Source organism: Bidens hawaiensis, unplaced genomic scaffold (assembly GCF_021521415.1).
Source record: "Bidens hawaiensis isolate Kalapana, Puna unplaced genomic scaffold, B.hawaiensis_p1.1 tig00017358_1, whole genome shotgun sequence".
NCBI lineage: Eukaryota > Viridiplantae > Streptophyta > Magnoliopsida > Asterales > Asteraceae > Bidens > Bidens hawaiensis.
Genome location: NW_027492632.1, coordinates 363,812 through 435,900, shown reverse-complemented (window position 1 = coordinate 435,900; position 72,089 = coordinate 363,812). Strand labels below are relative to the sequence as shown.

Below are 72,089 nucleotides of genomic sequence, written 5' to 3'. Positions count from 1 at the left end.
GTTTAGTTATATATGCCATGTTTATGTTCACTAAGCGTGCTAAACGTGTAATGCCTAACTCATTTTCTGTTTATAATATTGGCTTTTAAGATAATAGTTAATGCAATATATTCTCGTATCACTATGTCAGGCATTCAAGTATTCTTATTTAGATACTTAAATAACCAATATATGATATATTTTCTCTCATACATCATGTAATTTGTTCATTTCAATGGTTAGAAAGTAAATGCTACAAATAAATATTTTACCATAATATACAAATTAGAAATTTTCCATCGACGGGTTATCGTTGAGTCATTAAATTTTTGCACTTGTTTAACATTTTACCTTGAAAGTAATTTATTTAATAATAATAAAAACATATATAGAAAAAAAAATCCAAACAACCCCTCCCACCGTAGACATATCCCATTTTTCCGTTACTAAAATTCATTTGTAGTGTGATTGTTTAAAACATTAGGACCAGCTAATGATTTATGACAAACTCGTTAACATGAGATGAAGTTAAAGGGGTTAGTGTTTGTGGTAAATGGGGTTGGGTCGTAGATGATAGATGTGTTGGCACGGTTAAAGACGTGTCTAAACGCACTCAACATGCCTAACCCGTTTATGACACGTTTAACATATTGTGTTAAATATGCTAATAGGTCGACACACACTTATGGCATGTTTATCAAAACGACATACTTATTGGATACGTTATAAGGGTTTTTAACCTTGGTAAAATATATTTTACCATGTAAATTATGTTTTATTTTACATTCTTAAAGAATCGAAATTCGATGTGTCATATCATGGTTCAGTTAAACTGCTTATCGTGGCGTGTCATTCTGGTTATTGAACTAGTTACCTTTAATCGTGTTGTGTAGCTCACTTACTAAACATGTTAGTGTTAGTGTTTAATTAAGAAAATGATATGTTTAGTTAAAACACACTTATTAAACATGTCATGTCGCATTTGACCAGTTTAATACAACAACACGACATAATTTACCAGTTCTAAGTCAAATATTTTTAATTGTTTTGTGACATGCCCAAGAGGATAAGATGAAAACATGAGGAAGGCGATTGATTTGTTTATTCGTTATCGTCCTTTGTTCAATGTTGTACCAAATATATTCTTGAAACCAACTTAACTCTTTGATCATAAAGTTTATTCGTTTGATGAGTTATTCATATTTATTTTTTTGTGACATGTCCAAGTTATTCATATTTATTCATGAAGCCAACTTAACTCTTTGATCATAAACTTTATTCCTTTGATTACTTCTTCCCTTATAGCCAGGGGAGGTTCGGAGGGTGTGCGAGCTGTACCATCGGCCGGGGCACATAAGTTTTGGGGGCACAAACTCTTTTATACATATTACATATATATGTTTTTTGGTGTTAAAAATAAGGTTATTTGCAATGGTTTATGAAATAATTGCATGCTCAGAATGGTTTCTGCTTATAATAAATCGGTCGATAAAAGTTTTATCCATGTACATTAGCGAATAAAAAAAATTCGTTAAAGCCTACGGGCCTTTTTAATTTAACTCGGCCGAGGTATTTAAATTCTCGGAGACGGCCCTGCTTATAGCCTTTGGTTTGTAGGGTCCATTTTAATAAACTTATATGTTTGCATACGTTGGGACTTGGGATGTATATTTTTATAAGAGTTGTGCTATATAAAGTTAACTTGATTCGTCTTGTGCATTACCATCATCTTTTAACAAAAATCCTTTACGTAATATTTGGACGTATTTGTTTATTAACAATGTTGTTTTCTTCTCGTCATAATGTGGTTAACACAGTTTAAACTTTTTCATAACCTAGGTCTCGGTGTGGTTTAATACTTTAATTCAATAATTTCAACCCTTAACCAACCTTGTGTCAAAACTCGGGCTTAGTGAAGTTAATGAAAACTAACATTTTTACTTTCTAAGATTTTGTCTCAATTTTGTAAGTTTGTGAATTTCTATATATTTGATGTTAAGTAAGATTTCAATTCAAACATATTGGCAAATGATATAAGTTCATTACATGTTCACAATTTTTATATTCTTGGTCACTACACCATAAGTATATTTTACCACAATAATAAAAGCACGGTTGTCCATGAATCATTAAAATTCTTATGCTAGTTTTACTTTTTTGACATTTAAAGAAAAACACCCCCCCCCCCCTCCCACCGTAGACATGCCCTCTTTTTCTTTATGTGTCCTTACATGGTTTACTTCTTGCTATGGTACTATACTAAGTTGGCATCTTATTAGTGATTGGTGCAAAATCAGCCGATTTTTACTTTCTCGGTAACACTTACTTGACTTCCACAACTCGGTTCTAAAAGATGACCTCCAAACAAATATTATTTATGGAATTATGATCATCACATGTTGGTGTAATTGGAATATCCGGAATGAGCTTCAGTTTTCGAATAAAAAGTTTAATCCACAGGAAGAACCGGAAAATATCAAAGTTTGAGGGGTTTTATGGCTTTCAAATAGATTAAAAAAGAAATTAGTTTCTTAGGTAGATTGATGTAATTTTTCCTTGTAATTATGTTGCTCATGTTGTATTGCTTTCTGGCCCGTGTTTGGGTCGTTTTTAATGAAAGTTGTCTTTAAACAAATAAAAAAAATAAATAAAACTCATGGTTTTCTTAATTTACAAGCAACTAAACCTAATGACCCTGGAAATTGAACCACACACATCAACTACCATCACTCCGAGCCCCTAAGGCGACACCCAAACCAACTCGTCATAACTAATCTCACTCAAGCACATTATTATGTAGTTCTCTTTTTCATCCATAACCTTTGCACCCAAAACGTGTTGGATTTATATGAGATGAGATTTTCTTTAGGTTCAATATCACTCGTGTGGAGAGGGGGGTCTTGTTAGTCTTTTTGGCCGGTTTGTTTGTAAAATTCACACTTCGAAAAAATTAACTCAAACTTGTTAAGAAATGAAAATTACATAACTTTGCATTCAACCTTTTAAAACTTGGAACCCAAATGCGTGGCTACGGCCAAATCATAGAGACTATTTGTGTAATTCACACCAAAACATAAAGTATTTCCATCTATTGTTTTATATTATTTATGACGTCATCAGCTTCTTAAATCTGCTTCAACCAATAAACCGATAAGATTCTGCAAAACATTGGTTGATTTTTATTCTGCTCTATACATAGCCACAGAGACACATAAAAATCAAAACATAGCATGAGTTACTCTATGAGAAATATAAAGTAGAGCGTGGCTGTTCGTAGCAACGAACATCTCGTTCTTTTTCTCCTCCCATGAGGAATACCAACGGTTTGCTAATGAATTTTAAACGAAAATGACTTGAACAAAATTTATGTTAAAACATAGATAAAATATTCTCAGAATGCCCCATTTAAATGAAACTGACTATTAATGTAGTGTCTTATAATGAAGTTTACTATGTGTGCGTGTGTTACTGTTACATGTATCTATAAACATATATAAGTTGAGATAGGTAAATTAGTGTGTTGAGGAATTTGGTGCTCACATCTATAAACCACTTTCAGTAAAATAGAAAACTAAATCTAGTAAAATATAGGAACTATGCACCAACTTTTGAAATCAAATTTAATAACAATACATGGTATATGCAACAATAATTTAAACCAAATCACTTAAAAAATATAGGAAATATGCAAACAAACTCAATAAGAAAATATAGGCAATTTGCAAACCAAACCCAATAAACATTATGCAGGTTTTAAGCTCATCACTTACCACTGAAATCCTAAATCAAGGGATATGTTTGCGTTAAATCATGATAGCCAACTATTTTACTGGTGTCATCTAGATATACATGGTATCACTCGACTTTCGACTACAGATAGTGCATATAGTTTTTTAAAATATTGCTGTCCGTGTGACGTATGAACAAGCTACCAAGTTATTAAAGTCATATATTTTTTGGGTTTCACCAAACTATGGATGATGTAAGTTTTGACATTTAAAAAGGCTTCACAAGAATTCATAAGTTGTCATCAATTATGTTATTCAATACAAGTTAATGACATGCTCTTATAGATTTACCACAATAGTAAATATGACAGCAACTCATGTTGCTCTAAAACCGAATCTTCACGATTCATCGATTGAAATATCGCGTGTTTCTCCAACTATTTTCGCGCTACAAAAAAAATTCTGAAAATGCATTACAACCTCTTTAGTGATTAATCACCAACTTAGTCCATTCAGATCAAAATGCTTGCTACTTGAAGCTGCATCATTCCCATGATCATGGGCATTAAGGTCCAGCTTTTGTCCAAAATACGGAAACTGTTCTTCCTTCACTGAATCTGTGTTTCTTTGATTGGTTTGATCGTTTAAAATGACTTTTTCGACCCTGCCCGTAAATCTTGCGTCAGTGTACCATTCACTACTCTTGAGCCCTCCAACACTCATTGACAAATCACTTGCGGAAAGTTGTGGCTCAGTGTCAACCTTTGACTTTAAAAGGGTCAAACCGATCATGTCTTGTTCGGTTTGTTGACCTTCTCCGTAAGTCAAACAGCTCTCGATTGAACAATCTGTTGGTTGGACGTTTGTATGCATTGACCCGTCTTTGACTCCGGAGAATGCAGAATTTAGGCGGTGAGTTGATACTTTAGAGACCAATTCAGATAATTGAACTTTTGCAGCCTCTAGTCCTACTGTACCTAAGTTTTGTCTTCCAAGAGTTTCTTGTGCTTTTTCAAGAACAGATTGCAAGTATTTTCCCTGCGCTTCGATCCGAAGCTGTAAGTGTCTCTGCACCTATATCATATTATAAATAATTTTTTTTAGCATTATTATATTATCTAATAAAAATATATAAGTACGCAAAAATGTAAAAAAAAAATATTATGTTACTTTTTGATGTATCCCAGACCCTACATATGAGTGTGTTACTCGGCGCGTTTGTTTGTTATATTATTTTCTGTTGTATCATATTATGAATTCTATTGATTTAATGATGCATGCCTCAAGTTATTTAAAACAATATATATATATAAATGTAAAACAAAAAAATATTTTTAAATTATTTTTTTATGTGTCCTCGGACCCTAACATATGAGTGGGATTTTACTACGTACATTTGTTTGTCCTTTGTTATATTATTTTTTGTCGTATAAAATTATTATTTCTGTTTGTTTATATAATGATGCATACCTCAAGTTGTTCATGCAGCCTTCTTTGAACTTCAATTTGCATCTGTATGGCTTCACTTATCTGCAAGTTTCTGAAATGAATATATGTATCATTGGATTAAACATTGTGATGGTAGACTTGTCATTTAGCCTACAAAATGTGGACAAGGATAATTGTGTCTTACTTGTTTGTTTGAGGGCAAACATTTGAGTTGCTCATGTGAGTTTCATTTGTTTCTTCAATCGCGTCTCCTGCTGGTGGCACGATATCTACAACCAGAGTTTTTTGTTATCAGGATTTTTTTTAATTAATTTTTTGTAATTAAAATGGATCTTTTGGAATTATTACCAACTTTGTTTGTGCTAACACTGCTAGTTTGCCTATAGAGATTCTTGCTGAGTCGGTATTTCTGTCAACCGAAAAAGCGAATTAGTTACTAGAAAACAGTCAAAGGGCTGAACGTGTGAGGTGTGACACTAACTAAAAGAAACTCTAATTAGTATGTGTGTTTACCTGGAGATGACTCTTTAAGTGGTATAAAGTAAGACCTTGAATTCCCATTAACTTCAAAACTGATTTTGGAGTAGCCTCTGTAACATAAACCCAACGATAACCGATAAGCCTTTTTCTTTCCTTTTTTTTTTTATTATTAGTATTACTTTTTTAAACTGTACTTACTGTCTGCTCCACCGAGCTGGTTGACCGCTTCTATGAACCGTTCATGGAGATCCGGTGTCCATTTAAGTCTAGGCTTAGCATCAGTAGAAAGAACAAGGCCCGAATCGCCTCCATTATTACCTCCTTGTAGAAACAAATGTCTTTCTGGTGTAATTGACATTCTTGATGTAGAATGAATGTTCTTTCCTTGATGATGATGTTGGTACATCTTTATACAACAAATAAAATAAAAATTGTCACACGCGTAACCTTATGATATGTTACTTGAAAACATAAAATCATGTAATCACTTTCAAAACACAATAACAAATGCACAGGTAACATGTGCTAATATCGTACCTGCATGGTTTATGAGTCTTCAAGGTTATGAATCTTGATTCTTGTGTGTTTATCAAATATGCAGTCTTGATACTATAGTAGCTCTTATCTATAACTTATTATCCACATAATAATGGTCTGCTCAGCATGGCCTTATAAAGCAAATGGAGAATAGGGGTAGGGGTGGGTGGGTTGGGGGGGGGGGGGGGTTAGGAGGGGTGCTTTCCAAGTGAAGTATAGAATCTTGAACAGATCTAATGAAGGAAAAACACTAAACATTATTAAAGTTTAAGCCGTAATCCAGTGTTCGTGGCGAATTGTAAATAAACTCTTTCTTTGTGTTCTCATTGAGTGCTTTGCTTTGCAACGCGACTTTTTATTATTCTCGGACCGAAATCAGAGAATTCCTTTGCACTATAAAACTCTAAACACCTTACAATGGGTACCAGAATAGATCCACAAATATGGTAAAGTGAAAAGAACCTTATTCCAAGATTTTTCTGACCAAAATTACATGGTATCTAGTTCACCATAAATAAAAATATAGCTTATAGCTGGCTGCTGGTGAACCCGGTTTTGATAGTTCATATATTCTTCCGAAAACGGTTCATTTCAACAATCGAACCCATTTTGGTCAGAACTTGTTTTGACCTGAACCAAACTGATACTTTTTTAAACGGCCTGTTTTTATTTTTTTTCTACCCAAACGCATCTTGACCCGAGCACATTTTGACTCGTTACCCAATCCAACACGTCCTTTTTGCTAGGCTTTTGTATTCGGTGCATCATATAAAGGTATAGCTGGCGAACCCATATTAATATACACTATCTTCAATATTCAAACACATCATAATAATAATATATATGACATTAATAGTAATGACAGTTATATTTCATCTTTTTGTATTCAGGATATATATACAATGACATAAAGAAAATGTGTAATTTAATTTTGAGTAAAATGAACAAGATTATGTTGACAAAAGCATCTGAAACTTGGAATATATGCAAAAAAGGTGGAAAAATCAAATATGGAGAGATGCTTCTTCTTGGAGGGCAGGTATGGAATAAGAACTCATTCCTTTTTGTCCCCTTCAATAAGTTTGGTACTTATTCAGCCTATACAGTGTTTCTTTATTTTCTGGGCCCACAACCAAAATCTTCGCATTCTTCGGTTATTATGCAACAGCCGGCTCGCCTTCAAGAATTTGAACCGAAGTGGGTGGGTCCCTTTGAAAAGAACGAACGATCAAATGACCTGTTGTACTTCACTTCATACTTGCATTTGATGAGCACATGCATATGCAGTGTGTTGTCCTTGTAGTGTTCTATTTTAAAACTGGTTATGTGTTAAACGTGTGCCTATATATATGTATACTAGGTTAGAAACTCGTGTGTTACACGGGCTGAATCATTAAAAGAATACTACTGATGATTCACTTATGTTTTTTATTGCTGGAATTACGTATTACATTACATTTAATAACGAAAAATGATAAGTTACAATATAAGTCACAAATATTCAGTTGGAGTTGACCTCAAAACTGACAACACCAAAACAACAAGTCATGCTCGGGATGACTTTGCAAGCTTGGATGATAGACTTGCTTCCACATGTCAAAATAACACAAACGGTTGGAGTGCTCGATCATTATTACTTTAATCTTGTATTTATAAGAGAAAAGAAACGTGTTCGTATTGATATGAATTCAAAAATCACATTCAAAGATTTCAGCTATTTTGCTAAGGAGAAATGGTTGTAAGTGTTCACGGGTTAAATTTTTTCTTTCACATGGCGTCAGCGTATAACACAATCCCTAAAAACTTAAGACATCACGCATTAATTTCCATTTTACACTTTTTAGATAAAAACTTATTTCTAGCAGAACTCAAACCTATGTGTGTGTGTGTCACTAAGACATCATTTTCTTTTTCTTTTTCTTTCTTTTATTTGGAATTTGTTTGTATATATTTTTGTAAAGAATTCTAAAACTTAGCACTTGTGGAATTTCTTTTCAAGTTATAACAGAACTTTTTCAAAGATTATGCAGTTTTAAGGGAATCTTTAAGCCTTTAGATAAAGTGTAAGTGAAAGAAAATTCCTTAATGGTTTGCTGGCATGTGGATAGGAATAATAGTTCTCATGAGGAACATTTTCTGTACATTTTAAAGATTATTACGCATACGCGATTATGGCGCAATATAATCATCAGTGTGATTGCTTAAATGAATTTATACTTCCGTCACTTGAACCGTTCAACATTTTGTTACTCTCCCTCGCGTTCAGGGAACTTTAAATTACAAAAATATTCGACCCGGGGTAATTGCTTTAGTTCAATCATTTGTGGCATGCTTCAAATATTTTATGCTTGTCAATATGTCTGTTAATGTGCTAAAATTCTATAAAATGGATTCACAACACATATATACACCAACACAGTCTCTCATTTCCTGCCACAGCTATCACTTCATGTCATTCTTATAAGGATCAAATGGTCATCTTTCCAGTAATAGCATACATACAATTTACAAAAGTGCTTTTAAAAATAAACAAATATCTAAATTCCATATATACAATCATATCATCAAGCTAAATGTAAAGGAATATTTTTTTTGTAAATCAAAGTAGTAGGTTTTGAGAAAATAATTTGTAAAATTAGTAATTTCTTTTCTTCTTGTAAAATAGGTGGATTCGCAGCCATAATTGCAGACGCGTGTGTCTAGAAGTTGATAAACTTATTACGATAGCAGAAAATACGGATACAACTCAGTTTTAATAAAACTAAAATCTAAATGCGTAAAGAAAAGCTAAACACTGCATACAGAACTTTTAATAAATATTATTAAGAGAAAAACTAAGTTACATAGAAATTTACCACTAAATTCAGTGTCTTCAATTCAAGTTATGGACAACTAATCCACTAGATTTATAAGACAAGAAAAACCTACTAGTTTTACAAAATCTTTTGTAAAACATATTACTTTTACAATATATATACACACACAACACACACATTTAAGATTATAAGCATTGTATACACTGTTTTCTCTTCACATGCATAGAGTTATATAAATGTATATATTCTATCCAACTTTAGAATCTTGAGCATGCATGAGTACTTGTTCTTTTATGTACTTGTATTTACTTTTTTTAAGGCTCTTATTCTTTTAAGTACTCAAGGTGAAGCTCACATAAAGGAACATATCAGCGTATCATAGTCATTAAGAATCGTGTTCCTCTTAGACTTTATCAAACGATTAACTTAAAAAACACGTGTCAAGGCCTCATTGGCGGCGATTGAAACCACACGTGCCCGGCGCCCTATGGAAGAGAAAAGGAATAGAAATGACTATGGAATGTTATTCTCTTGGACAGCTGAGAGATGGAAAAAGGAAAAGAAAGAATAGAAATAAGAATTAAAGAGAGATTCTTTAAGAATAGAATCTTGGAATTTTATTTTAAGTAAAGCCAATAGGTCTTATTCTCAAGTCAAGAATGTTATGTTAAGTCTTATTCCTTTCTACTCAAGGCCACAAAAAATGGGTTCCCACCCACTCCCATCATACCTTTTACTATTTTTGGTTAGCTTATACTCCATCCGTTTCGATGCAAATCGCAACTATGTTCATTCTAGGACATCCCATGATTATCGCGCTATTCTCCTTTAATTACTATACTTTTTAAGCTATGGTAGAGGAGGAAAAGTGTTTCTAGTGTAAGTTGCAACGGACCATGTTGCCTATCTGTATAAGTTTAGATATGATTAAAGAAAACTATGTTAGCGCAACACTTGTAACGGTTTAGTAGGTTGTAAGCAATGAAAATACACTATATGTTATTTCTTGAAAATTGGAGTATGCTCCTTTCGGCTACTTTTTTAAGCTATGATAGAGGTGAAAAACAGGCCGGGTTGATAATGGTTTCGGGTATGCAAAAGGGTCGTTTCTAGTGTAAGTTTAAACGGGTTAGGTTGCATGTATATCTATCCTAAGCTTAGATAGGATTACAAAACCATGTTATGCCATGAAAGTTGTAGTATTTTTCTTTCGGTGACGCTTTTAAACTAGAGTAGAGGTGGAAACTAGTGGGTCGGGTGGTTATAATGGTTTCGAGGTTATGAAAATGAGTTATTTCTAATGTTTGAAACTGGTTGGGTTGCATATATTTTGTAAGTTCAAATACGTTTATAAAAGTTATGTTGTCACATCAGTAGCATTTTAGCATGTAGTAAGCACTAAAAATGCAATTCAGCTAAATTTAACTAGTTTGATTAGTTGTCCAAGTCATTTCTTTTTTTTTTTCCGATAAACGTAACCTAGCTAAACAGCTAGCTCTATTAATAAGTAGTAACCAAACATCGATCTACATCAATCTATACTAAACAACATGCATATGTTGGGTTGTTTAGTCTCATATGTTATTGATCATCCAAAGTTCAAACGCGCCTTTTGGTCATAGCGAATCAATATGCCAAACTATGACCACTTCACTACTCTTAAAAGAGTGTTGGCTTTTGACTTTTACAATGTAACAGTAACTTGAGGTATCATCTTGTGTGACCAAACATTTTTATAATCATCAAACAAGAATACATCAATAACTTGAAAGGAATAGTTTCCAAGAATCTGTTTTTTTTTAAAATATATATGGTAAGATTTAGATGTGCAATGGTGGGCTTTTGTTGCAAAGGAATCATGTTCCACCTTTCTGCTAAATATGTGAAACAAATGGGATATAAGCTATAGGCCCTAAATATGCAATAATCAAACACAACTTGAATTGCAATAATAAGGCATTAAAAATCCATTTTTTTGGTTGCTATTTTTCATATTCCAATTGATTGCTAAGGATCATAAAGTTCACGTGCGAACACGAGTGGACATATGGGTTTTTGAACGGTCTTAAACTGGGCTAAGTTGGACCTCGTTATAAATAAGGTCCTTTATAATAAAGTATACGAGGTCCATGTAAACCCATATTTCGTATAGTGTTATTATGTTTACTCTTCAATGAGTTTTTTTTTTGTATTGCGTTCTCTCTAAATCGATAGAGGATAAGACTCAAAGTCTTAACACGAACAAAATTGGTCTAAAATGGGCCGACATGAAACTGAGAGAAAAATACTTAAGGTCGGGTTTTGGTGAACGATAGCTTGATATTGATATTGACATGAAAGAATTTAAAACTTTTGATTTAATTTACTTACTAGCGATAAAAAAATGTTGAAGTGACAACATATGTGTATACATCAATGCGTGTGTACATGAATATTGTGAGACATAAGTTGACACGAAATACAAGCTTAATCTAATACTATTTATGCGATACAACTCGAATCCCACAAGAAAATAAAACAAAATTATCTGGGTTGAAATAAACACAAATAACGATCCATATTTCCAAACTTAGGGGGTGTTTGGCTAAGCTTTTTGATTTTGCTTTTTTTGTTTTTGGAGGGGGAAATGTCCAAAATGTTACTCCAAAAAGCAAAAAAGCTTTAATTTGGTGCTTTTGGATGGGCATTTTGGACACTTTACCCCTCCAAAAGCAAAAAAGCAAAAAAGAAAACGCTTAGCCAAACACCCCCTTAGTAAAGATCAATGTTTAAGATGATAGTGATCAACACACTAAGAACGTGTTATTGTAGTTGTGTTGTTAAATTTCAAGTCTTGTGGTCTCTTGATGGATTGCATCATATTGAAGCCATCTTGGATATTTATGTTCTAAACACTTTGAAACTTAGATCATCCTAATTTTATGTTGAAGCATAGATCAATGACCATTTGTTAGTGTCTGGATCCCTCAAGTGTGTTTTGTGTTATTGTAAGAGGTTGGTTGTCAAAGTGTTTTGAGTGCCACATTTTCAGAGGAAATAGAAGTTAGACGACACGTGCATGATCCATAACATGTCCAAAGTTGACTATACTCTTAATTTGTGTATGTATTTCCTTTCCAAATATGGTCGTTTCTCTGTGTCTTTGGAGCGGGTAGCCTGGATATGCATTCGGGTATGAGACCAAATATGATTAATTTAAATAATAATAATAATAATTTCGATTTCGAATTGCTATAGTATAATTAATGTAGAAGGACTAATATAACAATTAAATAAAAAACTAAGGAAGTATCAATATAAACAATTAGAAAAATATCAAATAACTCTTAACAACAAACAAAGAACAACCATTGCTTGATTTGATCCAATTTTATAACTTGTTACGTAAAACACTTATAGTTTATTTGAAGCTAAAAGGTCACAATATTCCCAAACTATTCATCTCTCCAAATTTGATACTCTAAAAAGTCACTTTAGTGGTCTATTTGGCATAATAAAAAAAAATGTATTTAAATGGTTCCTGAAATTTAATACGATGTAATCATAATACTTGGTTCATGAGAGAGAGCATAAGCATTATAGTAAAAAAGAATTGGCTTAATTATGAACATAATATAACTCGGTTGAGAAAAACTTAATTACTTTGGAGTTTGGTAGTTTGGTTGATGGGCTTTGTTACTAGGCTTTAGCCCAACAGAAAAGTGAAGCGGCAAACTGAGGTAGCAACCCAATGGTTATTAAATTTTGTTTCTAACATATCCCTCCCTTGAAAACTGTTTTCTGGTAAAGGTGGAATCCGGTAAATATAAAATTAACCTACTAAACATACAATAACCGGTGTAATTACAATTTTGAACTATATATTATAAAAGAAAACATAATTTGATAATAACTACTCTAGTTGTTTGCATACTTCTCACGATAAAAGTCATTCATACACTTATGGAAAATCATGTTTGCAAGAACATATTTTAATTTCACTTTGAAACCGAGACTCTAATAAGATGTATAATTCGTAACCTAGAGGTATTGGCAGAGCCGCCCCACAAGTTAGGGCTATGCACACACTTAATTAAGGTCTCTAAGTCAAAAAAAAATATTATATATAGATATAAATATATTATAATGGGTAAAGTAAATTCAAAGTAATGTATCAGTGTGGTGGTAAGCTTAATTGTTACTCAAGTATAGATCGTGAGTTCAAAACTTGTAGTTAAGTAAAAAAAAATTCTAAACAATTGTCATAAAAAGGCCCCAAAATCTTATTTCGATTTAGGCTTCTACATTCGTTGAGCCGGCTTAGGTATCGGCGTATTGCAAGAACTTTGCAACTAGCTAAGTTTACTCAGCGTGGAGATAGGTTAACATGTAAATCGATTTTCAGTGTGAAGATAGGTTAATTTGTAAATCGATTTTCAAAGTAGATATTTGAAATAAAACTTTGAACTCAATATTTTAAGGAAGTTTATCTTTTAAAGAAGGTTGCATGATAAATTGCTTATAACCGCGTTATTATGTAACCATTTTAGATTCGACCATATTAGCATAAACCAAATTCATCAAACACAAAACAAGGAATAACTAATGAAAATCAAAGATTTATAACACATGCTAAAAAACAATACAAAATTGTAAAACCATAAAATTTATTACAAAACAAATTTAATACTACTACATTTGTTCCATAAAATATAAGGCTAACTAAGAACTGATGCTAACTACATAAAAACTAAACACATGCATACAAAACATAAACTAAATAATAACTATGAAAAGTCGAAGCAACTTCAAGATGAAATTTCCATCTAGTTGAAGAACAAGTGTAACAAGAAACGATTTTTTATAATGAGTACCCAAATCAAAACATACACTCGGGAAAGAAATTGGGCTAGGGTGGATGGTGAGCCGGGCAAAATGACAGAAAAAAAGACATCTTATTTTCAGGTGACATTCGACCCACCACTATCATAAAAAAAAAAAAGCACATGGAATACGTCTATCTGCTCATACAACCCTTTAAGAGCATGTTTGGGATTGAGTTTGAAAATTGCTTATGACTTTTCAAAAAGCCATTTTAAAAAGCCAAGATTTTAGGCTTTTGAAAAACTGTTTTTTAACCCTTTCAAAAAACTAAAATAAAAGGTTTTTTGTGATTGCCAAACACCATTTAATTTATTGGCTTTTTGAAAAAAGCCAATAAGCCAATAAGGTGTTTTCAAACTCAATTAAGTTTTGTTTTATTAAGTTCAAATAATTACATAAGAGGACGTTCGTCAGATGGGAACCTATATTGAAGGGGTTGTGTGGAAACTCACTGTAAGTGCCTTGATGTAGCACAATGGGATTATTTTCGGGTTCGTGAACCCACACTAGATAAGAGGAAAGGAAAGAGGAAGTCGGTGTTGGTTTTCTTGGAAAGCATGAGGGATCAAGTGACGGAGCTAGAACATCGCCACAAGTGTTATATATAGGTTTGTTTGAGTTCACACGAGTTGGGATGAAGTGGCACTCTATAATTGATTGGTGGTAATGGTTCACAAGGGTCTCATTTGTACTTCCTATCCCCTAAAATTTTTAAAAAACGTAGTGTTACGTATAGTTTAATATATTTAATTAAAGTTTCTAACATATCTTACATCAAAACTTGTAAACAATTACAAAATTACAAAGGATTATAGTTTATGTTTCCAATTATATTGTCAATTTATTAATTATGAATAATAAACAATATTATCCTATTAAACCTATTACACCAAGTAAATGTAAGAGTCTGACCCTTAAAAAGAATCCTCAAAAGCCCACAGAAATAACCTAATAAGTAATAACCTTTCGTTTAAGATGCATATACCAATTTTGTTGATAAAATACAACTTGAAATGACCTATAAAAGATAATCTATTGCAAGAAATATGATATCTAACATGACGTGCATCCTACATCAGTGTCTATATAGCATATGGTTTCGATATCAAACTATGTCCATGTCGCTATCATGAGAGAACCACCGAATATAGATCGATAAGTATCCACGACTTCTTGTTAGTGTTTATAACATGAAAATGATTCTCGGATGAGATTAAACAAAGATTTGTTTGAAGAAAGGTCTTCGTATGCATCGTATTCTCTACATTCTATAAAAAGAAAGTTAATGTGTCTCGAATCGATGACCAAGTAACATGTTTTTGAGCATACTGCGTTTCTCGCACGCATGAATTTTAAGTTTATAAATATTCTTGATCTAGTATTTAAGATAGTGTCAAATCTAATATTTGGATAGTGCTTATAAAATGAGCATCAACCTTTGAATCAAATTCTATTCCAATACGGGGCTACGAACAATAGCCCTTGGTATTTTTATGATTGCGTACTAATTTGTTAAGAATTTTAAATAATATTACATTTTCGAAAATGGAAATAAAGTACAAGTTGCATTTGATAGGAAATAACGAAAGTAGCATTCCAACTTCCCTTTAATTTCCCATTTCACAAAATTCGAAATTAATGTTTCTTCCGTATTTGTTTTTATTAACATGATTTTAGATATGTGTAGTGGGCCTCAAGTCACAGGTTATAGAGGTGCATAAACCAGCTTCAAACTCAAAACTGATTTGGATTGAAACCGTTTGGTTTAGTCGATAAAAATCAAAACCGGTTTATGATCGGTTTCGGTTCAGGTTTTAACTGGCTTCGGTTTGGTTAATTGATTCGGAACCGGTTTTGGTGGAGAAAATTACAAACTGGTTCCAAATTTATTGTTTCAATATGTTTCAAATTGGCTTCTACATAATTAGTTTCAAATTGCTTTGGTTTCGGTTCGATTTCCGAGTCGGTTCAGTTAACCGGTATATTTGACCATCTCTAACCGACTACACCGACAAAAGGGGGCGTTAAACACCACGTCAGGGACACCTAGGGCAGTAGGGCACCACCTGTGAAAAAGTTAGTGGGCACATTTGAATGAGGGTGTCAAAATCACTACACCTAGTCAAAGCCTAAAGCAAATTCAAAACTTAAAACGATATTAAATCATGTTAATAATAAGTTTTTACTTTTTTTATCTACTTAAATTATGTTAATGTATTCTTCATTAAAGTCTATTGTTAACTAAAGTTGTATACGTTTTCTGTTTGTTATTATTTGAATTATTTTTTTAATATTACTATATAAATTTTATAATGAAAATGAAATTGTAATCGAAATAATTATTTTTTTTAATTAGTTGTTTGAAATGTTATATTACAATCGTGAATAAATACGTGTCGTGATCACTCATGGTTATTGAGGTTGATGCAAACTAAAAAACGTTTAATAAATATTAATTTTTAAATATATGTTTGCAGCAAAAAACAAGTTGTAAAAAAAGAAAAATAACAAAAATAAAAAATTACATCCACTTTGGAAAGAGTTTGCACTCCAAATTTAGACTTTAGGCTTTAGCACCCCCTTTGGAAAGAGTTTGCACTTGCAGCCCGACTCAAAAGAAATGGTTCACACTTCACATAAATTCGTATTATGGAACCGATACATTAATGCCCCGTGAAATCTAAAACCAAAACCACTCGCATATAGTACGGTTCTTGCTTCTGATTTGCACATTAACGGTTCTTGGGTCAATTCATGTATGGACTGCCACGCACCCCTTGTAACAACTTACATATAAAAGATTTGTGTATCGATGATGTTATAGATGAACTCAATGTGATTATGTTTTTCTTTAAGAATACAGAGAAAACTTATTTGAAAATATTATAAACGACAACGAATAAATGACTACAGAGATGATGTATAACCAAATTTTCGTGAAAACTTATCATTCATAGAATAAACATTTAATAAAATATTGACAATGAAACTATAGAAACCCTATTAACTTATATAAAACTAATTACTTTTTTTATATAATGGATTAAACAAATTCTTCTATCAAAAGCATATTTATCCAATTTAAGAGTAGCAACTGAAGATTTTTTTTCTATTTTATAGTTAAATTAATAATTATAGTTTGGAAACAAAAAGTAAAAGGTAATTGCAGGTATTATTATGACATCATGTTGATGTATTTGGAGTGTGAGAAATATATATTTTTTAAATAAAAACAAGGAGAACTCAGGCTTTAAGATGATTGAAAATGCTAAATCATTGACTTTTATTTGAAAAAAATAGCTTCTCGTTTAAAAACTTATATTTGAGAAAGTGGTTATCTTCTTCATGCATGTTCTATTTGTTGTGTTATTAACGATAGCTTCTTTATAGTTTGACTTGTTTAATAAAAATTGTTGTTCGAAAAATATAAAAATTATAGTTAAAAAGAACATTGTAATAATTGTGAAAAACCCTTAAAACATAATACTAGTTTAGATATTAAAATTCTAGAATTATTTCAGATAACTAGAACATTGAAAACATATAATACACTAGATTTTATCCCCTGTATTATGGGGGTTGATTTATATTATTTGTTTTACTATTTATTTATTTTTTGAATTTATATATTTTTTATTGTATTAAAGTTAATAATATACTTATGGTTTGATGATAAATTGTTTCACAAATAAATGAAATGTTATACATGGTTTAAAAAATATATGGTTTTGATGAGACCCAAGACCCGTTTATTTTTTTTACTATAAAATTGACTTTTTAATTATAAATAATATTTATGAAAGTTAATAATATACTTATGGTTTGATGAGACCCAAGACCCGTTTATTTTTTTTACTATCAAATTGGTTTTTTAATTTAAATAATATATATATATCTTTTTTAAAATAAATATGATATTAATTTTTATTATATCTTATTTTATAGGATTTTTACATCAATAATTTAGTGAGAATAAGTTTTAATTTAATGAGATGTTATAACCCGTTTAAGGAATATCTAGGTTTGGTAAGACCCATAACCATGAATTCGGGTCAAATGCATGAGAAGCCTCCATTTAAAAATCAAGCAAATCTGGCGACTCTAAAAAAAAGGGGCGCGACCATATCGCGACACGTAGGATTTTTATGTCTTCGTTTATATATATTATAGATTTAGATTGTGATAATTGTATTAAAAAGTTTTTTTTTTTGGAAATGCATGTGTCCATATAATTAAGTAACCATTAACAGTTTTGTTTATGTAGAAACAAGTTCGTTTCTAATTAAAATAAATATATTTATCTACAACACCTCAAGACATATAAAACGTATTAGCTAATTCGACAAATGAAAAAAAAAAGAAGTGTTGGAAAAAATCGATTACGTAAACTTGCGTCTAATGGAGCTAGAAAAAGAACCTAATAAAAACATACTTTTACGCATACAAAAAATATATATAACGTATAACCTTTTTACCCCTACCAAGTCACCGACCATAAATTTTTTTGTTTAGTGTTGTTGGTCATAATTCATAAGCCTGAATAGACTACAAGGGTTTCGTTTATGATAACACTAGGTTATTGACCCGTGTATAACACGGGTGAAAATATAGAAATTTTTGAAGTACACACATATACAATTTGAAAGGAAAACATATTCTTGAATATGCTTTTTGAGATGGCAATATAATTTAGAATTGAAATTCATATTCATATGAAAACAAAGCTATTAAAAACATAAATTTACGAAAAAGTAAGTTTTATAGTACGATGCTTACAAACATAAAGTTCATAAAATATTAAAAGTTTTCTTATAAAACATATTTGTTGTTTTGTTTGTAGCTATACCTTGTTGTCTAAAATAAGCATTTTAACACCGTATTTACTCTTCACTCTTGATCAAGCTACATATAGTTGACCATGTGTAAAAACCGGGTCTCTCAAGTATATCTCAATCTTGTGGGAGACTGGCTTTTACTTTTGTTAATGGTAATTGCAAAACAAACTATAACGTGAAACTGTCTTCTGTTTAACTTGTTCTTCTTGATCTCTTCAATCTTCACTAAGGGTTATTGGAGCAAGCAAAGTATACTCTGGTACTATAACTTGCTCGAGATTGAACTTTGCTTGGAGAAATACTTACAATAAATCCACTTACTTCTCACAGGCAAACTTGAGATCCTCATTTATTTTATCTTTGCTCGACCCACCAAGCTTGCTTGTAAACTTGGTTTATGCTCAGACAATCAAGTGTTTGCTTGTGTGAAGACTGTACTCGATAGAATAACAACCTTGCTTGACGAAGTGTAGCTTGACGAAGTTTAACTAAAAAGTTTTATTAAGTGTTGGACAAAATCCATTATAGGTCAATCCAACCCGTGCCAAAATGTACCTGTATTTGGATAGTTACTCAACCTATTTTGGATCGTAACTTTATTAAAACAACCTATCAACCCTTGCATTAACATTTTGAACAAAATATGCAAAGATTAAAAAAAAACATTAATCAGGTTATAATTATTTAGTTAAAAAAACAACCATATCAATTACTACCTCTCAAAGATTAAACATCTCTATCAACTTTATTATGAAATAGATAAAATCCTTTCATCTCTAACAAATTATGTTTTAAATCTAAACGTTCCATTAACTAAACCAACCATATTATTGAAGTGAAGGATCCAAATCGACTAAATTTCTAGAGTTACCAAAAGTAACGATAAAGGTTCGAACTTCCATACGGGCCAATTCAACACCGAACTTTTGAGGGTCAACAGGCCCGCCCCTATGGACAACAGGTCCATCATTCTTTGACCTTCTACTTTCAACACACATATATATTTTCTTTGCCATTTCTTCTCTTTCTAGATTAGAATATTAGCTTATTTATTTTATATACTTTGAATATCTTAAATATTTAAATTCGTAATATCATGAACCCGTCTAACACAAAGTAGATTATGGTGTAGAGAATGTCATATTTTACATTATTCTTGGCTAATATCTTCTTCAACTTGAAGCATGCCAATATGCCATGACTGATATATCATTGTCCTCTCATATCCAAAACCAGAAAACAAAATAAAATAAGATACAAAAGAAAAACCCGTTGAATTAAATATTCATTGTTAAAATGATAAAATCAGAGTATTAGTATTATGAACCAACAAAAAATAGATTATGATGTAGAGAATGTCATATTTTACCTTCCTCTTGGCAAATATCATCTTCAACTTGACTCGTGTCGTGACTGATATATCCTTGTCATCTCCTATTTAAAACCAGTAAAAAACAAAATAAAATATGAAAGAAAAACCCCTTGAATGACATATTGAACTTTAAAATCATCGTATCCTGAACCAGTCTAAACAAAAAGTCGAATCTGGTGTAGATAATGCCATATTTTACCTTCCTTTAGGCAAATATCGTCTTCAACTTGGCACGTGCTATGACTGATATATCATTGACCTCTCCTTCTAAAACCAGAAGGAAAAAAAACAAAATAAAATATGAAAGGAAAACATGACCGATCATTTTGTCATATATGTTACGCATGAATACACATATGTGCTTAACATCGTTTGCCTGTGATTCAAATCCAACGTTCATTAGAGTTCGTTACAGTCCCTTCCTTTTTTCAAAATTTTATATAATAATGAAACGATACTGAAAAATACCTTGATACGATGTGGAAGATGTGAGTCTTAAACCCAAATATATACAATTAATCGATAGTGAGACATGGGATAGATGAGTATTTTTCGAACACATAAACAAAAATAGAATGTATTTAAAAGTTTTTAATTGCAATATCAAACAACTGTAATTGTATTAACATCATTTGTAAAAAAAGGGAAAGGTTGCGAGATTAAAGGCATAACACAAGACAAGTTTTAAAAGTAACTGTCTATTTTGAATTTTATATATAAAATAAGAAATGTCAAATCAAAATTTAGTCAGTTACTGTCTATATAATAAAAGTTCTAATTTAATAAGTAATATTTGGTTGTTTCCAAATATATAAAGCCAAGTGAGTGTCTAAATTTTTAATAACTATTCAAACTTAGGTCTATTTGTTATACGTAGATACAAATAATTGAAATTTAAAATAACAACTTTAATGTTGGTATTATAGTATTTGTTAATCTTAATGTTCATATAACATATAATAACTATTGAACACAAATAGACGCATAATTAATAAATTGTCATATTTGGTATCTTCAATATGTCTTATTTAAAATATAATCAAAATGATCAAATCATAAGACATGTAAACATTAAAACCAACTTTATTTACTCTCCTAAGTCCTAACTGTCGATCTTATCGTCGATCACGCTTATTTAGCCAAACTCCGGTGTCGATTATATTTGCAGGATTTAATGAAATATCATAGGGATCGATGTAAAATAATGGCCGATTGAAAGAGAGATTTGGGTGATTAAGTTAAAAGGAATTGAATATCAAGGAAACCGGGTATTGAAGTTGAAACAATTGAATATTGGAAAGCTGGTTTTGAACTTAAAGTTAAATGCTTACATTAATTATTAGTAATTTAATTTCTTTTTGATTTTTTTAATTGTTAAGAAAATTAGAGAAGTGTAAGATATATTTGGAAACAAAGGTAATGAGCCAATAGAGAAGAGGCATGTGGAGGCAATCTCATTTGTTTTAATAGCATAGTAGGATGTTTGATGTGGGTCCTAAATTTTGTTTCACGGTTTCGCCCAGAACCACCTATGTGTATATGAATAAATATAATATTTTACTTAAGACCAATCATATATTAAAGGGGCTTTTTAGATTTCTTATTTTTACCTTCTTGTAAATTATTTTTGATATAAGTCCTAAATTATAAGTTACAATATTGTAACTTATCAACTTATTCCCTCACAAATAAATGATCACAAACACCTTTTTAACTTTTTAATAAGTTATAAGTTAGCTAAAATAAGCAATCCCAAATGCTCATTAAATCATCGAAGTGTTACAGATATTCATGCCTTTGTCCATAACGCTAGGGGCTGACATATCGTGTATACCTGATACACGATAACACAGGAAATGTATCTACCTGTACATGACACGAAAAATTATCGTGTACCTGTATCCCAAACACGAACATGAACCTATTACTATCTGGTATACACGATAAGAGACGGCGTTGATGGTCGGAGTTCAGAGGCAATGTTGATGGCCGGAGTTCTAAAGAGGAGTTGATGGCCGAAGAGGGGCTGATGACCGGATAGGGAATGTCATGAGTGGTGATGGTTGAGAAACAGAAAGTGCGAATGGTTTAGGAGTTTAGGGTTTTTGAAAGCATATAATTATATACATATATTTAATTATAAAATATAACCAGGTATTTAACATTTACCTAACAAGCAGTGTTGCAAAAATCCCGACTAGTCAACGATTAATTCCCGATTAATCGCTAGTCCCCACTTCACTGATTAATTTTGGGCTAGTCGGCCAATTAATCGGTCAATGGTCAAATGTGGCCAAAATCGGCGGTTTCCGGTCAAATCCGGCCAAAATCGGCGGTTTCCGGCAAGATTCCGACCAAAATCAGCGGTTTTCGGCGAGATTCCGACCAAAACCAGTGGTTCCGCGTGAGACTTTAACAAAAACTAGCGGATTCAAGCGAGATTCCAGCCAAAATATGTTTTGTGTATGTATAAAACTGGAAATTACATATAAAAATGTGTGCGTGTATGCATAAAACTGAAAATTATGTATTAAAGTCCGATCCGATTAATCCCGATTAATCTCGACTAATCCCGATTAATCGCTAGTCCCCACCCCACCACCCGACTAGCGACTAGCGATTTTTGCAACACAGCTAACAAGTATGTTTGGACACGAAAATTAACAGTTAAATTCGTGTATACTTGTTTGCTACACGGAATGCGTTAAGACCTTACCCGTCACATGTTAAACTCGTGTAGATACGTATTCATATCTCGTGTATAAATTATCAGCCCTACATAACACTTGTTACCCCACTCATGAACCCGCCCAAAACACCCATTTTTCTTGGGCGTTAAGCCACCACTCCCGGTCTAGAAATAAAAAAATATATTTAACCTTTTTGAATTGACAAACACCGAATTAGATATAAAAAATTCTCCATATCCATGGGCCATACCTCCGTTCGTCCAATATAACTCGTCACAATGTTGATTAAGGTTGGCATCATTAATAATTATAATTAATTAATTAACAAACAGTTTACAAATATCCCTCATTTATTAATAAAAAACTAGGATTTAGGCCCGCGCTTCGCGACGGGACCATTGAACCGGAAAAAAACATACGTAAAAACGTTAAACCACGAACGCGTTGCGAGTTAACGTGAATTCATCATGTATCAAGTTACAGCATTGAACTAAACAAAAGAAATAAACTATTCAATGCCAAAATTGTGACACCCGGTAATTTTCCAATCCCATGAACTAAGTAACCAACCTAATAATTAAGTGATTATGAATATTAAGCGCGCCATGATAGAATCAGCGCGGGCATATGTTATATGCGCCCTGCGCGAGCGCGCTATGATAGAATCAGCGCGGGCATATGTTATATGCGCCCTGCGCGAGCACGCTATGTTAGAATCAGCGCGGGCATATGTTATATGCGCCATGCGCGGATGTTTTGGCTTTATGTTTTCATATAACTTAACTTTATGTTGTCTAATGGGTTGACCGCCCCGCTTAATGCTAACGCGGGTACGTCCCAAATCGTTTATGCGCGTGCGGAAAGGGAACTAACCTCCCCGCATGGCGGGAACATTGAGAGCTAATTTGTCTGAAGCTCCAAGATGGAATTGACTTCAACATAACTGATCACTATGTTGAAATACCAAGGCCTCATGGAGAATCTACAAATGAAACTCAACGTCCCTGACTGCGAGAAGGTTACGCACCTACCCGCAGCAAAGAAAAGTCCTTCACGCAGAGGGCTATGCGCGCAAAGTTTCACGCACAAAACACTTAAGTCTATTTCTCAAATGAAAGGGGATTTCCCCCGCCCAGAAGGGACCAGTAGCGTGTTTCAGATATTTTTACTTTTTGACTGCACACCGACAAAAATACCAGAAAAAGCATACTGTAACACGAAAAGTCAACTGTCAGCCGCCCTACTCTCACCAACCACAGACCTGCATGTCCTGTCCAAATCAAATCAGAATCTTTTTACCCACTCCCTAGGACCAATCACCCCCCCATCCCTAAATAAATAATAATAAATCCCATACTTTATCATCATTACACCTAGACATGATAAGATTACAATCCCCTAAATCAAGAGATTGTGTTCCTTTGAGTTTGCCTATAAATATGTAACCACTCTTGACTAAAAATATCACTCAAACACACTACAAATTCCTCTCTTAAAACTGCAAATCTGCACTAATCATCTCTCAAGCATCCGTTTCCATTTTCATTCCTGTCACTAGGTAAGCCGAGACTTTAACCTTGAGATTTACTTTCCTAACCAGCCCTTATATTCTCCGATTTCTTGATCTTAATATATATATTTCTTGTTATTTAATCATATTCTAGACTTTCAATTTCGAGGCTAACACCAAGAAACCCGAATCCCGTTTAATCTCCTAACAAGAATCACAGGTGAGTCTCACAGCCCCTATTTTCACTATTTTCACTGTTTTAAACTGTTTTCGGGGCGAGGGACACGTACTTAAATTATGTTTTATCATGGTACTCTTACAAGTAATGCAAGCGATTATGTGTATAAATTATGTTTCTTTATGGAATATTTTCGAGCAATGCAAATGGTTATCTATGGTTTTCAATGTGAGTGCGCAAGATACGAGTAAGTGATCACTTTACCATTGGAACTCTAAGGGTAGGGACTGCTGTGTTTGATCAACCCACTCGTAGGGGTCGCACCCCTTGCTCAGACGAGTGCCTAGTATGTCACGGGGCAGTACTATGGGATTGAGCCCGCTCGTAGAGGTCGCACCTCTTACACAGACGAGCGCCTTGTTTTCCGGCACAACGTCCGCGCGTAACCCGCGGGACGGTATTACTACTAAGTTATAGTGGCAGCGCCACGGTTTCCAGAAACGTCCGCGCGTAACCCGCGGGACGGTATTATTCGCTCGTAGTGGCAGCGCCACTTGCACAGACGAGCACAGTTCCCAGAAATGATCGCGCGTAACCCGCGGAACGGTTTTATCAAGGATATGTTATCAGAACTATGTTTCAATACGGTTTTACCAAGCATGTGTTTTAATGATGTATGTTTCGGTATAGTTTTATCAAGATTATGATGCAATACGATTTATCAAATCACCGAAACTTGTGAACTCACTCAGTTTATACTGATTCAAACGTTTTTACGTGTCTTTCAGGAGATAACTAGATAGCGCAAGGAGTCACACGTAGAGCACTTCACGCAGAACATCTAAAATTAGCTTTTTGGAAGATTTTAAGTTCTATCCCTTCGACGCGCGCGGTTGTTCCCGCCGCGTAAGGGGATATGGCGCGGAAATCTTCAACGATTTTCATATTTGGATGTTTTTATGTAATTCTAAACAATGTAATGTATTTGTACTAGACATTTCATGCGCAATGGAAATTTTATTTTTTGTTTGCAATGACCTGTGCTTGACTATCAATCCCCACTCGCGCGCGCCCGGCTGTTTCCGCCGTTCAGGGCCGGGTGTGACAGATTGGTATCAGAGCACTGGTTATAGCGAACTAGGAAAAGAAGTTTTAACCTAGACTATAACCGTTGGGGAATCGCATGAAATATTTTTCAAAGAATATTTTCAAAAGAAAAACTACACACACACTTAGGAACACGGGTCACGCAGTGTCTAGTGAATAAGGATAAGAACATTACGTGCTCAGGGTACATGCGCTAAGTTTGATATATTTTCACTCTCTTTTAAAGCGAGAATGCCTCCAGCTAGAGCCAAGGGAATTACCATGACACCTGAGGAACTCGCAGAAATAATCGCGCAGGCGATCGCAACACATGAGGCCAGCAAGGCCGAATCAAGTCAGGGTCGTCAGGAGACCGAAACCCCAGAACCCGAATCAGGAGCTTTGGACAAAGGATGCTCCTATAAGACGTTCATGGCCTGTAAGCCTTGGCCATTCAAGGGCACCGATGGGGCCATTGGGCTCTACAACTGGATCGACAAAATGGAGACGGTTCTCTCCATTAGCGGGTGTAGTGAAAACCAAAAGGTCCTTTACGCGACCTGCATGTTTCAGGAAGCGGCCTCGTCTTGGTGGAAGTTTCAGACGAAAACATTGGGGCAAGAAGTTGCTCTCCACAAGACCTGGGAGGAGCTGAAGGACATGATGATGAGAAAGTTCTGCTCTCGCGCAGAAATCCAGAGTCTGCAGCAGGAATTCTGGAACCACACCATGGTAGGAACTGATATCGACGCCTACAACAACCGTTTCAACGAGCTTTGCCAGTTGGTGCCAGACATGGCAAACACGGAGGAGAAGAAGATAGAGAGGTATATCTTTGGGTTACCTCATGTTGTTAGGGTTCCGCTCAACGCCGCAGCGCCTCCAACCTTTGATGAGGCAGTAGCGCGGGCCATCACCCTTACAAGGGATACGGTCCGTGCGGGCATGCTGACTGTGCGCGGAAACGAGCAGCGAACCTCTGACCCCAAGAGGAAATGGAACTCTCACCACCGAGGGTCCGACTCCAAGCAGCCACCCTTCAAGAAACAGGAGAGCGTAAGGGCTTACGCGATTCAAGCCGCGGAGCCACCGCGAAAAGGATACAGCGGGTCTTACCCATGGTGCGGCAGATGCAAGTTTCACCACGAGGGTGAATGCGCGAGCGTCATGTGCGCCAAATGTAACAAGCCAGGGCACAAGACGATGAATTGCCGTGCCAAAGAAGCGGGAGCGAGCGACAATTGCTACGCATGCGGGAAGCCAGGGCATTTTAGTCGGGATTGCCCGCAAAAGGGAAACCAAGCTCGCGGGAGAGCTTTTGTGATCGGCGCGGGCGAAGCGAAAGAAGAGCCGAATGTGGTAACCGGTACGTTTTTACTTAACGACCATTTTGCATCTGTCTTATTTGATACTGGCGCTGACCTAAGTTTCATATCCACTGAGTTTAAAAGTGTAACATCTGCCCTGATCCGACCCGACCCAGGTACCCGTTTCTCTGACCCGATCTCTCTCTTTTATGATTTAATATTTATTTATACTTATACTTTACTTTTAATAATAATAATATATTTTCCTTCCCGCCTCTTTCTCTCTCTTTCTTTCCGCCGTCCCGTCCTCTTCCTTCTCTCTTTCCGCCTTCTTTTCCCTCTTGTCGCCATCCCGCCCTTGCGCCTTGTTTCCCTCTTTTTCTTCTAACTCTTTGCCTGTCCTTTGTTCCTTCCCGCCTAAGGTTGTCTGCGCAGCTCCACGCGCCAGACCCCTTACAAGGAATCCTGCGTGAAGACCCCCTGTTACAGCGTTACGCGAGACGAACTCTTCTCGCAGCGCGCTAAGAATTGTAATTCTTCTCGCAGCGCGCTGAGAACGGTAGTTCTTCCCGCGACGCGCTAAGGATTTGTAGTTCTTCTCACAGCGCGCTAAGAATCGTAGTTCATCCCTCGACGCGCGAAGAATTTTAGTTCTTCCCGCGGCGCGCTAGGAATTTTAGTTCCTCCCGCGGCGCGCTAAGAAATGTGATTCTTCCCGCGGCGCGCTTAGAAATGTAGTTCTTTCCGCGACGAGTTAAGGTTGGTTCTGTCTGCCTTCGCGCTCGCGCTCTCTTGACCTTCTGTGTCTGCCTTCGCGCTCGAGCTTCTCGCGCTAAACCCTTTGAGTTTTCTTCTGTTTAATCTAGCCGTTGCTTTTGTGTTGTCTTATCTTTTGAGCCGTTGACCTAATCTGCTTTATGTCTGAAAAGCCACTTTTGGCGCAGCATGCGCACCAACCCCATTGGTTGGCAGAAAAAGTGACTGACATTATCTTTGGAGATCTGCTTTTTCCCTGCTTTGACCAGTACCTTTTTCTGATCCGCCCATGCTTTTTACTGTTCCCTGTCAGCCTTTTTCTCTTTTTCCCTGCTGCCATATCTTTTGATATCTTTTGCTTTTGGAATCTTTTACTTTTTGGAGATCTTTTCCCCTTTTCTAGGGATTGTGTTCCCTAGGGTTTCTCTATAAATAATAATGTTATTTTTAACACTACACACACAAAACACTTAATCTCTCCTGTTCTTCCTTGCTCTCTGCCGTTGATCCTCTGCCGCCTCTCTTTGCCTCCGTCTTCCTCCCTGTTCTGCCTTGCTTTTCCGGTATATATATTATATATAATAACTTACTTATTAATTATGCTAACTTATAATCAAGACTTAAAACAAATCGTTAAAACAATAATCTTTAATTATAGGTTAACTTGTGCTTGTTTAAAGTTGGTTCTTGCTTTATCTTACACCGCATCGTTTATCAAGTGAGTAATCTCGTACCTAATCCCTTTTTATTTTTAATGTTTTGGGATGTTCATGTGTTCGTACAAACTTAGAGTCTTAAACTTGTTTATGAACTTTAGTCGCGCAGTATCCCATGTGTTGAGGACGTTTACTTGGCTGTTTATTTGTATGTGTGTATCATTAACCGCTTTGTTCGGCCTATTCCGAAGTTTTCATGGATCCATTAGATGAACACAGGAGACCTATCGTTTACGGTTTTCTTTGTTTACACTTGCACAGATGTTTTCTCGTTTTTGTGCTCAATTGGGAGCACGGATTGAACTATGAACTATGAGCTATGATCTATCTAGGCTTGATCACAATCTGATTGCACCCTTGTTAAACACCAGACATACACGTGTTGCGCGCAGATTTATTGTTATCTATGTATTGTATTAAACTTGATTTCTCACCAACACGCAAGTGTTTGACGTTTTATTTTAACACATGTTCAGGTTTGCTGTAGCTACATTTGGAGCTTGTGGACACGTAGGACGTTTTTACTTTTTGACCTAGATTAAAATGTATCAAGACAAGTTATTATTGTTCGAATATTTTGTCTTATAATATATTGATTTATGTTGATTTATGTTATCTTGTGTTTACGTTGCGCGTGCGTGAATGAATATATTTATTAAATATTGACACCCAATAGTGTCACGAGTAATGAAACAATATGTGGCGCCCCGATGTATAATCCGCCTTTGGTCGGGGTGTTACAGATTGGTATCAGAGCTCGTTGACTTTAGGATAGGTGGTTAGACGTAACGGCCTAGAATACCTAAGAGTCCCTTCTCGCGCATGAGAGAAATCTCATGTTTGCGCGCTTATTGTTAATTACTCGTTATTTATGAATATGCTCGCGCTTGCGCAGTATATGATCTTATGTTTTATTTCGCGATATTTCGATTTTTAATTGAATTTCGATTTTTATTGATTTTTCTTACATATTCGTTTGTTGGATTTGAAAATCCGAAAAGTCATGGTGATACATGAATAGTTGATTTTCAATTTCCATTTACGATTATGTTCTGAGGTTGGAGACTTGAAAAGTCATGGTGATACATGAATTGTCAACCTCCAATACTCATTTTCTTGTATATTTTATATTGAAGATTGAAAAGTCATGGTGATACATGAATCGTCAATCTCCAATACTCGTTTGCCCGTATATTTTAAATTGGGAATTCGGAAAGTCATGGTGATACATGAATTGTCGATTCTTGATTCGAATTTGTTACCTTTATTAAGTCTGCATTTAGGATCATTTATTTTACTTTAACTTTTGATAGTATCTAACTCCGCGAAACCAAGCTTTATAAGGTTATACTTTGCGATAAAACCAAGATATTAACTAAAATTAAAACTTTTATAGAATGCCTCCGCTATCAGCTCGCCATCTCAAGAAGAAAGAAGCCGCGCGCAGACGTTCGCTGCAACGTTCCCAGGAAATGGCCGCCGCAATAGCCCAAGCTTTGAGCCAAAACAATACCAACACCTCTGGTTACAACATTAAGTCCTTTAACGCGGGTAACCCTCCAAAGTTCACAGGTCTTGAAGGAGCCACCGTGATGCTCCAGTGGCTTGAGAAAATAGAAAACACTTTCCTCCACACCCAATGCCCTCCTGACAGACGAACCCTATATGCTTCCAGTGTCCTGGAATCTAGAGCGCTTACATGGTGGAATGGAGTAGCTCATGCGCGTGGCGCAGAAACTGCTTCTAATATGCCCTGGGAGGAATTCAAAGAAATTCTGACGCGAGAATTCTGCCCACCCAACGAAGTTAAGCGCCTGGAGGAAGAATTTTGGAATCTTAAGCAATACAGCGGTGAAGCGCGCGAGTACGCGACGCGTTTCCATGAACTAAGTCTGCTTGTCCCTCACCTTGTTACCCCTTCCCGCCGAGCCATAGAGAAATTCCTTGGGGGTCTCCCCATGGAAATTCAAGATTCTGTATGGGCCAGAAACCCAGTAACCCTCTCTGACGCCATCGAGTTGGCCGCTGTGCTCAGCGACAACCATGTCAGAGCAGGAACCCTGTTCCTGCGGGGAACAGAAAAGACCAAACTCACCAAGACTGTTCCTGAACCAACAGAAACCAAACCAGAACCCTCAAACCGTAACAACCTCAAGCGCAGGCGCAAAGCCTATGCGCTTACCAACCCTCCCATTGTCCAGCAACCCATCTACCAACCTCCAGTTTACACGCCTAACCCTCTGTCAGCCTACCCAACACCTCCTGTAGTCCATAACTATGCCTTAACCAATCCCGCACTCCCTGCCCCGCCACTTAAGAAACCTTACACAGGAAATCAACCCTTTTGCCCAACCTGTAGACTTCACCACCCAACCCAAACCCCGTGTCGACAATGCAACCGATGTGGCCGCGTTGGTCACTCTGCCGAATACTGTAGAGTCCCTCCCGCCAACCCAATTGCGCAAACACCACCAGTCTACCCGCAGAACCCACAACCAACCTACCAAAACCCACGACCCAGGTCGTGCTATAACTGCGGTGATCCCAGTCATTTCCGGAACGCGTGCCCGAGACTACAAGTGCAAATCACACAAGCGAATCCGGTGAACCAGATTTCGAACCAAGTGACACGCGGACGAGCTTTTAACATAACCGCGCACCAAGCGCAAGCGAATAATGACGTAGTTAATGGTACATTTTTGCTTAACGGATTTTATGCTTCTGTACTTTTTGATACTGGCGCTGATCGAAGTTTTATTTCTCGCGCGTTTGAGCAGAAGCTTGCGCGACCGCGCAGCGATTTAAAAGAGAATTTTTCAGTGAATTGGCTAATGGCGAAACTGTTTTAATTAACTCTGTGATTAAAGATTGCACGCTTAACCTTAACGAAAACGATTTTCTGATCGACCTCATCCCCATGCCTCTTGGAAGCTTTGATGTTATTATTGGTATGGACTGGCTTACGCATAATCGCGCCGAAGTTATTTGCGCCAAGAAGATGATTCGCATACCTCGAGAAAATGGTGATCTTCACATCTACGGCGAAAAACCCTCCAGTGGTCTTAAACTTATGTCTTGCGCCGAAGCCCAAAGACTCATGCGGAAAAGGTGTATTGCATTTTTAGCCCATGTGGTTAAACCTGATGAAGGAAAGAAGAAGCTTCGCGATATCCCTGTTGTGCGTGATTTTCCTGAAGTTTTTCCTGATGATCTTCCTGGTATCCCTCCCGCTCGTGAAGTCGAGTTCCGTATTGATCTTGTCCCTGGTGCTTCCCCCGTAGCTAAATCTCCTTACCGTCTTGCGCCCGCTGAGATGCAAGAATTGGCAAGCCAACTTCAAGAGTTGACTGCTAAAGGATTCATTCGCCCTAGCTCTTCGCCCTGGGGTGCTCCGGTGTTGTTCGTTAAAAAGAAAGATGGATCGTTTCGCATGTGTATTGATTACCGCGAGTTGAACAAACTCACCATTAAAAACCGGTATCCCTTACCGCGTATTGACGACCTCTTTGATCAACTCCAAGGTGCCTCTTGTTTCTCGAAGATTGATCTCCGCTCTGGCTATCACCAGTTGCGCATCCGCGATGAAGATGTTCCGAAGACTGCTTTTCGAACTCGTTATGGCCATTTTGAATTCTTGGTCATGTCCTTCGGTTTAACCAACGCACCCGCCGTTTTCATGGATCTAATGAATCGGGTGTGTAGGCCTTTCTTGGATAAATTCGTGATCGTGTTTATCGATGACGTTCTGATTTATTCTAAGACCAAGGCCGAGCATGAGCAACATCTTCGGTTGGTGTTGCAAAAGCTTCGAACCGAGCAGCTCTTTGCCAAGCTTTCCAAGTGTGAATTCTGGTCGGATGAAGTACAGTTTCTTGGCCATGTTGTGAACAATATGGGTATTCATGTCGACCCATCCAAAATTGAAGCAATCAAGAACTGGGTTACGCCATCCACTCCTTCTGAGATCCGTTCCTTTCTGGGCTTAGCTGGTTACTACCGGCGATTTATTTCGAACTTCTCAAAGATCGCATTGCCTTTAACAGCTCTAACGCACAAAGGTAAACCGTACATTTGGGGCTCGAAGCAAGAAGAAGCCTTTCTAACGCTCAAGCGATTGTTGTGTGAAGCTCCTGTCCTTGCGCTACCTGAGGGTAATGATGATTTTGTCGTGTACTGCGATGCCTCCAACCAAGGTCTCGGTTGTGTTCTTATGCAACGAGGCAAGGTTATCGCTTACGCATCAAGGCAACTTAAGGTTCACGAAAAGAATTATACAACTCACGACCTCGAATTAGGCGCAGTTGTTTTTGCCTTGAAGATCTGGAGACACTACCTTTATGGTACTAAGTGTATCCTCTACACTGACCATAAAAGCCTTCAGCATATCTTTGATCAGAAGGAACTTAACATGAGGCAACGCCGATGGAACGAACTCATCAGCGATTACGATTGTGAGATCCGGTATCATCCTGGTAAGGCTAATGTGGTAGCCGATGCGCTCAGCCGCAAACCCTGCCAGCTTAACTGTATCTTGCCGCGCACGCAGCTTCACTTTGCGCCGATTCAGAGCAATCTTGAATCACGCATTCGCGACGCGCAGCGCGCATCCATCAGTAATGATAATCTTCGCGCCGAGTTAGCGTGTGGCGCGGAAGCGCACTTTGTCCCTAATCTGAGTGGAATTCTCTGCTATCTTAATCGCATCTGGATTCCCTGTGATGAGAATCTTCGCGCTGATATCCTGAGTGAAGCGCACAAATCTCGGTATTCCGTTCATCCCGGCGCTGATAAGATGTACAAGGATTTGCGCATTACTTATTGGTGGCCCGGTATGAAAAAGGATATTACTGTGTTCGTAGCTAAATGCCTGACTTGTTCTAAGGTAAAAGCCGAACACCAACGCCCATCTGGTTTGCTCGAACAACCAGAGATTCCTACGTGGAAATGGGAATGTGTAGCGATGGACTTTATTACCAAGTTACCTTTGACAGCAAGCAAACATGATAGCATTTGGGTAATAGTGGATCGTTTGACTAAGTCTGCTCACTTTCTGCCCATTCGTGAAAACTACCGTGTTGAGCAACTCGCGCAGCTTTATGTCAAGGAAATTGTCTGCCGCCATGGTACTCCTTTGAGCATCATATCCGATCGCGATGGCCGTTTTATATCTCGCTTTTGGAAATCTCTCCAATCTGCGCTAGGAACTCGCTTGGACATGAGTACGGCATATCATCCTCAGACTGACGGTCAGTCTGAGCGAACTATTCAAACTCTTGAGGATATGCTCCGATCTTGTGTTCTTGATTTTGGAGGTAATTGGGATTCACACCTGCCTTTGATTGAGTTCTCTTATAATAACAGCTATCATTCCAGTATCGGTATGGCCCCATTTGAAGCACTTTACGGTCGTAAGTGCCGCTCCCCGATTTGTTGGAGCGAAGTGGGAGAAGCTCAAATCACAGGACCCGAACTTGTTCAAGAGACAACCGATAAAATCGCCAAGATCTGTGATCATCTGCTGACTGCCAGAAGCCGACAGAAGAGTTACGCAGATCGTAGGCGGAAGCCTCTCGAATTTCAAGTTGGTGATCTTGTCCTCCTCAAAGTGTCGCCCTGGAAGGGTGTTGTCCGCTTTGGGAAGAAAGGTAAGCTTGCTCCTCGTTATGTTGGTCCATTTAAGATTCTCGCGCGCGTAGGAAAAGTTGCCTACAGACTAGACCTGCCGCCCGCGCTCAGTAATGTGCATCCAACGTTCCATGTATCCAATCTCAAGAAATGTTTAGCTGACGAGAACCTTCACATTCCACTTGATGAAGTTCAAGTTGATGAATCTATGCATTTCGTTGAGAAGCCTGTTGAGATTATGGATCGCGAGGTTAAGCAAACCAAGCGCAGTCGTATCCCTATTGTTAAAGTTCGCTGGGAGTCCAAGCGCGGAGCCGAGTTTACATGGGAAAGGGAAGATCAAATGAAGATCAAGTACCCGCACCTGTTCTCTGCGCAACCTACTTCGAGATAAATTTCGGGACGAAATTTCTTAAAGTAGGGGAGACTGTAACATCTGCCCTGATCCGACCCGACCCAGGTACCCGTTTCTCTGACCCGATCTCTCTCTTTTATGATTTAATATTTATTTATACTTATACTTTACTTTTAATAATAATAATATATTTTCCTTCCCGCCTCTTTCTCTCTCTTTCTTTCCGCCGTCCCGTCCCTCTTCCTTCTCTCTTTCCGCCTTCTTTTCCCTCTTGTCGCCATCCCGCCATTGCGCCTTGTTTCCCTCTTTTTCTTCTAACTCTTTGCCTGTCCTTTGTTCCTTCCCGCCTAAGGTTGTCTGCGCAGCTCCACGCGCCAGACCCCTTACAAGGAATCCTGCGTGAAGACCCCCTGTTACAGCGTTACGCGAGACGAACTCTTCTCGCAGCGCGCTAAGAATTGTAATTCTTCTCGCAGCGCGCTGAGAACGGTAGTTCTTCCCGCGACGCGCTAAGGATTTGTAGTTCTTCTCACAGCGCGCTAAGAATCGTAGTTCATCCCTCGACGCGCGAAGAATTTTAGTTCTTCCCGCGGCGCGCTAGGAATTTTAGTTCCTCCCGCGGCGCGCTAAGAAATGTGATTCTTCCCGCGGCGCGCTTAGAAATGTAGTTCTTTCCGCGACGAGTTAAGGTTGGTTCTGTCTGCCTTCGCGCTCGCGCTCTCTTGACCTTCTGTGTCTGCCTTCGCGCTCGAGCTTCTCGCGCTAAACCCTTTGAGTTTTCTTCTATTTAATCTAGCCGTTGCTTTTGTGTTGTCTTATCTTTTGAGCCGTTGACCTAATCTGCTTTATGTCTGAAAAGCCACTTTTGGCGCAGCATGCGCACCAACCCCATTGGTTGGCAGAAAAAGTGACTGACATTATCTTTGGAGATCTGCTTTTTCCCTGCTTTGACCAGTACCTTTTTCTGATCCGCCCATGCTTTTTACTGTTCCCTGTCAGCCTTTTTCTCTTTTTCCCTGCTGCCATATCTTTTGATATCTTTTGCTTTTGGAATCTTTTACTTTTTGGAGATCTTTTCCCCTTTTCTAGGGATTGTGTTCCCTAGGGTTTCTCTATAAATAATAATGTTATTTTTAACACTACACAAACAAAACACTTAATCTCTCCTGTTCTTCCTTGCTCTCTGCCGTTGATCCTCTACCGCCTCTCTTTGCCTCCGTCTTCCTCCCTGTTCTGCCTTGCTTTTCCGGTATATATATTATATATAATAACTTACTTATTAATTATGCTAACTTATAATCAAGACTTAAAACAAATCGTTAAAACAATAATCTTTAATTATAGGTTAACTTGTGCTTGTTTAAAGTTGGTTCTTGCTTTATCTTACACCGCATCGTTTATCAAGTGAGTAATCTCGTACCTAATCCCTTTTTATTTTTAATGTTTTGGGATGTTCATGTGTTCGTACAAACTTAGAGTCTTAAACTTGTTTATGAACTTTAGTCGCGCAGTATCCCATGTGTTGAGGACGTTTACTTGGCTGTTTATTTGTATGTGTGTATCATTAACCGCTTTGTTCGGCCTATTCCGAAGTTTTCATGGATCCATTAGATGAACACGGGAGACCTATCGTTTACGGTTTTCTTTGTTTACACTTGCACAGATGTTTTCTCGTTTTTGTGCTCAATTGGGAGCACGGATTGAACTATGAACTATGAGCTATGATCTATCTAGGCTTGATCACAATCTGATTGCACCCTTGTTAAACACCAGACATACACGTGTTGCGTGCAGATTTATTGTTATCTATGTATTGTATTAAACTTGATTTCTCACCAACACGCAAGTGTTTGACGTTTTATTTTAACACATGTTCAGGTTTGCTGTAGCTACATTTGGAGCTTGTGGACACGTAGGACGTTTTTACTTTTTGACCTAGATTAAAATGTACCAAGACAAGTTATTATTGTTCGAATATTTTGTCTTATAATATATTGATTTATGTTGATTTATGTTATCTTGTGTTTACGTTGCGCGTGCGTGAATGATATATTTATTAAATATTGACACCCAATAGTGTCACGAGTAATGAAACAATATGTGGCGCCCCGATGTATAATCCGCCTTTGGTCGGGGTGTTACAAAAAGCTCCCTAGGCTTAGCGACCAGTAGGCTAGACACGCCTTATACTATAGAACTAGCCAATGGTAGGCAGATATGCGCGAACGAGAGGACTGAGCAATGTGTATTAGTCATGGGAGGTCACGGGTTCAATATTAACTTGTTGCCGATAGACTTGGGAAGTTTTGACATTGTGGTAGGTATGGATTGGTTAGTCGAGAACCACGCGGAGGTTATTTGCCATGAGAAGCAGGTTCGGATCCCACTGTTGAACGGAGAAACCTTGGTAATTCAAGGGGAAAGAAGTGGAGTTGCGACAAAACTCATTTCGTGTCTAAAGGCGCGCAAGTGCCTGAGGAAAGGATGCTACGCCTTCCTGGCGCACGTTGTGGAAAAGAAAGGAGATGAGCGAAGGGTTGAAGACTTACCAGTGGTGCGCGAATTTCCCGAAGTTTTTCCTGAAGAATTGCCCGGATTACCGCCGCCGCGACAAGTCGAGTTTCGAATTGATTTGGTCCCAGGAGCTGCGCCAGTAGCTCGAGCGCCCTATCGATTAGCCCCATCTGAGATGCAAGAGCTATCCAATCAGTTGCAGGAACTTTTGGATAAGGGTTTCATACGCCCGAGCTTTTCACCTTGGGGAGCCCCAGTGCTTTTTGTGAAGAAGAAGGATGGTTCATTCAGAATGTGTATTGACTACAGGGAGCTGAACAAGCTGACAGTCAAGAATCGGTACCCCTTACCGAGGATTGACGACTTATTTGACCAGTTGCAGGGATCCAGTTATTATTCGAAGATAGATCTACGGTCAGGATACCACCAACTTAGGGTCCATGAGGAAGACGTGCCGAAGACAGCCTTCCGAACTAGATACGGCCATTATGAGTTCTTAGTGATGCCTTTCGGGCTAACTAATGCGCCGGCTGTATTCATGGATCTGATGAACCGTGTGTGCAAACCATACTTGGATAAATTTGTAATTGTGTTTATAGATGATATTCTGATTTACTCCCAAACCAAAGCTGAGCATGAACAGCACCTGAGATTGATTTTGGAATTATTGAAGAAGGAAAAGTTGTATGCAAAGTTTTCTAAATGTGAGTTTTGGCTTAGAGAGGTTCACTTTCTCGGTCACGTTGTAAACGAGAAGGGAATACACGTCGATCCTTCCAAGGTTAAAGCCATCGAGAATTGGGAAGCGCCAAAAACCCCAACTGAGGTGAGGCAATTCCTAGGACTAGCTGGCTACTATCGACGTTTCATTGAGAACTTCTCCAAGATAGCTTTACCTCTGACTGCGCTAACCCAGAAAGATAAGAAGTTTGTTTGGGGCGAGAACCAGGAAGCGGCATTTCAAATGTTAAAACAAAAATTATGTAGTGCGCCAATTTTGTCTCTGCCCGAGGGGACAGACGACATGGTCGTCTACTGCGACGCTTCACATCAAGGACTCGGATGTGTCCTTATGCAGAGAAACAAAGTCATAGCGTATGCCTCGCGCCAACTCAAGGTCAATGAAAGGAACTACACAACGCATGATCTGGAACTTGGAGCAGTTGTCTTCGCGCTAAAGATTTGGCGCCATTACCTCTATGGTACAAAGTGTATAATCTTTACGGATCACAAGAGCCTTCAACACATATTTGATCAGAAGGATTTAAACATGAGACAACGAAGATGGGTTGAGTTATTGAATGATTATGATTGTGAAATAAAGTATCATCCTGGAAAGGCGAATGTGGTAGCAGACGCTCTAAGTAGGAAAGAGCGAGCAAGGACGCTACGAGTTAAGGCTCTAAGATTGACCATTCGCGCAGATCTCACTACCCGCATCCGAGAAGCTCAACAAGAAGCCTTGAAACCAGAGTTTGTCAAAAACGAATCCCTTGGGGGTATGATTAAGGATTTGGAGCTCAAAGAGAACGACACTCGATATTTTGCTAACCGCATATGGGTCCCTCTCAAGGGAGGATTGCGCGAGCAAGTGCTAAGCGAGGCTCACAAAACGCGGTATTCCATCCATCCAGGCGCAGACAAGATGTACCAAGACGTTAAAGCGCTGTATTGGTGGCCCAATCTGAAGGGCGACATCGCGACGTATGTCAGTAAGTGCCTGACGTGTTCGAAGGTGAAGGCGGAATACCAGAAGCCGTCGGGGTTGCTTCAGCAGCCAGAAATTCCCATGTGGAAGTGGGAACAAATCTCCATGGACTTCATTACCAAACTGCCAAGGACACCTGGGGGTTACAACACGATCTGGGTTATTGTAGACCGGCTAACTAAATCAGCACACTTCCTGCCGATCAAGGAAACCGATAAGATGGAAAAGTTAGCGCGATTGTATATTCGAGAAGTAGTTTCAAAACACGGAGTCCCGGTATCCATCATTTCTGATAGAGATAGTCGTTTCACCTCAAGATTTTGGAGATCGTTACAAGGGGCTTTAGGTACTCGTCTTGACATGAGTACGGCTTATCATCCCCAAACGGATGGACAAAGCGAGCGAACAATTCAAACATTAGAAGATATGTTGCGCGCGTGCGCAATCGATTTCGGAGGTAGCTGGGATACTCATCTCCCATTGGTTGAGTTTTCATACAACAACAGTTATCACACAAGCCTCAAGGCTGCGCCGTTTGAAGCCTTATATGGGCGCAAGTGTAGATCCCCACTGTGCTGGGCTGAAGTGGGTGACAAGCAAATGACTGGTCCAGAATTGATCCAAGAAACAACGGACAAGATTTTTCAGATACGGGATCGCCTTAAGGCAGCGCGCGACCGACAGAAAAGCTATGCAGATGTGAGAAGAAAGCCATTGGAGTTTCAAGTAGGGGATAGAGTACTTTTAAAAGTCTCTCCTTGGAAAGGAGTCCCCCGTTTCGGCAAGCGAGGAAAGTTAAATCCGCGCTACATTGGACCATTTGAGATCCTGGAAAGGATCGGTCCAGTTGCTTATAAACTCCATTTACCCGCCGAACTTAGTGGAGTTCATGATACGTTTCATGTGTCCAACCTCAAGAAGTGCTTATCCGACGAAACGTTAATTTTACCGTTGGACGAGATTCACATCGATAAACAACTACACTTCGTAGAAGAGCCTTTAGCAGTAACCGATTGGAAAGAGCAAAAGTTGCGAAGAAGCCGAATCAAGTTAGTAAAGGTTCAATGGAACTCAAGGCGTGGGCCTGAATTCACTTGGGAAAGAGAAGACCAAATGCGCAAGAAATACCCACACCTCTTCCAAGGAATAACTCCTACCAGCAACGTCTCCTAAATTTCGGGACGAAATTCTCTTAACAGGGGGAGAATGTGACACCCGGTAATTTTCCAATCCCATGAACTAAGTAACCAACCTAATAATTAGGTGATTATGAATATTAAGCGCGCCATGATAGAATCAGCGCGGGCATATGTTATATGCGCCCTGCGCGAGCGCGCTATGATAGAATCAGCGCGGGCATATGTTATATGCGCCCTGCGCGAGCACGCTATGTTAGAATCAGCGCGGGCATATGTTATATGCGCCATGCGCGGATGTTTTGGCTTTATGTTTTCATATAACTTAACTTTATGTTGTCTAATGGGTTGACCGCCCCGCTTAATGCTAAGGCGGGTACGTCCCAAATCGTTTATGCGCGTGCGGAAAGGGAACTAACCTCCCCGCATGGCGGGAACATTGAGAGCTAATTTGTCTGAAGCTCCAAGATGGAATTGACTTCAACATAACTGATCACTATGTTGAAATACCAAGGCCTCATGGAGAATCTACAAATGAAACTCAACGTCCCTGACTGCGAGAAGGTTACGCACCTACCCGCAGCAAAGAAAAGTCCTTCACGCAGAGGGCTATGCGCGCAAAGTTTCACGCACAAAACACTTAAGTCTATTTCTCAAATGAAAGGGGATTTCCCCCGCCCAGAAGGGACCAGTAGCGTGTTTCAGATATTTTTACTTTTTGACTGCACACTGACAAAAATACCAGAAAAAGCATACTGTAACACGAAAAGTCAACTGTCAGCCGCCCTACTCTCACCAACCACAGACCTGCATGTCCTGTTCAAATCAAATCAGAATCTTTTTACCCACTCCCTAGGACCAATCACCCCCCCCCCATCCCTAAATAAATAATAATAAATCCCATACTTTATCATCATTACACCTAGATATGATAAGATTACAATCCCCTAAATCAAGAGATTGTGTTCCTTTGAGTTTGCCTATAAATATGTAACCATTCTTGACTAAAAATATCACTCAAACACACTACAAATTCCTCTCTTAAAACTGCAAATCTGCACTAATCATCTCTCAAGCATCCGTTTCCATTTTCATTCCTGTCACTAGGTAAGCCGAGACTTTAACCTTGAGATTTACTTTCCTAACCAGCCCTTAATTCTCCGATTTCTTGATCTTAATATATATATTTCTTGTTATTTAATCATATTCTAGACTTTCAATTTCGAGGCTAACACCAAGAAACCCGAATCCCGTTTAATCTCCTAACAAGAATCACAGGTGAGTCTCACAGCCCCTATTTTCACTATTTTCACTGTTTTAAACTGTTTTCGGGGCGAGGGACACGTACTTAAATTATGTTTTATCATGGTACTCTTACAAGTAATGCAAGCGATTATGTGTATAAATTATGTTTCTTTATGGAATATTTTCGAGCAATGCAAATGGTTATCTATGGTTTTCAATGTGAGTGCGCAAGATACGAGTAAGTGATCACTTTACCATTGGAACTCTAAGGGTAGGGACTGCTGTGTTTGATCAACCCACTCGTAGGGGTCGCACCCCTTGCTCAGACGAGTGCCTAGTATGTCACGGGGCAGTACTATGGGATTGAGCCCGCTCGTAGAGGTCGCACCTCTTACACAGACGAGCGCCTTGTTTTCCGGCACAACGTCCGCGCGTAACCCGCGGGACGGTATTACTACTAAGTTATAGTGGCAGCGCCACGGTTTCCAGAAACGTCCGCGCGTAACCCGCGGGACGGTATTATTCGCTCGTAGTGGCAGCGCCACTTGCACAGACGAGCACAGTTCCCAGAAATGTTCGCGCGTAACCCGCGGAACGGTTTTATCAAGGATATGTTATCAGAACTATGTTTCAATACGGTTTTACCAAGCATGTGTTTTAATGATGTATGTTTCAGTATAGTTTTATCAAGATTATGATGCAATACGATTTATCAAATCACCGAAACTTGTGAACTCACTCAGTTTATACTGATTCAAACGTTTTTACGTGTCTTTCAGGAGATAACTAGATAGCGCAAGGAGTCACACGTAGAGCACTTCACGCAGAACATCTAAAATTAGCTTTTTGGAAGATTTTAAGTTCTATCCCTTCGACGCGCGCGGTTGTTCCCGCCGCGTAAGGGGATATGGCGCGGAAATCTTCAACGATTTTCATATTTGGATGTTTTTATGTAATTCTAAACAATGTAATGTATTTGTACTAGGCATTTCATGCGCAATGGAAATTTTATTTTTTGTTTGCAATGACCTGTGCTTGACTATCAATCCCCACTCGCGCGCGCCCGGCTGTTTCCGCCGTTCAGGGCCGGGTGTGACAAAAATACAACAAATTATCATATGTAAAACTAAAAACCGGAACGTTATAGTCGTGAACCGATGCAAATTTTGTTAGTATCGGTGGCACATACATAAATTCGTAAACATGAATTTGTAAGAAAAAAAACATATTTTAAAGGCGTAATCGTCGAAGCATAGATATATAACATGTGATGACGGATACTTTTGAATCATGATAATACTTTCGATCATTGTAAGACCAACTATAAGAAATATAAAAGCAAAGTAAAAAAACAGTTTAACCGACAAATAAAACATGTAAAATCAACACTTGCCCAAGTTTAAAGTTTAAAATTTTGTTTGTTAAATTTTTGTAATTAGTTTAAAAAAAGTAAGTAAAGGTAATAAATATATTGTAAAAGTTAACTGATAAGAAAATAAAACATAATAAAATATTATTAAATTAAATAATAAAATGAATAGTATTGTTTGGAGGGGAAGAAAATCCCCATTTTAATATATATAATAATAATAATAATAATAATAATAATAATAATAATAATAATAATCCCTCAAGTTGCAAAAACATTGGCCTCCAAAATCCACATAAAAAACAAACAAACAAACAAGGGTTTACTTTTGGACTCTTGTTCTGATTTGCTGCCGACTGGTTGTTACAAATACAAATTCTTCTCATAGTCCATTTCTTACGGTCATTCCTAAGTTGTTCTAAATTATCAAATTCATCATGATTTGATACTTTATTTATAAAATTTGGGCGAAACAAAGATAAGCAGAGGAGAAACAATCAAATCAAATCAAATCAAATCAAATGGAGAGCATAATAATACCCACATGGCAAGTATCGTTTTTGTTAGGTGTATTGACGTTGGATCTTCCATGTTTAACGTCACCCACTTAATCAGATCCTTTCTTCAACCTTGGCACTCCCTTTATCCTCCACATCCAGGTTGTTATTATTAATAATATTATTATTGTTTCCATAATTGAATGCTTTATTAGGGATTTTGTGGGTTTGTTTATAATTCCAGCATTGTATGGATCTGTGTTTAATTTCATGAATTGGGTAGTTATTGAAACAATTTGGACGAATTCATGTTGTTAATCTTGTGAATTTGCATATTGTTAAGACGGGTTATTGATTTCTTGCTTTAGTTTTTCATGGGTGTTATTAATTAGTAATTACACCTAGGGGTGCAAACAGGCCGAGCTGCTTGCGAGCAACTCGATAAAAGCTCGAAACGAGTCCAGCTTTATAGAGTCCAAGCTGAACCCGAGTCTCAATTAAAATTCATTTAGTTATCGAGCCCCGACCTAGAGCCAAGCTTAGGCTCGTTAAGGATTTTCTAAGAATATATAAAAAATTTAATTTTTTAAATATAAGTTAATTAATTAATAACAAACGAATGAAGCTTGAGACCAAGCCGAGCTCTAACTTCTGAATACGACTCACCAACCGAGTTCGAGCTTTAGAGAAATAGCTTGAAATGAGCCTAGTTCGACCTTTAGATAAATAGCTTGAAATTAGCCGAGTTCGAGCTTTAGAGAAATAGCTTGAAATGAGCCGAGCCCGACCTCGAGTTCTCGTAAGTCGAAAAACGAGCCAAGCTCAGGTTTGGCTTGGCTCGTTTACACCAACTTGCTTGTTTATGTTCTTGAATGATTGATCTCGACCTAATTTTCGTTTTTTGAATTTATGCAGAAAAACCAGCATGGTTTTTGGGATGCATTCTTCTCTGTGTTATCTTGTGTTGTATCTGTGCCTTTTTATACCGGCTTTCTTCCCTTGCTATTTTGGGTAAACTCACATTCTATTTGTAACCTTAAATATTTCATTTTCATCTTCTAGAAGAAATAAGTGTTCCTGATATAAAAAGCCTAAAAATTCAGCCTTATCTTCGTCATATATATATATATATTTGTTCTTAAATATTCCTTTTGTTTCTAGCATGTATTGAATGGCATTAGTTTTATGTTGTAGAGTGGACATGGGAAATTGGCGAGGCAAATGACGCTTTTGATGGCATTTTGTGATTATTTAGGGAATTGTTTAAAGGTATAAGTGTATAATTCTATTTTAGCTACTAACTATGTTATTTATGGTCAAATTTGCATGTGTTGTGTAGGACGTGGTGTCTGCGCCTAGACCTAAATCACCACCCGTTAGAATATTAACCGCCACTAAAGACGAGAAAGAAAATGCATTGGAATATGGATTGCCGTCTTCTCACACTCTTAATACTATTTGTTTATCTGGGTATGCAACAATTTTCAAATCTTGATGTTTTATATTAGGCATGTAAGTAAACGAACCAAACTTCAGTAAACTGTTTGGCAGGAAGTTTTTTTAGTATTCATTAATTTAATACACGAATGAATATGAACGCATGTTTTGAGTGTTCAGTTATGTTTATGAACACTTATTTATGTCCGTTCATTTATTGACGCTCTGTTATGTTAGTTCGTTTATCTTTGTTTAACAGTCTTAAGTGTTCGTTATGTATTCATTTAAATTGTCAGGCTCATTTTGTCTAGTCTTATAAAGAATAAAATATCACCCATTTTTTTATTTTTTTCGGCCTAACGGTAGTAACAGATGATATTCATGTTACTTTTTATTGGGAAAGGCTAAGATGTGTTTGTTTATGTTCATCCATTTATGCTCTTTTAGATTTGTTTGTTTAAGTTCGTGAAGCGTTAGTTATAAACTACTAACGAACGAACGAACGAACATAAACGAACTTGAACACATTTCGTTTTTGTAAAAAACGAACACGAACACGTTCGTTTTTGTAACAAACAAACACGGACACGTTCATTTTTCGTAACAAACGAACATGAACAAGAAAACCCTGTTCGTTTAACTGTTCGTGTTTGATCGTTTGTCGGCTAAAGTTAAACGAACGAACAAGAACATGCCCCGTTTGTGTTCGTTTACATGCCTATAATTCATGAATCCTGGTATCTCATTTTTTTCAAAAAAAAATTTCCGGTAATTACAGGTACCTCTTGCACTATATCTTTTCATGCCACGAAAACATTGATGCATCATATCAAGTAGCCGCATTTGCATTTACTTGCTTGTTTGTATGCCTTATTGGCCTCGGTAAGTTGACAAAGTTTCAACCTTTATTTGTAATGTTTATTAACAATTCTCTATTAATATCTTTTTTTGTTCTTTTTTAATAGGAAGAATGTATCTTGGTATGCATAGTTTGATTGACTTATTGGGTGGTCTTATTCTTGGATTGACGATTCTTGCGTTTTGGCTTCAAGTTCATGAATACGTCGACAATTTTGTAATTTTAGGAAAAAAATGGTATGCTTATTTATAAAACGACCCATCTGACCCGTAAAATTTGACTTATTTTCATTTTTGAAAGATATTTTGGATGTACGCTTTCTTTAAAACGACCCATCTGACCCGTAACATTTGACTTATTTTCATTCTTGAAAGATATTTTGGATATTTAATGACACGCACATGCGTGTATTTATTAAGTTACACACAGTCAAACATAATAAAGGAATCTTGTACACCATAATCAGTGTAATTATAATGTTACAATGGTTATTAGTGGATAAATAGGTTGGTAAGAAACATCTCAAGGAAGCTGTTGTTTTAATGATGGGATGAGCAATGATGAGAGTTTTGACTCAAATTTACTTTATTTTTAGCTTAACAAATTTATTAATAAAACTAGTAAAGCTTTAATTTTTTTTTATTGCAGTTACATACTTTTGGATTGCACTTAGCTTCTTGTCACTCTTCGCCTACCCGACACCTGAACATCCAACTCCGAGTTTCGAGTTTCATACGGCTTTTACTGGCGTCACATTGGGAATTGTAAGAATACATATCTATTTTATGTATATCCGTTGCGTGAAAATGGCAATTATTTCTTATTGAGATACCTAATCTAAATAAAATTCAATTTTGAATGTCAACTTTTTTAACTAATTGGTTATTTTTTATACCAAAATTTAGAAGTTTTAAAAATATATGCTTAAAGAATAAAATTAATATGTAAACGATCGAACACAAACAAGTAAACAAACGAGGTTTTCTTGTTTGTGTTCGTGCGTTAAGAACATGATCATGTTCGTCTTCGGTTATTAACAGTATGAACGGACAGTTCACGAATGTAAACAAAAGAATATAGCTGACTATAGATTATCAAACATAACCGAGATTAAACCAATTAAAAGTAAATGTGAACAACAATGTGTTGGCCAAAAAGTTATTAAAACTAGACTAAGTTGTAGAGAAAAGATAGAATACAATAATTGCTTAACGTACATTAGGTACAAGAATACTTATATTCATGAAATCGATCCATGAAATCACATCACAAGATCTGAAATCGTCAATACATATCCAATTAATCATTGGTTCACCGAAATAAACAGCTTTGGATCGTTAATCGATCATTTTTTTACTTTTCTTCACGAAAACCGTTTTGAGTGTTTTAATATTTTTAGCTGAGCGTTTTAGTATTTTTGCCGTTGAGCGTTTTGATTTTGCCTTTGAGCATGATTCGCGTACGTTAAGGATTATTGTACGTTATTCTGACCCCTAAGTTGTAATGGGCCTAAAAAATTTAAATGAATATATCAATGAACATAGAACGTTCATGGACAAACGAGACATGTGTTTATGTTCTTTCTTTTAAGTTCACGAACAGAACGCTACTGAACGTTCGGTTAGTTTACAGGCGTACATATAATCATCTTCTAAACTGCACATCTAAACAACCCTAATTTTGGTATACTCCAGGTGACAGGTGTCCAACAAACTTACCACCAGTTCCACCACGAAAACGTGCCACGTGTATTCACACCGGACCTCGGGATCACCGCCTTTGCTGGCAGAAGCCTAGTCGGCATCCCCACCATCCTGCTTGTTAAATTCTGCAACAAAGCTTTAGCAAAATGGATTCTACCAATTACAGCTAGTGCACTGGGCGTCCCAGTCAGATCGTCGGGCTATGTCCCAGCTTTGACTGGTCCTTTGGCGGTCAAAAAGTCAAATGAAGTCAAACAGTCAGGTGGGTATCTGCAAAAAATGCTTTTTAGTAAGCAGGAATCGTTCGATGTTGATACGGGCATTCGGTTGTTACAATATGCTGGTCTTGCTTGGTCTGTGGTTGACCTTGTTCCTTCTTTGTTTTCACAACTTAATTTGTGATGTATCATTATTTTATGAGGATTTTGAGATATAAAAGGTGTATAAAATGTGTAATAGGGTTATTTAACTTTGTTTTGGTAGATATGTTTTATAATATTTTATAAGTCTATAATTCATGTAGTATGACTTTATAAGTAACTTGTAGTAGGAAATTATTATTATTATTATTATTATTATTATTATTATTATTATTTTCCCCAACTTTTTGATTTGCTTACTATGATACATTTGACCTTTTCATTTTTGAATTTTCTTAGCACCAAACATGTGTCAAAAGAATCTGATACAACTTTTATGGAACTTTTCAAATAAAGATGCTACTTCAATACTTTAGTTATGTCGTTTGGTTGATTCCTTGTGAAGTTGTGAGCAACTTAAATTTATGAGGCTTGACTAAGTTACCGAATCTTAAATAGCATATTATTTGCATGAATATATTAAGTTTTATTTGATATAATCTTAATCTTAAATATATATAAACGAAAACTCCCTAAAATCTCTCAAGCCATCGTATTGCTTTATTTGTAAATAAAGGTTTCTCATGCATTTGACCCGAATTCGCGGGTATGGGTCTCACCAAGCCGTTAAACGAGTTATAATATCTCATTGAATTAAAAAATTAATATCACAAAATACTAAATATAAAAATCCTACTTTACAAAGTAGGGATATACTAAAAAGGGTAGTTATTATATACAAATAAACGCTGACCCTAATTAATTATAATCAATTACCTATTGAACAAACGACGATTTGAGTTCAACGATAGTTGACCCGCAATCGGAAACCGTCAAAATTTTGCCGAACCATAATTAGGTAATTCATTTCATTTCAAGAGAAAATAAAATTTAAAAAAAAATATTTTAGAGCCTTTTAAAATAGAGAAAATTCTCAAAATAGCCCATTTATAGAATCTGGTTCCAAGTTTGTCCCCTCAAATTCAAGTTTCCAACTTTGTCCCTTTGGTATCTCGTCGCCGGCGACATGTTAGCGAACACCGACGATGTGTTAACATAACATAGGGTTGACAATGCCTTATGTTGCTAACATAGGGTAGCAGCGATGCGTTAATGTTTAAATCAGGGGTTCCACGATGCGTTAGCTGATAACGCATCGCTGCTACCCTATGTTAGCAACATAAATATATCTCGTCGCCGGCGACATGTTAGCGAACACCGACGATGTGTTACCATAACATGACGATGCGTTAGCAACATAACGCATCGCCGCTACCCTACGTTAGCAACATAACGCATCGTCAACACAAATTTCGGCGACGTGTCGTTATCCTATTTGTTTCAGTAACGCATCGTCCGTGTTCGCTATCATGTCGTCGGCGACGAGATAACAACGAGACAAAGTTGGAAACTTGAATTAGTGGGGATAATCTTTGAAACACATTCTCTAAACGGGCTATTATGGGAATTTTCCCTTTAAAATATTGGCAACAAAAATTTACCCTTTCAAATAACAAACTTACTCTTTTAACCATCAACACTAACGACATTAATTCCCCTATCAAATAATTTAAAAAAACAACCAATTTTATAATTTTTACTTACATTTTCAGACAAAAAAAAGTACGAATAACGTAAGAAGACAAACAAAATCATACGATTCATATACTTTCCAGTTTTCCCATAGTTGTCTCGTAACGTAACCGTCCTGTTGAAGATGAGCTTTTCGGGTGTAGAATCCTTATCAGCCACAAAATATCCTGCCATAAACAAACCCATATTTCAAAAACAAAATTCCGAAATAATAATTAGTGATTTATGCAACAACAAGAAGGCTCTAAAACTTACCAAGCCTTTCAAACTGGAACTTATCGTCTACTTCAGCAAACTTGAGTGGCGGTACAGCATACGCACACGGTATTATCTCTTTTGACCCGGGATTTAAATCATCAAGCCAGTTATCAAGTTCTCCAGGGTTCTAATTCAAGTATAAACATAATCATTACTTTATTACTTTAACTAATGCTGTTGTTTTAAAATGATATGCATGCCCGATCATTAATATAAATCGCTAACCTCTGAAAGAAACAGTTTATCAAACAGCCTGACTTCCACCTTCAACGGGTCAACCCCCGGTGACGGCTCGGCAACCCAATGAAGAACCCCCTGCACACCCAGAGTATTATTAATATTATTATATTTATTTAATAATAATATTATTATAATGGTCAAAAAATATGCCTTCGGTTTTGTTTTCTTGAAAGGATCATACTCGGCGTGGATCTCGACAACCGTCTTTTGGTCATCAAAAAGCACCACTTCAGTACACTTGATAGGAAATGCATATCTGCATTGAAATTATTATCATTAATAATATATATATATATATATAGGGTGTACAATAGGTACGAGAGACGCTCAAAGACAAAAAATTCTAAAACGCTCAGCCAAAAACCTAAAACGCTCAAAAACGGTTTTCGTGAAAAAAAGTAAAAAATTGATCGATTAACGATCCAAAACTGTTTTTTCGGTGAACCAATGATTTATTGGATATGTATTGACGATTCCGCGATGTTGGGATGTGATTTCATGGATCGATTTCGTGAATATAGGGTATTCGCGTACCTATTGTACGTTAAGGTATTATTGTATTCTATCTTTTCTCTCTCTCTCTCTCTCTCTCTATATATATATAAAATAAATTAATAATTAAAAATATTAATTATATAGGAATTGATATTGCACCTGAGCAGGACCGTCTTTCCAGGAGCAAGTCCATAGTAGTCTTTTGAATCTTTCATCCTAAAGTCGGATTGCTCTATATAAACAACATTTGAAAACGGAACCTGAAAGTGAAAGATAAGAAATTTATTAAAATTATAATTATAGTTTTACATCAGAATACAAATAATGGGAAGAAAATTTACCTTGTAATAAGAAGATGCATCATTGTTTGGAGCATCGGGCCATTTCTTAGCATCAAGGTCTATTACTGAATTCGTTCAAGATTAGTTATAACAACCTACAACAACCACAATAAAACCTAAAGATTAGAAATAACTGCATAAATTATTAAATTTATTATATTAAAATATGCATACCTTTAACGGATGTAGCACAACCATTGCACGAGAAGCGGTTTTATTGAGTTCTTCACGCACATGATATTCGAGGCGTTCCAAACGGATCATACTACCATCACTGCGGACCAAAGTAAAACACAATTAATAACTACAAATAAATTAAAAGTCATGAATTTACAATTACCTTCTGGTAATTCCGATTCCTCTAACGAAAGCATTTATTGCGGTTGATGTAACACCCCTACGCCTCAATCCCGCTAATGTCATCAAACGCGGATCATCCCATCCGTCCACATAATTCTCGGTCACAAGCCGATTCAACTACAAAGTAATTATTTATATATTTTTTAATGAAATTTGACTGTTTATACAACAGTTTTAAAATTTATAAAATATAAACTTACCTTACGCTTTGACATCACGGCATTGGTGATATTTAAGCGAGAGTATTCCCACACGTAAGGCTGGTAAAGACTTAGTGCATCCAGTAACCAGTAATATGAAGCGCGTCTTGTTTCAAATTCAAGTGTGCAAAGCTACAAAAAAGTCAAAAACACATTAAAATATAATAGTGAATAAAAAACAAGTGAAAAGCGGGTCCCGGTTAACTTACCGAATGCGTGATGTTTTCAAGAGAATCGACAATGCAATGTGCATAGTCGTAACTCGGGTAGATACACCACTTGTCTCCAGCATGTGGATGAGGAGTGAACTAAAGAAATATAAGTCAGTCAAAATATTAATATTATCAAGTCAAACTAAAATAATATATATTTTGTCGGAATGATAATACTCCCTCCGTCCCAATAAAAGTGTCCATATTTTCTTTTTTGTTTGTCCCATTACAAATGTCCACTTTTAAAATTTATTAGCCAATTTCCAAATTTACCCTTAAACACACACAACTAACATTAATAAACAGTATTGATGGACCCAATTTCCAAGGGCATTATTGTTATTTAGTAAGGAAAAAAAGTAATCATTCAATCCACCTTAAACTTTGTGTTTTTCAAATAATACTATTGTACCTTGATTCGATATGCAATGAGGTCATACATATTGAAATTATCGCTTTGCATATCTTGTTTCATTCTAAGTGTAGCTTTTCCTTCTTCAATCAAGCCATTTTTCATATCATTGAACAATTTAAGTGATTCCGAAATTGGCCGGTCTCTCCATGGACTGTTCATCTTTTTCTCTCTGTATTCTTTTATTTCATCACCAGTCTACACCAAAAAAAAAATATATAATAAACAAATAAATTATCGGATCATGAGTTTGTGGTACACGAAGACAAAATGTGGTAACTAGAAAACCTGGTGATCAACATAAGTATGACCCCTGCGTATAAGCTCGACTGCTAAATCATATAGTTCTTGAAAATAGTCACTGGTGTATGTGATCTGCAGATTTATAACTTAATTAGATTAAATATTTTTCTTGATTTTGTCAATTAATAATTGTTTATACCTTAAAAGGTTTCCATCCCATCCAACTCACGATTTCTTCAATATGATCAATATATTCTTTTTTCTCTGCTTCAGGGTTAGTATCATCATACCTACAAGTTATTAGATCTCAACTGTATAAGCTAAACTAAATTTTAAAAACAAATATATAGGATTAGGATCATGTGAGAACCATTTTGAAATTGAGAACTTTAAGAACCATTTTAGACCACAAAAAAAATTCTTTTTAAAAAAATAAAAAATATATATATAACCAAAAAAACGATAAAATAAAAAAAGTACAAAAACCAAAAAAATTTATTTTTCATCCCGGTTTCATAAAAAAATTAAAAAATAATAAAAACAAAAAATCGGTTTTAGCAAAATTATACATATATGTATAATACGTATTTTTTAATTTTATACAAGTTATTCTTTATACGCATATGTACAATTAAGATAGATAATAATGTACATATGTGTACAATATGTAACTCGAGATTAAATAAAAAAATACATATGTGTATAATTAGGGTTTTTTTAATGAAACCGAGATGAAAAATAAAAAAATTTATTTTTTGTACTTTGTTAAATTTTTCGTTTTTTTTTTGTTTTATAAAATTTTTGATGGGTTTTTTTGTGGCCCAAAATGGTTATCAAAGTTCTCAATTTCAAAAAGTTCTCTTAGGATCCTCACCCTATTTCATACTACATAGTATATAAAAATTGAAAAACAGTCTTACCTCAAATAACAGCCACCGCCTCTTTCTTTTGCAAGACCAAAGTCAACAAACATTGCCTATTAATATGAAAAACAGTATCCATTTAATAAATGACAACCTAATAATAACATGTACATAATTAAATTATGAAATAATAGAAATTTACCTTTGCATGACCTATATGCAGATATCCATTCGGTTCTGGTGGAAAACGGGTCACAACTTGTCCACCTGTTTCCTTCAGATGCTTTTCCAATATTTCTTTTGTATTACAAGCTCTAAGCACAGGTCTATCACTGAAATATACTTCTGTATGAACCTGTAAAACAACGATAAACAAGTCAAAACATGATACAAATACTTTAAAAGGCGAGAAAGTAAATAATGTTAATACAACCTTATAATTCTCCTCTGGTGCAGGGAATATTAAATAAGGGTTGATTTCTTCTTCAATGGTAGTTTTTTCTTCTTCAACTTTCTCTTTAACAACTTTTTCTTTCTTCTTTTTCACAGGCTTCTCGTTATCAGCTTCGGTTTTTTCACCAAGTAGTTCATATAGTTTTGAATCTATCAGTTTCTGTTGAAAAGACACATGATATTTAAATATTCATTAATCATTATGCAATCAAATATGTCAACAAAAGGCTTTTTTGCACAAACTTTGAAAACACAATGCCCCCTCATTCGATTAACGTTAACAGAACAAACGATCGAACACTAACAATTAAACGAACAAGGTTTTTTTGTCCGCGTTCGTTCGTTAAAAAAATGAACGTTGTGTACGTTCATTCGTTAACAGTATAAACGAACGATTCATGAACTGGCGTAACTAAACATTGATGAACGAATGTAACTGAGCTATAACCAATTAAAAGTAAATGTGAACAACGTGTTGAGCTTAAAAAGTTATACGAACTAGACTCTAATGTAATACGCCTAAAAATTTTGAATGAATATATTAACGAACAAAAACAAATGTAAACTAATGAACATAAATGAACACGCGAGACATGTTCATGTTCGTCCGTCAAACTAAATGAACAAAAAGCTTTGTTTGTCTTCGTTAGTTTACTAAATAAGCGAACATAAACAAACTTCCAGCCGAACGGTTCACTGAACGTTCAGGTTCGTTTACAAGCCTAAAGAAAAGTTAGTGATTTACCTTAACAATCTTTGGGTCGGCCCACGGGTGCTTCTTTCGTACATGAGCAAACAAATCACCAACTTAAGCCAATGATCAAGTGGCATGTCAGATTCGCATTTCCACATAGAATTGTATAATTAGCGTCATAGACATTATGAAATTAGAACTCACCATTTGTTCGGTATCGTTGCTCCAAAATAGCACTCGTTTTTTCTTCAAACATTTCATCAACAGAGCGTTCTATGTCTTCAGGGGAAACCTCAACCCCTGTTCAGATAAACGATTGTATTCTAAATTTATAATAACAATTAACAACAAAGATATATAAAGTCAATAATAAAGTTCAAATATACCAACGCCACAAGCTTCTTCAAATTTACTAATATCAAGACCATCTGAGCTGGTGACAGTAAGAAATGCAAATGCAGCTTCTACCTGAGCTGGAGTTTTTATCTGCAATAAGCAAGAGTATAAGTATTTTAATTATGTGAATAGATTTTAGCATCAAACACATACTACTTAAAAGAATCAAATGAAGTGAAACCTTAGAAGAAACAATGTATTCCAGCAACTTGGGACGACGTACAAGAGCATTAGAAGGGAACTTTGTAGCAACCGTGTAAAGAAGATTGCCAATAGACCGTTCACATCCATCGGTGACATTTGCCTGCATATGTGTTATTAATTACAAAAAGATGAGTGTGTCCTCTTATAGAGAATTATGCTTACTAATTCAATGTCCCCTTAAGTGCTTTCAATAAACTAGTTAACTATAACAATATATTTGTATTCCGAGGGTCGTAGTTGTTCACTTGTTTGTGTTATATTACATATCGATTGGCAAGAAATGAAAAATTAAATGATGTTGCACTATGATAGTTATACTGGTTATAAACTTAAGTTCTGTTTCATAAAAATTAGGGTTCTTGATTCTACGCTAAATTTATCAAATATAGGTAAAGAAGATATTTTTATATATTAAAACAGATTATTCTAAGGGTTATGTGCAACTGATGTGGGGTTTATAAGCCAAATGGGTTCCCTCACCTATCAGACTAGTCTTTTGGGTTGAGTTCTTCTGTTTGGCTTGTAACAAATTGAAATACATTCGTGAACCGTTCAGCGGGAAGCTCATTTATGTTCATCTGTTTGATAATTGAACGAACATGAACAACAGAATTTCGTTAACGAACAAACACGAATACATGCCACCTCCGTTCAATTGTGTTTGTGAATGTTCGGTTATCTGTTCATTTAGGTTTGTAAGTTACTTTCGTTTACATATATATATATATATATATATATATGTTTGTTTATTAGAGTTTTACTATTGTTATTTTTATTTATATTTTGATATAATTATGCTTATGATTACTATGCTAAGCTTTTTTGGATATTAGGTGGTGTACTTCTGGACTTTTGGTGATTTTGCATTGATTTAGTGATTATTATTATTATTAGTATTCTCAAATTAATATATGTTCGTTTGTGTTTGTTTATGTTTTGTGTTCGTTAGTGTCCTTTAGTGTTCTGTACCGTTCGTTTGCATCAGTTTACAAAATTAATGAACGGACACAGACAAACACGAACAAGCTCAATTGCTTAACGAACGAACTCAAACACAAAACTCCATTCGGTTAACGGACGAACATGAACAAGGTCTCATCCGGACCAATTCAGAATCAACTGCATGCAATCATATTAGTACTAGCATGAAATATACCTCCTTAATCACTGCAATAAGATTGGAAGTGACTTTATTATTGGCAATAGTGTTTTCCGCCGTGCGTTTATCCAACCCGATCTTCAAAAACAAATCTAGAGCTTCCACCATCTTTTCACACCAAAATTACTCCAAAATCTGTACAATCCGATTTAGTTTGTTTGTAAAATTCCATAATCAAATAACATCAATGTGCCAGTAACAAAATTATATGCACAATAATACTCGCGGTGTAAACAAGCCAAGCCGCTCGCAAGCTACTCGAGATCAACTCGCAAAAAGCTCGAATCGAACCAAGCTTAAACGAGCTCGAGCCTAAATATAAGCTTGTTTAACAAACAAACCCGAGCCTGAGCTTCAATTATCAAGCTCAAGCCTAAACGAGCCTATTATTTATATAGATTATACTTATATTAATTATATATAATATATATTTATTCAATCACTATTGTTATATATAAACTAATAAAAGTATGAAAAATGTAACTAAATACTAATATATATTATGTTTTATATTAAATTATTATTAAAAATATATTTACATAATTTTGAATAGATATAATTTAATCAACAAATAATATAAGAGTGGACTCGAAATATAGAGATAAAGCTCGAAACGAGCCGAGGTCGAGCTCTCTGTAATTCAATCAATTATTCATATAGTTTTAATTCGAATTATCTAATATATAGTTATTCAATCACTATAGTTATATACATAAACTCACAAAAGTATGAAAAATGTAACTAAATAATATATATCATGTTTCTATATTGTTAAACTATTACTAAACACACACACACACACATATATATATATATAACTTAATCAACAAATAATATATGAATCTAACTCGAGATCGAGCTCTCTGTAAGTTAAACGAGCCGAGGTCGAGCTGTCTGTAATTCAGTCAATTATTTATATAGTTTTAACATAAAATACAAAATATATAGTTATTCAATCACACACACACACACACACACACACACACACACACACACACACACACACACACACACACACACACACACACACACACACACGAGCCGAACTCGAGCTCTGTGTAATTTAAACGAGCGGATAATAACCTAAGATATGAGATTACGTCATCAACGCCTCAAAAATATCATAATAACATTTCAATTGAGTAATTAACTGACTGAATTGAAGTTTAATCAGCTATCATATTAAACCTAAATCTAAATAAGTTTATACATTTGAACTGAATATATATTAACAGTCATACTACTAACAAATTATTAGCAAAATTAAGCTATAAATTACCGGAATCAAACGCTGAGTCCGCCCGATGCGTTGAGAGAATAATTCGGGTTTCGTGAGTGGCAAAGTTTTATATGGGTTTGGGATTCTGTGGGGCTTATGGACATCGTTTCGTCTATGGGCCAACCCATATATTTTCGTTTAAGGTAGAGACTAAAAAAAACCCGAATCCGGAACCAATTTTTAATACCAGAACCCTGTCTGACCCTACCTGTACGATACGGATATGGCATGCATTTTAGTATCAAAACTTGTATCCGGAACCGGAGCCGATTTACACCCGGTAATACCCGAAAACCGGAATTGGTTTCATACCTGGAACCGGGTTTCTCTAATACCCAAAACCAGGTTTTTCAAATACCTAATTTATACCGGAAAATCCCTCTAAAAAGTGCAACCCCTTAAAAAATCAAATCTATACTCGAAAATACATGTAAAATAGCCCCAAAAAAACCCGAAAATTGGGTTTTTTCAATACCTAGAAATGGGGTATTCAAATACTCGGTTTTAGAATATCCGTTTCTATACTTGACCCGAACCCAATGCATAGGGTATGGTTTTTAGAGACAATAACCGGACTCGAACCCGAACCCGACCAGGGTATTGCCAATACCCGGTCATATCTGAAACCGGATATTTAGAAAACCCAATTTGTGCACCTCTAGTTTACGTGTCTGTAAATGAACATAACGTTTCATGAACTGCTCGGAGATAAGTTTGTTCATTAATGTTCGTGAACGTTTGTCTATGTTCGCTTATTTATTTTCGTTTATGTATTAATAGAATATAATTAAATGTTATCTTAAAAGGTTATCTACTCAATGGTTTGTATTTGTTCATTTTAAATGTGTCAATTTATGTTTGCGTGTGTTCATTTACATATGTTCGTTTATGTTTGGTTCATTTAAAGGCCTGCTTGTTTATTTATAACCTAAGAAAGAGCCGAGCGGATCGTGAGCTATTCAAGCTCGGCTCGTAAAAAACACAAACTAAGCTAAGAGTAAATGAGGTCGAAATTTTATTGAGGCTCGTTTATTAAGCGAGCCCGAGACCGAGCGTCATATATCGATCTTGAGCTGGCTCAATAGGCTAAACGAGCTTTTTACTTGTATGTTTTTATTTAATGTATTTTCGCAATAACTATTATATAAAAAAAAGTAAGCTATATTATATCATATATGAAAAGGTTTTGTAGGATTTATTTTGCTATTGTTGGGATTAGGGACAATGGGTTTGTAGCAGACCAGGTTAGCCATGTTCAAAACGGTTTGGGACTAGGAACCGGAACCGGTTCCTATATTCAAAACCCCCTTTTAAACCGGTTCCAGGCTCGAACCGGTTAGGGAACCGAACCGGTTCTCCCACCCTCGGACCCCTAACCTATCTAACCGGTTCTTACCTGTTCCTAACCCGGTTCCTGTATCGTAACCGGTTCCAACCGGTTACAGTGTAATTTTTTTTTTTTTTCGTTTTTCGTTTGCGATTTATAGTCTTAAAAGTACAATGCTTTTAGGGTGTACTTCATAGAAATTCGTCAAATAAAATCTTAATGTGGTGGTAAGTGGTATCATGTTAAAATCTTGTTTTTATGGTTTCCCATCATAACCTTTTCAAGATAATTTGTTCATCAATCATCACAATCTGCGATTTAGATGATTTCGTAGATTAGCGTGAAAACGTCAGGGTTTTTTATGCTGAAAAAGTTATAGTGGAAATCTTAGTGAAATAATGTCATTAAAACATTTTATTGAAAAGTTTATGTATAGGTGTAATATTGACCTTTAGAAGTGTTACATTGATTTATCTAGAATACAGAATTGCAAATATATGTTTGTTCCTAAGGCTAAAATGCCACCATTAGTGATCGTTCCCAGAGTCACTAGCTAATTGTTTCATAATGACAATTATTCAAATCTAAAACTAGAAACAATTTTAGTGGAATATGTTCCATGCATCAGTTGATTTGTTAGAGAGATTATAATTTTTTACTAAATATCCATAGATATAAATAATTAAATTTATATTCATATTCTATATTCTTAAATCATCACAATAAGTATTCAAAAGATCAAACAAGTGAAAAGAAAATCATGATATATAGAACCAGAGGGATGGCTAATGCATAGTCCATCATTAATAGCTTGTAAAGATAAAATCAACTCAAACAAACATCAAAAATTGAAGAATTTCATAAAAAGAACATATGTAGTCGATGCAATGTCATACAAGTCGATGTATCTAACAAGGATCTTATTGAAATTTGAATAGCCAAGTAGCAGAAGAACCATGGCCGATGAGCGGTTCATCGTCATTCGAGCTCAATCGTCGATCATTTGAGCATACCATGTCTAATTAAACTAAACTAGTAGAAAATTCTTAAGTCAATAAAGAGCTTATACGAATTTCAGTATACAAGGCACGTGTATTAAAGAATAGGTGATGCATGTTCATAATTAACCTTAAGATGGTCAAGTCGTCTTTAAGTGATCTAAATCATCTTTCATATTAGAAGATTAGAAGATATGTTAGGTCTTTGTGCATTCTGTTTGCAATATCTTCTAGAACCGGTTAGGAACCGGTTCCGGATGGTTCGGTTCCAGAACCGGTTCCGGTTCCTACCCGCCCCCACTCAGAAATGCAAGAACCGGTCACGGATCATCTGGTTGAATCAGATAGGGTCTGGTTCCTACAAAAAACGGGTAGGAACCGGTTCGGGTCCACCGGTTCGGTTCCAGGAACCGGTTTCGTTGAACATCTCTAGACCAGGTAGCATTGAAGGCGGCATCGGGGAAGGTTGCTAAACACGAGAGAGCTTGTTTGGAGAATCAACACGTGTTTATCCCCTTTGCTTTTGACACTTTTGGTTTCTTAGCTCTGGATGTCGTGGACCTTTTGAATAGGGTTCAAAAAGTTGGGCATAATAACGTATCGGCCCATAAGAATCGAAACTTTGTTTTTAGTAGGATTGGGTTTGTTATCCAAAAGGGGGTTGCGGCGCAGCTTGTTGCCCGCTTACCTGCCACTTCATTGTAAATCGTTTGGATGTTTCAACATAATTTTATGAAAAAAAATTTTACCTTTTTGCTATTCAAAAGAGGATATTGATGGATCTTTTGCTTGATTATATGGCACTATATTGTAATCGTTTGAATAGTTATAAATTAATAATATGACTATTAATTGAGGTTTTATATATAAATAAAAATTATAACCGTAAATATGTGTGTAAATATATAAACTAACTAATTAAAAAATAATAAACAAGCCAAGCTTGTAAAAATACTCATGAGCCAAACTCAAGCATTAGAGATAAAGCTTTAAACTATTTGATCTCGAGCTCCAACCCTATTTAAGTTAGAATGAGTTGTTCTTGACAAGCTCGTTATCAACTCGGCTCGTTTACACCTTACTTTCTACCCTTCTCATTTTATCATTCTATGCATTTGACCTTCTAATTTCTCATTTTCTATTGGTTTTTATGAATTGTTTAAAATAAATAACAAAGTTGAGGTGATGTATTAAGTTATTATAACATGGTAACATTTCACTTTGTAGAGTGGTGGTGACATATGGGCTCAGATTCGGTACAAAGTCGTTTTTCTTTTATGTTGTCTAATTTTAAGCAAAAACATATAAAGCCCGAATGTAAAATCGAAGACCATTTATAATTAAACCATACTCATAAAAGAAAAGAAAAGAAAAAAAAACACAAAAATAGAAAACGTGGGTTTTTCAGTGAATACCCAAGTTTAATCCTCACTTACAATACTTTGGGGGAAATGGTTGGCTCAATAAAGAAAGACTGTGATCTTTGTGATCTCTAGTTCGATCATGAGGGCGTCCGAGTTTTACCACCAGTGGGCCTTCGATCACATGAGTTTTATTTTATTACTTAAGGATAAACATGACATTACAGTATATAAAGAAAATAAAGAAGAAATAACTAAACATTAACACATTTGCTTAATATATACACAAAAATAAGGTTATTTTGGATTGGGTTGACCCACACTGGATCCAATAACAAACTGGGTTTAGGATTAGAGGTGCACAAAAAACCATACCTGGAACCGGACCCGAAAAAAATACCCGGAACCGGTTTTTCTATACCCGAAACCGGAACCGACCCTACCCGTAGGGTATGGATAGAGTATGCATTTTGAGGTCAATACCCGTACCTGAAACCGTACCCGATTTATACCCGGACCCGGTCATACCTATACCCGATACCCGATACCAATTTTCTAATACTCGAAATAATACATGAATTTTTATAGTATATTTTTATGTTTACTTCACAACTTTTATGTTTAAGTTTTTTGTAAAATGCATATTACTAAGTAAATAATTTGTAATTAAGTAGATTTATAGTTTTTGTAATTTAATCTAATTATTTTTTTGAATTACAAAGCAAATTTAAGTTTTAAACAAATTAAAAAATGTATAAAAAATTACAAATTCAAAACCGGGTATTAATACCCGGTTGTACCCGGACACATACCCGGTTCCAATACCCGAACCCGATCATACCCTACCCGGGTACATAGGGTTGAGTTTTTCTCCTCAAAACCCTACCCGATTTCTCTCAATACCCGATCATACCCGAAATTGGTTCATACCCGAACCCGGGTATTAGAAAAAACCCGATTTGTGCACCTCTAGTGAGGATGACCGAGAGAGTGACAAGTGACACAAAGTATTATTCTTTTGTTAGAGTAGTAGATATCACAAAATCAAAACAATATCATATAAATCAAGTTACAATTCAAAAATAAGATAAAGAGGCGTCGAATAAAAAAAAACATTCATGATCTCGACTAGCAGGAACTAGACGTTCGACTTTGGTTGATTATATAGTTTTGGATCAGAATAGTTCTAAGACGGTATAAAGTCTAGTTCTCCGCATGAGAATTAGTAATTACCACAAACATACATGTAAACAAACAAGCAACGAATAATAACGCAAAAACAAAATAACAATCTATCCCAAATCTTTAAAAGAAAACAATATTAGCTTATGGATTACTGATGATTTTCATACCCGTTGACCCCTTAATCCAACTTCATCACTGTAAACGCCTGAATCCTGATACTGCAACATACCATAATCGTATCCATACGCGTACGACGTACCCTCCGTCCCCGTACCCTTGCTCCCTGTGATAGTTTCAATTGGAATCCATTCATTGCCACACATTAAAAAAGTTTTAAAAAAATTATAGTTTTGTTTTATGTTAAAAATAGAGAAAATTACACAAGTGGTCCCTATAATTTGACAATTTTTAAAGTTTGGTCCCCGAGCTTTTAAAAATTGCAAATTGATTATGAAAGAATTGGGAACCAAACCTTGCAAAATGATTAAGCCACAAAGACGAAATCAAATTTTCAATTTAAAAACCAAAGGTGCTGAAATCAACATAAGGAGTTTAATCGAACCACATGGACTAATTGTGTATTTTCTGTTAAAAACAATTATAAATAGTAAACAAGTAAAACATATGTTGAGAGAATGAAATAAGGTATGTAAAAAAATAGTGTAGATCTTTAACAACATTTCTAACAAACTAGATACAAAAGGACAATAATGTCCTTAGACATAACAAACTAAATGAGATGAGGTATGTAAAAAAATAGTGTACATCTTTAACAACATTTGTAACAAACTAAATACAAAGGACAATAATGCCCTTATACATAACAACATTTTTACCCGAAACCTGACTCGAGAAAACCTATACTTGAACTGAGCTTGCCCGAATCCGAATTGAAGTAATTTGGGTTGGTTCTTTGGTTCAATTTCAAGGTTTCGGGTCAACCCGAATTAAATTAATTTTAAAACAAAATATATTTTTTAGGTATAATAAACTAAGTCTTGAATGCTAAGGTTATCATAATCTATCCCAAATCTATTGCTTTTATTTCACATATAATGGATTGACTGTTTATTATTAATTTATGTTTTTGATTTATGATCAAACACCATAAGCACGATGGTTGAAGACGATTTTGTTGTTTTTTTCCATTATAGGACTTTGTTAAATTTACACTTTTTGGGATTGATCAGGCGATGTTAGTTTATTATCTGTATTCACACCGGACCTCGGGATCACCGCCTTTGCTGGCAGAAGCCTAGTCGGCATCCCCACCATCCTGTTTGTTAAATTCTGCAACAAAGCTTTAGCAAAATGGATTCTACCAATTACAGCTAGTGCACTGGGCGTCCCAGTCAGATCGTCGGGCTATGTCCCAGCTTTGACTGGTCCTTTAGCGGTCAAAAAGTCAAATAAAGTCAAACAGTCAGGTGGGTATCTGCAAAAAATGCTTTTTAGTAAGCAGGAATCGTTCGATGTTGATACGGGCATTCGGTTGTTACAATATGCTGGTCTTGCTTGGTTTGTGGTTGACCTTGTTCCTTCTTTGTTTTCACAACTTAATTTGTGATGTATCATTATTTTATGAGGATTTTGAGATATAAAAGGTGTATAAAATGTGTAATAGGGTTATTTAACTTTGTTTTGGTAGATATGTTTTATAATATTTTATAAGTCTATAATTCATGTAGTATGACTTTATAAGTAACTTGTAGTAGGAAATTATTATTATTATTATTATTATTATTATTATTATTATTTTCCCCAACTTTTTGATTTGCTTACTATGATACATTTGACCTTTTCATTTTTGAATTTTCTTAGCACCAAACATGTGTCAAAAGAATCTGATACAACTTTTATGGAACTTTTCAAATAAAGATGCTACTTCAATACTTTAGTTATGTCGTTTGGTTGATTCCTTGTGAAGTTGTGAGCAACTTAAATTTATGAGGCTTGACTAAGGCACTAACTTACCGAATCTTAAATAAGAATATTATTTGCATGAACATATTTTCATTTGATATAAAAAATATATAATTACAAACTGCTGCTGTATATGAATTTTATTAAAAGCAATCTTGCTTAAATCGAACACAAATAAAAATTACGGTGTGAATCCTATGAAGTGAAGGGAAAAGCCACAAAGCAACGTTTTTGTAATAGAGTAATAATGATTACTTTATAGTTTAAAATTTAAAGTTGCGTAATAACTATTACAATACAAAAAAATTACATTACGCTATAGTGTTAACTATTTCGTTACTTGAAAGTGTCGCCTAATACACCACTATATTGTTTTGCACGTTAAAATCCATTTTTATTATATCCCAGCCGTTTAAACAAAATAATTAGTAATAATAAACGACTCGAGTCAACTCAGACTAAGCCCAAACATAAAAATTTACTCACAAGTCGAACTCAAACTAGACTTAAAGCTTGAACCCAAACTTTCTTTATATTAATAAACTGTACTCGAGCTTAGACACACTCAACCTCAACTAAAGTGATCTTATATATAACATGGTAAAAATATGTTTGTTGTATTTTTGGATCTATCTAACTTTACAACATAACGGTTAACACATTTTATATGCAAAAATATTATCTATTTTCAATATTTCTTACCTGCTTATTTTAACTAAATAATAATAATAAACACGTAGTCAAAACTCTTTAGCTCAACCGACATTGAGGAGCAATTAGATATTTGTGGTGGAGACAACATGGTCTCAACTCTCATGTTAGAATCTGATCCCAACCAGGTTTTATTACATTGGGTATTCGGACGACATGCTTTTCCCTAGAACAGGAGATGATGGGCCTATGCAGTCGCGAGCGAATGCAATTGCCTTTTAACTTTGGGTTACCTTGGGACACTGTTCATGAGTCGAGTTAGGGTGAGTTCAAGCTCGAGCTTGTAATTAAATGAGGCAACTCGACTCGAGCTTGATCTTAAAGTTAAACAAGCCTAAGATTAAGTCAATGACCCGAGCCATGACCTGAGTCGAGCTTGGGCAGAGTTCGGCTCGGCTACAAAAATAAGCCATCTTGGCTCAGGTCGTTTCAAATCAAGTTTCTTTAGCTAGTTTTATTCAAGCCTTTATCGAGCGACCTACGAGCTTTTTGAACAACCCTACGAAGCGAATAAAAGTTTGACTACCTACCCGAGCCGCACAAACCAGTTCGTTTTGGTCATCAAAAGTCAAAACCAGTTTATGATCGGTTTCGATTCAGGTTTTCACTTGTCTCGGTTTGGTTAACCGGCTTGAAACTGATTTTGGTAGAGAAAATCACAAACCAGATCTGTTAGTTAGACTTTTATTCGTTGATGTTTAAATAAGAAAATAATAAACACGTGGACAAAGTAGAACCCTCAGGAAAAAAGTCGTGATAGTTTTGTATATGTTGAATGCGCCCCCATTCTCCCTTTTTATTAGGGTTTCTCCTTCTAATTCTAATTTATTTCTCCTTAATTTCTTTTCTTTTCATTTCTTCTGCAGCTACTTCTTCTTTACACTTTCCATTTCTTCTTCATATCAGGTAACCTAATCAATCTCTTCAATACTCAGATCCTTTGTAGTTGCTATAACTAATCATTCTGCATGTATATCGATTCAACTCCTCAACTTTATTCCTTTAATTTTACATCATATCTGTCCCTGTTTAGATTCACGCGCTTCATGCATTTGAGATTACTTGATCTAGTGTTAGTTCAATCGGATTGTATTTACTGTTTTACTAGCCTAGATTTGCTGGACGATTACTTGATTATGCACCAGATAATTGAGTTTTAGGTTAACGCGTGATGTAATTTGTTGTTATGTGTATTATACTGTCTCTATTTGTAGCTAGTTATTCATGCATTTGAATTGATTCAACTTGTTCTTAATCGGAAGTTTATTGCCGTGCTTTTAGATGAAATTTGTACCTGTTTATAGTCTGTTTAGATTTGCGGCATTTGAGATTATCCGATTCTAGTGTTCGATCAATCGGATTGCATTTACTGTTTTAGTAGCGTAGATTTACTGGATGATTAATTGATTTTGCACGAGATGTTGAGTTTTTTCAGGTAAACATGTATTCGAAGCTAATTGTTCTGCATTTAAATAGCTTCAATTTGTTCTTCATCTGTAGTTTATTCATTAAACCTGATCTGATGGCCAGGTTGTAGTCTGTGTAGATATGTGCAGTTTATGCATTTGAGATTCTAGTTTTTATTTAATCGGATTGCATTTACTGGATGATTACTTGATTTTGCATGAGATGTTAAGTTTTAGGTAAACGTGCGATATCAGGTATATAATTTTATGTTATGTGTATTGGATTGTTTGTATTTGTAGCTAGTTATTATGCATTTGAGCCGATTGAATTTGTTTTTCATCTGAAGTTAATTGCTTTGCTGTTAGATGAAATCTCTATGTTTATTAGTGTTCCTGATCTTAAGACTTGTTTATAGGCTGTTATTCATCATTCGGATTGCATTTGCTATTTTAGTGTAGTTTAAAGTATAAAGCTTGTTGCATGATTACTTGATTTTGCATGAGATATTGAGAGTTAGGTAGACGTGTGAAATATATTTTGACGGAAGAGGTAAAGCTATGTATTTCTTACATGCCTTTTCTTCTTCTTCATCAAATCAGATATGTTATTTGTATTGGATTCTCTGTATTTGGAGCTAATCATTATGCATTTAAATCTCTTGAACTTGCCCTTCATCAGAAGTTTATTGCTTTGCTTTTAGATGAAATCTGTTTTTATATTAGTGTTCCTGATCCGAAGACCTGTTTATAGTCTGTGTAGATATGCAGCTCATGTATTTGAGATTCTCTTATTCATCAGTTGGATTGCATTTACTATATTAGTGTATTTAAACAAGTTTTTTTCGATGATTACTTGATTTTGCATGAGATACTGAGTTTTAGGTAAATGTGTGATATATAATTTAATGGAAGAGGTAAAGCTATGTATTTTTAACCTACTTTTTCAAGTCTGGTACGCAGTTTGTTGTTGTGTGTATTTGATTGTCTGTATTCAGAGCTAATCATTTTGATTTCTGCATTCAGATCGCTTGAACTTGTTCATTACCAGTAGTTTATTGCTTTGCTTTTTAAATAAAATCTGTATGTATATTAGTTTTTCTGATCTGAAGATCTGTTTATACTTTATAGTTCGTGTAGGTATGCAGTTCATGCATTTGTGGTTCTTTTATTCATCAATCGGATTGCATTTACTATTTTAGCGGAGTTTAAACTTTTGAGTTTGTTCGAAGATTACTTGATTTGCATGAGAAATTGAGTTTTAGGTAAATTTGTGATCTATAATTTGACGAAAGATATAAAACTTCGTGTTTTTACTTGCTTCATGAAATCAGGTTTGTAATGTGTTCTTATGTGAATTGGATTCTTTGTATTAGGAGCTAGTCATTCTCCATATATAGGTTTAAACGCTTGAACTCTTTATCAGAAGTTTACTGCTTTGATTTTTGGTGAAGGCTGTATGGTTTTGTGTTCTTGATCCAAAGACCTGTTTATAGTCTGTGCATTCACAGTTCATGTATTTGAGATTCTAGTATTCATCCAGTTGGATTGCATTTTCTGTTTTAGTAGTTTGAATTTGTTGGATGATATCTTGATTTGCATGAGATATTGAATTTTAGGTAAACACATGATGTGTAATTTGTTGTTAGAGATAAAGCTTTATATTGTTACGTTCCTGATTTTTTGGCTCTTGTTTCTTGTTTTATCTTTTCAGGGATTGATCGTTTGGCTAGGAGGTTAATTTTTGGATCCAATTGGTGTTTTGAGCAATCTGAAACAACATATTTGGCATTTCTTAAGGATTGGAGATATTGATTTTGGGTAAGGTTGAGGCTATATAATATACATCATGAGTACTTCTTGGGCAGACGTTGTAGAAAGTGCAGCTTCCGGATCTGATAATTACGAAAATACCCCTTCAGCGGCTCCTGCTAAGCCCGCTTACGTGCCACCTCATCTTCGTAACAAACCACCTGCATCTCAGCAAGCTCCTGCTATATCCAATGGTAGCCTACCACCTATGAATGATAGGTTAGGACAAAGTGGTCAGACAAGTGGCTCACGGTGGGGTGCACCTAGGTCAGATTTTGGTAGACCAGGGTACGGTACTGGCGGTGGTCGAGGCGGTGGTGGTTGGGGAAGTCGAGGTGGTAGAGATTTCGAACCCAACCCATTTGGTAATGATGAAATAGAAGCTGTTGAGGAAACTAAAACTGAACAAGAAAATAATGGCATCAATTTTGATGCTTATGAGGATATTCCTGTGGAAACGACCGGGGAAAACGTACCGCCACCTGTTAATACGTTTGCAGAAATTGATTTGGGAGATGCTTTGAATCTAAACATTAGGAGATGCAAATATGTTAAGCCAACACCTGTTCAACGTTACACAATTCCCATTTCGTTAGCGGGCCGAGATTTGATGGCGTGTGCTCAAACTGGTTCGGGGAAAACAGCTGCGTTTTGCTTTCCTATTATCAGTGGGATTATGAGACAACCACCTATGCAAAAGCCACGTGGCACCAGGACTGTTTTCCCTCTTGCACTTATTCTATCTCCTACTAGAGAGCTCTCGAGTCAGGTTTGATTTACAATTTATCATTTATGGGTCATGACTAACATTGTTAAGTTTTATTCATATATAATGTTGACATGTTTTTATATAGAAGGCTGATGATGTTGTGTCACATGCAGATACATGCAGAAGCTCGAAAATTTGCTTATCAGACAGGTGTCAAGGTGGTGGTCGTTTATGGTGGAGCACCGATTAATCAACAGGTAATTTATATTGAAAACTGATTATATTATATATATACATCATTTTCTTAAACTATGATATCATCAATCATTGATTTTGATCTTGAATTTAATGGCATATGATGCGTTGTCAGCTAAGGGAACTGGAGAGAGGAGTTGACATTCTTGTGGCAACTCCCGGAAGATTGGTTGACCTATTGGAAAGGGCAAAAGTGTCATTACAAATGATAAAATATTTAGCGCTTGATGAAGCCGACCGTATGCTCGATATGGGATTCGAACCTCAAATTAGAAAGATTGTGGAGCAAACCGATATGCCGCCACGGGGCGAAAGACAAACGATGCTGTTTAGTGCCACATTTCCTCGTGAAATTCAGGTTCTTCACCATCATCAATAATTCAATTTGTTAAATAATTATTTTTTTTCATACGACTTTTGTTTGTTGTGTAGAGATTGGCGTCTGATTTTCTTTCGAATTACATATTTCTAACGGTCGGACGAGTCGGTTCAAGTACTGATTTGATTGTTCAAAGAGTAGAATTTGTTCAAGAAAGCGATAAAAGAAGCCATCTTATGGATCTTCTTCATGCTCAAAGGGATGCGGGATCTAATGGAAAGGTAACATGAAGTAATTAAACACATATTATATATAGGCTTGTAAGCGAACTGAATAATTAGTGAACAATTTGCGAACCATTCCACTGGAAGTTTGTTCATTTAGTGAACATGGACAGAAATTTTTGTTCATTTAGTTAAACAAAAGAACATGAACGCATGTCTCGGTGGTTCATTTATGCTCGTGAATGTTTGTTTATTTAAATTTTTTATGTTCGTTTGGTTATAGTCGTTCATGTAAGTTCGTTTATGTTCAGTAGTTTCCGTTTGTTTTTAGTTCATTAATATATTTTATCTAAAATTTCTGGCCCATTACAACTTCGTGTAGTTTTAGTAACTTTTTAGTCCCAACACATTACATTTAAATAGTTTTAGCTCAGCTATGACCGTTCATCTATGGTTGGTTAGTTATGTTTGTTCTTGAACTGTTCATTTATCATTTATATTTATCATTTAAACTGTTAAGTAACAAACAAAAACAAACAAAAAGGAACATGAACATGCAAATTTTCTTAACGAACGGCCACGAACAAGAAAACCTCATTTGTTTAGTTCATGTTCTGTTTGTTCGGGTAAGTTAAACAAATGAACCCGTAAATGCTTCGTTCGTGTTCGTTCGGTTTGTTTACAAGCTTAATTATATATAATTCTAGATTCATATAAATGCACATTAAACATTAAACACATAATAATATATGATTACAACTTACCTAAATTTAAATGTTTGCAGCAACGTCTTACATTAGTATTTGTTGAGACCAAGAAGGGAGCTGATTCACTTGAACATTGGCTTTACAGTAACGGGTTTCCCGCAACAACAATTCACGGTGACAGATCACAACCCGTAAGTCAGATATGATATTCCACATGGTCAACTCTGCCTGTTTGACTTTTAAAAAAAGTCACATATTGTTTTCAAATCTATGCAGGAAAGAGAACAAGCACTGAGATCATTTAAAAGCGGAAACACACCGATACTGGTTGCAACAGATGTGGCGGCTCGTGGTCTCGATATCCCTCATGTTTCTCACGTGGTCAACTTTGACCTTCCTAATGATATTGACGATTATGTGCATCGGATAGGACGAACAGGCCGGGCTGGGAAAACGGGCTTGGCTACAGCTTTCTTTAATGAGAATAATATGTCGATAGCAAAAGGCTTATCTGATTTAATCCAAGAAGCTAATCAAGAAGTACCTGCGTGGCTTACTCGCTATGCCAGTCGACCTTCGTATGGTGGTGGTAAGAATAGACGGTCAGGTGGGCGGTTTGGTGGCCGTGACTTTAGAAAGGAAGGCTCGTATGGTGGCGGCGGATATGGTGGTGGCGGTTATGGTGGTGGTGGCTATGGAGGTGGCGGCTATGGTGGTGGTGGCGGTGGATATGGTGGCGGCGGCTATAGTGGCGGTGGTGGTGTACCGAGTGCTTGGGACTAGTTAAACTGGGTTCTAAAATAAATGTACCGATTGATATTTGATCGGCATGTTTATCATTTTTCGCAGAGATTTAAGGATTATAATTAATGTGTTGACATGTGTTTTGGTTTGGTATACTAAGTATATGGGTTTACCCATTTTTGTCTGAAGTTAATTATATTTCTGATGCTTAAGTTTGATATCAGTTGGATTGGTATGATGATGATGAATACAATGACTGAAATGCTTTATTTTTATTTTTCTATTTATACTTGTTACTCTTTTCATTTTTTACTGGATAATTGGATATTATATAATGATATATGCGCTAGTTCCACAAACGAAGCTAACTTCAAGTATGTCGTGAGATTGGTCATTGATTATTTTTGTGAAATCTCAAGTGATGATATTCGTTATCACCGGTTCTCAAATCACAATGAACCTTTTTATGTATTTTTTTTATATTTTTGAAGAATCTCATGAATCATAAGCTGTGACATTCGTCACCGACAATTGTCTAGTTGTGACATTTGTATCATTCACTAATAAGCATCAACTAATAGAGCATTTTAATGACGAGGGGCGACACGGACGTTGGACAACTTGAAAACGCGTCATCTGTAATCTCTTTGACTCTAGGGGTAACGTCGAAAACAAATGTGAAATAAATTTTAATTTAGTGTGTAATTCGGCTATTAGCCTTTGCTGTGTTAAGCAATTAGGATTTGAGAATTATTTTTTTTCCACCAATATTAGCCCCAAAGATGCAACATGGCTTATTTTTTAGATTGTGTATAGAATCATTGTAAAGATGCGAAATGTGATGTGATAAACTCGCTGCTCAAAGATGTCTCATTTATTTCATCTGTCAATGTTTATTAGTGTAAACTAGGAAGGTCATTCAGTAAATAATTATTTTGGCAACTTTTTACCATTTTAAATGGATGTTTATTGGTAAGACTTAGGACCTGCATAATAATAACTGAAGAGGTAGGTCCCAGCAGAGCCCAGTTGGTCCCGCAAGACTCACCTTGAACAGGGACGTCTGCGCAAAGGCCATCTGCTTCCGCAGGACCCACCATGCTCATAGAACCTTACGCGCAGTACGCAAGCTGTACACGCAGGGAAAGCCTCCCAATGGTGAAGTACCCCGCCTGTTCCCGCAGTTGCGGATACAAGCCATCAGGGAAGGCTACCCGCAGACAGCAGGGCTACACGCACAAGACAATAGATACTTCAGTAGTCACATGAAGGAATGAGCAAGGCGGGAACAATCCCGCCTAAATGAGCCAGTCTATGATTCTGAAAGATCTTTTGTACTATACCTACCAAGGTATGGATAGGACAGACGATCTGACCAGAACAACCCATGAGCCAATCACAGGGTGACAGCTCACCGACAACAGTGCGAGGAGGAGCACCCTCTAGTACTGTTTGTCACTATTAGCCGCTGCCTACTCACCAACCCTAACTGCAGGGCGTGCGCAGCCTACAGTTGGTGAAATAGTGTTACTGTTGGCCGTAACCTATTCACCAAACCAGCATGGCCTGCGTATAATCCACAGTAGGTAGGACGTGCATAAATCTACAGTTGGAGGAATAGTACAGCCGACATAGTTACTGTTGGCCGTAATCTATCCACCAACCAGTATGGCCTGTGCATAGTCCACTGTTGGTAGAACAGGAATACTATTCAGCCGGCTGTACCTTCTAGGAAACCTACCTTCGGCTATAAATACTCCAACATCTTGGAATGGTAAGATCATCTGTTATCCAGTTATCTAGCAATCTCTTAATATACACTTATATTCAGAGCAACCTAGTCTGATTCTCACGCCGGATGGTGGTCACAAGGAGGAACCCCCCCCTTCTCAGTGACGAG

At 36.1% G+C, this 72,089-nt stretch overlaps 2 protein-coding genes and 3 pseudogenes across 4 annotated transcripts; 3 read left to right on the top strand and 2 right to left on the bottom strand.

Moving 5' to 3' along the window:
- Positions 1-3,972: 3,972 nt before the first annotated feature.
- On the bottom strand, positions 3,973-6,281 carry LOC143553786 (myb-related protein 2-like). The gene is made up of 7 exons (XM_077043692.1): positions 6,174-6,281; positions 5,835-6,042; positions 5,670-5,746; positions 5,505-5,565; positions 5,341-5,425; positions 5,178-5,247; positions 3,973-4,781 (listed from the first exon to the last, which is right to left on the bottom strand). Exons 1-7 carry the CDS (start codon positions 6,177-6,179, stop codon positions 4,203-4,205), a joined length of 1,086 nt encoding a protein of 361 aa, XP_076899807.1. The 5' UTR covers positions 6,180-6,281; the 3' UTR covers positions 3,973-4,202.
- Positions 6,282-42,775: 36,494 nt separating this feature from the next.
- LOC143553799 (lipid phosphate phosphatase delta-like) lies at positions 42,776-47,286 on the top strand (annotated as a pseudogene). The gene is made up of 8 exons (XR_013138901.1): positions 42,776-42,913; positions 43,667-43,762; positions 43,946-44,020; positions 44,091-44,221; positions 44,967-45,070; positions 45,154-45,279; positions 45,693-45,811; positions 46,742-47,286. The product of XR_013138901.1 is annotated as a lipid phosphate phosphatase delta-like (transcript).
- A 1,372-nt stretch (positions 47,287-48,658) lies between these two features.
- On the bottom strand, positions 48,659-56,532 carry LOC143553794 (glutamine--tRNA ligase-like; annotated as a pseudogene). The gene is made up of 23 exons (XR_013138899.1): positions 56,512-56,532; positions 55,230-55,367; positions 54,051-54,173; positions 53,860-53,959; positions 53,678-53,773; positions 53,525-53,586; positions 52,760-52,939; positions 52,529-52,681; positions 52,384-52,439; positions 51,663-51,753; positions 51,509-51,595; positions 51,221-51,418; positions 50,806-50,904; positions 50,597-50,728; positions 50,377-50,513; positions 50,211-50,310; positions 50,037-50,131; positions 49,855-49,955; positions 49,351-49,456; positions 49,186-49,275; positions 48,958-49,087; positions 48,715-48,869; positions 48,659-48,667 (listed from the first exon to the last, which is right to left on the bottom strand). The product of XR_013138899.1 is annotated as a glutamine--tRNA ligase-like (transcript).
- A 3,080-nt stretch (positions 56,533-59,612) lies between these two features.
- LOC143553793 (lipid phosphate phosphatase delta pseudogene) lies at positions 59,613-62,949 on the top strand (annotated as a pseudogene).
- Positions 62,950-67,107: 4,158 nt separating this feature from the next.
- LOC143553798 (DEAD-box ATP-dependent RNA helicase 37-like) lies at positions 67,108-70,321 on the top strand. Its single transcript, XM_077043698.1, has 6 exons — positions 67,108-68,000; positions 68,114-68,197; positions 68,311-68,553; positions 68,628-68,795; positions 69,523-69,636; positions 69,722-70,321. Exons 1-6 carry the CDS (start codon positions 67,269-67,271, stop codon positions 70,226-70,228), a joined length of 1,848 nt encoding a protein of 615 aa, XP_076899813.1. The 5' UTR covers positions 67,108-67,268; the 3' UTR covers positions 70,229-70,321.
- The last annotated feature ends 1,768 nt before the right edge of the window (positions 70,322-72,089 follow it).

Excerpts from the sequence above, each read along its gene's own strand:
- LOC143553786 (XM_077043692.1), bottom strand. Across the intron at positions 5,566-5,669 it reads ACTTAAAGAGTCATCTCCAG|AAATACCGACTCAGCAAGAA; the intron begins GTAAACACACAT and ends TTCGGTTGACAG. Across the intron at positions 5,248-5,340 it reads GTTTGCCCTCAAACAAACAA|AAACTTGCAGATAAGTGAAG; the intron begins GTAAGACACAAT and ends TATTCATTTCAG.
- LOC143553798 (XM_077043698.1), top strand. The coding sequence starts at position 67,269 with ATGAGTACTTCTTGGGCAGACGTTGTAGAAAGTGCAGCTTCCGGATCT. Across the intron at positions 68,001-68,113 it reads CTAGAGAGCTCTCGAGTCAG|ATACATGCAGAAGCTCGAAA; the intron begins GTTTGATTTACA and ends TGTCACATGCAG. Across the intron at positions 69,637-69,721 it reads ACGGTGACAGATCACAACCC|GAAAGAGAACAAGCACTGAG; the intron begins GTAAGTCAGATA and ends AAATCTATGCAG.